This window comes from Panicum virgatum, chromosome 1N (assembly GCF_016808335.1).
Source record: "Panicum virgatum strain AP13 chromosome 1N, P.virgatum_v5, whole genome shotgun sequence".
Taxonomy (NCBI): Eukaryota; Viridiplantae; Streptophyta; class Magnoliopsida; order Poales; family Poaceae; genus Panicum; species Panicum virgatum.
The window spans coordinates 47677126-47747646 of record NC_053145.1 but is presented as its reverse complement, the minus strand read 5'-3'; the positions used below and the strand labels follow the sequence as shown (position 1 = coordinate 47747646).

Genomic DNA, 70521 nt, shown 5'->3' with positions numbered 1-70521 from the left:
AGCTCTCTCGGGGGAAGTTGCGTTCCTCCTGCCAACCCCTTCTTTTTCAATTATTCCAATTATCAAAAATAAATTTCCTCTTTTCATCAGCATTGTAACAAAGACTTTTTTTTTCAGGCTTAAGCATGTGTTACATGAAAGATCATATTAGGCCTTAGACAGCAAGATCGAGATGAGCTACCATATAGGCTGTGTTTTTTTCCTCCTCTCATCATTCTAAGCAGCAGCTGTGCTTGTGTTTCTCAAGAATTACTCAGTTACTCCCATCTTTTCATCAGCATTGTATTAAGAGGATGGTGGAATAAAGTTTCTTACAACAACGTGGAGAGCTAGCACTCTCGCGACAAATGTATTAAGAGGATGGTGGAATAAAAGTTTCTTACAACAACGTGGAGAGCTAGCACTCTCGCGACAAACTAGAGCACGCGGTTGTAATTTACATAAAAGATAAAATAATCTAAGAGGGGTTGAGAGAGGACCAAAAGACTACCACTGCTCAACCATCTCTACTAGGTGCTTTGCATCAGCACGCAACCATATATATCCCATTCTTCCTCAGGGACGAGAAGAGCTCCCTTCCTGCCTCCATGTATTTGCCGCTAAGGTTACCATCGAAGTAGTTAGCAATCATCTTCTTGGTTGGCTCTGAGAGCTCTTCCTGTGCAGGCTCACCATCAAAATGCTGCATGAGCAACACCTTAGCTCTCTTGGACTACGCAATATTGGCTAAAGGTTGAGTGACAATCCATCGGCTTCTCTTGGGAGGCATGGGGCAGACGAATCACCCTCACGTACCGCTGCCACCACCTACATCCTCCTTGGAGGCTTCGGTCTATATGGCAATATCGAAACGGAATTATTCTTTTGTTGCTTCAAAAGAAATATATCCTCTTTTTAGTACTAGCAAGGTGGTCCGTGCATGCACGCATGCACGTGCTTTACATTAATACGATACTAATGAAAACTCCAATATAATGACAAATTGATTGTACTGCCTCGTGCTGTGTCCCTGCTGAAACTCTGACCTAGCCGCGAACGTACATCGTTGAGAGGCGTGAATAGTAGGCAACTTAACCTAGACAAAGAGGTCTGGGGAAGGACTCACTTCTTGGTGCCCTCAGGCACGACAAGGCGCTCATAGCGATCTGGGGCATTGATATGCGATTAACTCCTGGTGCCTCCTGCTTCAATCACTGCAAGCGTGGTTCATCAGAGTGTCAGACCACAGAGAGAAAGGGGGTATCAGCAGTCAGACAGTGGCGACAAAAATTGGTTGAGTAGGTACACGCAACAAAGTGAACGAAATAAAACCCATCAGATTTCACAATTTTGACCGCATTGCCATGTCTGAGACGGATTCATTGACGAAAAATAAAATATGGTTAGGTTCAGTTAAACCTCCAGTAGCAAATTCGTCAGCATTCTGATGATGGTAATAGAAATAAGCTTGTGTCCACACTGTATAATTCTCTAAACCAGGTGCGCAAATGAATCCGCAACAAACAACTGGATTGGTGAGCATGAGCGACTCAGATTCAAGAGGCGGTGGTGCGGAGGACGATATTCCGTGGAATAGAGAGAATGGCTCGTCCAAGCAAGATCTGCAAGGAATGAAGAAATCGTTCCGGGTTCGGGTGGATCCGCACTCCACGCCAGGCAGCGGCCGGGGGACGGAGACACCGATGGGGAGAACAGGAGGGAGGAGGCGGGGCTACTGGCTGGGTCGGCTGGGAACTGATGGGGAACTGGATCTGCGGGAAAAGATCGGGAGCGCAAACTCACGAGCAGTAGGATTTGTTCGGGGGCACGGAGCTGCGGCCGACGCCGCGGTTGTCGAACCAGTAGACTCGATGCCCTCACCGCCGGCGTCATCCCCTTTGCAACCGGTGATTTTAGATATCGCTGGCTGGTACGATCGGTCCAGGTGAGAAAAACAATTAGTTTTGGACAGAAATACGCTCTAACTCGCGGTTTCTACGAGTCTCCACCCTCTCTCATTTAAGGGTGGTAAAGTGCCCAAGATTTTGAACTAGAAAATCTAGGAGCCGGGCCCTAAAAAGATCGGACTCTAATTTTATTCAATTTTAAACTAAATAATTTAAGGATCTTGTTGGGCTGTGAAAAGACTACTAGGGCCATAGCCCATTACCACCCCTACTCCCACCCCATCGGCCACGACAGGCTGGCCCAGCGTGAGGGGTACGGCGGATCCAAATTGGATGAGAAAAGTTTTCAATTCCTTTCGATCTTTATAGTATAGATATATTATATTATATTATATTATATTATATTATATTATATTATATATGCATCTTGACATGAGCTTCCCTAGATAAAAGACGAGCAAGCTACCATATCTATTCGTCTATTAATTAATATTCTAAGCTTATTAAAGGTTGACTTGAAGTCTCTGCTCCTGAGGCTGCTGGGTGCACCGTGCACAGGAGAAGTTGCCCGTTGCCCTGCGACTCCAAAAAAAACATAGCGTTGTCATCGTTCCGGCACCCCCAGCATCCAGTACATGCAGGTGTGTCACTGGCTCACTGCAGCCCAGGTTGCCGTGTCAAGCAGAGCTGCAAGGTGCCAAACCTTGCGGCTCCCATCTTTGGTTCGACCTCAGAGCTAGGGGCGAATCTAGCACCCTATCAGCCGGGGCTCAAGCCCCTCCTATTCATGCTAGAATCATGGAGCCTCTTCTAAGTTTTTTTTATAATTTTGTAAACATTAAACTTTGAGAGGAGTAGTTATAAATAAAAAATGATGTAAATCAGTTCCTCCTAGTATTTTTTCTAGATCCGCTCAGAGCCCACGCGGCCACGCCTACACGTGTCGGGGCAAGAGGCCGCGGTGCGATATTATTTGCTCTGAACCGTGCCGTGCCGTGCCACACCCAGGCAGCGTGTCACACTGGTCGGCAGCAAGCATGAGCCATGCCCAGCCTGGCCGCCCCGGCGACGACGGCGCTGCAGGGAGGAGGAACCGGCGGCCACGTAGGCGGTTACAGTCGGGCAGGCTCTGCAAGCGATGGCGCTGAGCCCGGCCGGAGGCCGGCCGGTGGACCGCGCCTATGCGTCGGCGATAGAGGCCGCGGAGGAGAGCGCAACGGGGCTGGGCCGCGTCGTCCCCGGCGGCGTCGCGGCCGCGGCACAGCGGGCCGCGGCGGCGAACGAGCACGGTGCCGTCGTGGCGGTCAGGGACGTGCTGGGCGACGCCGCGACCGGGACGCCGGGCGACAGGGCAGCTACGTGGGTGGAGTGGTGGACGCCGAGAAGGTCGCGGCCGCCACTAGGAGGGGAGGCGGCGGGATGGGCGAGGTGGCCGACGCGGCGGTGGCGGCCGTGCAGATAAACGAGGGATCCACGCTGCCTGTAGCTGACTAGCTGTAGTGCTGCGAGTCTGCGATGGAAAGAACTACTAGAAGCTACTCCCTCCATTCCAAATTATAAGTCATTCCAATAATTTTGGAGACTCAAACCATCTCAAAGTTTGATCAAAATTATAAAAAAAAACACAAAGATTTATGATATCAAATAAGTATACTATGAAAATATAGCTAACAAAAAATCTAATGATATTTAATTGGTATCATAAATATTATTATGCTGTTATATAAATTTGGTCAAATTTGAAAAACTTTGATTCAGTGTGCAGGTGGGGCGGGTTGTGGACGGCCGGAAGACCGCGACCGCTAGCCGCAAACTAATTACGCGGGTCTGTGGCTGTCCACTAAATCTACTATACCGCTTACTAGCATCATGTGGGTTTAGCGGCAAATATATAGAACCCGCGTGACCCGCAAATGGGTGCCGCTTAGCTTTCTTGCCTGTATCATGTGACCTATACATGTTTGTCCAGGTCACCACAAGACCATCAGCATGGACGGCGGAGGCAAGATCATCTGAGCCGAGTAGTGACCCCTCCCAGTCCACAATCATGAATCATCTGGGCGTATCCTGGCCATGCATGCAAGTTCTCGTGCAGGAACGCCACGCATCGGTAGTCCAGCAGCGCCATGGACGGCAGCAACGCCACGCACGGGCGCAGCTTAGCTTTCTTGACCTGCTAACGGCAGCCGAAGGCCCGAAGCCCAGCTTGCCTCCATCTACAGCCTCCATCCGGCGCAGTCCGCAGGGAGGAGATGCATGTGTGGCCCGAGCGGGGACGGCGGGAGTCGCGGCGCGCGCGGTGAGGTCGATTACCATGAGCTCGCAGTGGCTGTTGGCGGCGAACAGGAACGAGTTGTCGAAGGCGGCCAGGAAGTAGAGGTAACCAGTGACTGGAAGAGAAGTAGCCACGCGGTGGCTGGGCGATGCCCGACGACGCTGAGGAGAGGCGGTAGAGGTGTCGGATGTCAGAGAGGAGATGAGGCTGGAGAGCGGGCGCGCCGTGAAGCGCACACGGAGGGCTCGCGGAACCTCCAGATGGCGGCGGCGCGACCTCGCGGGATGGTGAGGCGGAGCGCGAGGAGACAGCTAGATTGGCAGACGAGGGTGGCGGCGGCGGCTGAGCAGTCTAGGTTTGTTGCGGGTTCCAGCGGGTTAATGTTCCTGTCCATTGGGTTTAGTGGGAGAGGACAACAAAAGCCCGCGAAACTTTGCAGCCGGGCCGCATCGGCCACGAAAACAACATTTGCGGGGCGGGCTCGTTTAAGAATCCGCCCCGCCCGCAATCTGAACTTCGATTCTCCAAAATTTTTGGAATGAGTTATAATTTGGAATGGAGAAAGTACTAGTTAGTGCCTGTGTACTGAAATAAAACAGTAGTGAAATGTAAACATGATCTTTGATCATCCAGTGTTGGCAGTAGCTCGTCAAGATAACTTTGTTGAGCTTTGAATAATAAAAAAAGTAGGGCCATGGGCTGCCTACTTGGCTTGCAGCCACGCCCTGCCAATCTTTAAACGGGTCCGATGTTGCTGTGAAGTGATGCCCACTCTTTTCTATTTTTTACATTACACTATCCTCTAAATTAACCAGTTATGATCATGTAAATCGCTGTCCTGTATAAAAAGAGGTCATTATGTGATTCAAAACTTATCTCAAAATCGGCTCTCCGGTTCTCTCAGCGAAGAACTCCAATCCAGCAATCCAAGTCCGAACAGCACGGTGTTCGTTCATTTCATTAGCCGGTGGCTTGTACAGCCGGTCAGCAGCAGATCATCACAAGATTCTCAGGCAGAGCAAGAATTCCTGAATCCACACATCATACCACAGTTCAATGTATTTCCTGAGAAAATAGACAAACCCTCCAGTATCCCTCGCATCTAGTCAAATTTTAAAACATCCAAAGGCACGGCGACCACCCAATACATCAGAAGGGGAGCTATAAAAGGGTATTTTCTCTATTTTAGAACACTGATTTTGTTCAATTTTTGTTGTCCAAAAATATTAAGAATGCATAAAGCAGTACTACTGCAGGCACTGCAACTGGACTGACTGCCTCAGTTCTTATTGAAACGGTAATAAACTGCAGCATAACGCTTTGTGCGAGAGCCATGCATGGTCTTCCACTAGCTGCAATTCGCTAAAAGATAATCGCATCGCTGTAGCCAATTCTGGATTGCAGCAACCAAATCTGTATCATGCCGTGTGACTTGGGCCTGCCTGAGCGGGTTCTCCATGGGTCCTGCCTGCCGCGGGACCTGGGCCTGGATGAGGTGCTTCGCCGGCAGGACCAGCCAGCTTATCCAACAATTTTTGGAGGGCATCCTTTGCAGCAGGGTCGTCCTGTATTTGCAGTACGGAGATACAGATATACAGTTAGTATTCAGTTGCAACTGTCAATCTGGTGTAACTGGAGCAACTGTTGATAGGAGCCAGGTGATGAATTGGGAGCAAAACTCACCCTAAGGCAGTTATCAAATGTTCCGTTTCCCAGAGCCTCAGGAAGGTGAGTTCGCAACGCAGCACAGGCCCTGCAATCAAGAGGGGAAGAGAGATATACATCATCATGTGGGAAAAAAATGTACATGCTATCGTTTTAAGTTGCTACTATGCAAGCGATAGCACATACCTGGGATCATCCGTCAGCCTGATGTAGCAGTGGATAACGTGCTTCAGCAACCTGGTGGAGGGCTGTTCAGCTAATGCAACCACCATGTTTGCTAAAACATTGGCTGCCTCAAAGAAACGTTCCGAGGTGGCACAGATATGCTGTAGCCCCACTTCATCTAGCATAATCTTTTGGACAATGAAAGTGGCCACCTGCATATGCATCTGGCTCATTAGTGAATCAAAGCAATGGTTATTAAATTAGTAGTGTAAATGCTCATTGGCCAAGCCTTGCTGATGGGGCTTACTACTGGATTTACTTCATTCCACCTGCAAAGGGAGACCTAGGCTTCTCTACTCAACTACTTGTGGTTTATGCAGGTGAGATGTCAAAAAGAGGTTTAAAACATTTATGAGTCCACTCCTACTCTTCTCCTCAACCGCATTGAAGAGAAATATATATAACACCGTTGACATGTATATTTGCTACTGAAATTAGCAGCAGAAGACAGTTGCTGAAACAACATTACTGAATAGTTTCAGAAGTTCCTTTCATAAGTCCCATTTTGTGCTTAGAAGCTGAACTCTGGGTGCTAGAGGGGCCAAGAGGCTAGGTTGTTTATTTTCCAAGTAATCAGTTTTCTCTCTTTGTAATAGCAGATGAACGTTGAGTCTTCTTTGTAATAGCAGCTGCACAACTAAAGCTGCGTGTGCTCCGGCATTGCGCATTGTAAAAACTCATTTTTCTACCTATTAATACAAAGATACGCAGCTCTCCTGCGTATTCGAGAAAATTTTGTGCTTAGAAGTTGTAAGGTAATTTTAGGTTTATCTGAGAGGAACCTAGCCTGGATCAATGATCGTGATGGCTATTGATGACCTTATTGGCTACATCGTAGAACATAGAATGACCAGTAGTAGTCTGCCTCACATAGACAAGATGTAAAGTTGCAAAATATATGACATATTGAAAGAGACTAGCATGCCATATCATGCCAAATAGGCTACTCAAGATCTGGATAGCATGCAGCTGATAACAAAAAGACAGTAGATGACCAATGATCCCAATTAACAAATCCTTAATTATGTATAGCGTGCCAAAAACTACATGACCCATAGCATGCCAAAATCCACACAAACTTCAGAATGCCAAGCATGCTAAAAGAATATGATAGGATATCATTATGTGACATGGCTGAGCAGATGCAAAAGATGAATGACATACTGTTTTTGAAAGCTCACTGCCTGTCCCCATGATTCGCAAGCACAGAGGAATGACCTCATTTTTCAGCAAGAATTTGACAACTTCAGTATCATCTACCTGCATGTATCACAAGACAGGGAAGTTTCGTTCTCATTTGAAGAAATAGTATTTGTCGAAAACAACAGATGGATCTTGGAAGAGAATTTATTGTTTTTAAGGTAACAATTCCTGTTTTACCAGTAGGAATTGAACATGAGAAATGTTCCCACTGAAAGAAACATACAAATGTTCCAGAAATCCATAAGCATTCTCACATATGGGGCATGTTGCCATGTTTACCTTCTGAATACAATAATTTACACGCATTTCTATGGAGCAACAAAGAGACTGTAGATACAAGGCATTTTTTACATTTTTGCCTCATCTTGCATACTTTTGGAGATGAGCATAATTTAACATCTACAATTTTTTTCTAGGATTTTGGAATATTCCACATCTGAAAAAAATGGAAGCATTCATTGCTACCAGTAGAACTGCTTTTTGCCATGAGTCATTTACAACAACAATATAGCCTTTTTTTCCAAGCAAGTTGGGGTAGGCTAGAGATGAAACCCGAAAGAAATAAGTTCAAGGTTCAGCCACATTGATAGTTAGTCTCCAAGCGCTCCTATCCAAAGCTATCTCTTTAGAGATATTCCAATCCTTAAGGTCTCTTTTAACCGACTTATCCCACGTCAGTTTAGGTCTACCTCTACCCCACTTTACATTATCGATCCGCTCAAGAACCCCATTACGCACCGGCGCCTCAGGAGGCCTTCGTTGAACATGTCCAAACCATCTCAGCCGATGCTGGGTAAGTTTCTCCTCAATTGGTGCCACCCCGACTCTATCCCGAATAACTTCGTTCCGGACTCTATCCCTCCTTGTGTGCCCGCAAAACCACCGCAACATCCGCATCTCTGATACACTCAGTTGCTGGACATGTCGCCTTTTTGTAGGCCAATATTCAGCACCGTATAACATCGCCGGACGAATTGCTGTCCTATAGAATTTGCATTTTAGCTTTTGTGGCACCCTCTTGTCACAAAGGATGCCAGAAGCTTGTCGCCATTTCAACCAGCCAGCTGAAATTCTATGCCTAACATCTTCATCAATGTCGCCATCTTTTTGTAGCACCGATCCTAAATACCGAAAAGTATCCTTCTGGACCACCACTTGCCCATCTAGACTAACGTCTCCCCCCTCATGCCTAGTCGCGCTGAAATCGCACATCATGTACTCGGTCTTGGTCCTACTAAGTCTGAACCCTTTCGACTCTAACGTGCGTCTCCACAACTCTAACTTCCTATTAACCCCTGCCCTACTCTCGTCAACTAGCACCACATCATCAGCAAAGAGCATACACCAAGGGATCTCACATTGTATATCCCTTGTGACCTCATTCATCACTAAAGCAAATAAATAAGGACTCAATGCTGACCCTGGTGTAGGCCTATGTTAATAGGAAAGTCAGTGGTGTTACCATCACATGTCCGGACAAACGTCGTCGCATCCTTGTACATATCCTTAATGAGGGTAATGTACTTAGTTTGGACTTTATGCTTCTCCAAGGCCCACCACATGACATTTCTCGGTACTTTGTCATATGCCTTCTCAAGGTCAATGAAGACCATGTGCAAGTCATTCTTCTACTCCCTATATCTCTCCATCAATTGTCGTATTAAAAAAATCGCCTCCATGGTTGACCTTCCAGGCATGAACCCAAATTGGTTTTGGGTCACACTTGTCACTCTTCTTAGGCGATGCTCGATAACCCTCTCCCAAAGCTTCATCGTATGGCTCATCAGCTAAACCCTACGGTAGTTAGTTCAACTTTGAACATCGCCCTTGTTTTTGAAGATAGGTACTAATATACTTCTCCTCCATTCTTCCGGCATCTTGTGCCATGAGTCATTTAATAATAAATTTAGGCACAGTTGGTTCTACAGCACTGCAAAAGTATGAAATTGCTAAAACACTAAAATCGATCATTCTTTGGTGGACTTAAAGTTAAAATTATGTGCTAGAGTACAGTAATAAAATATTAATTATTATGACATAGGATAGTCATGTTTTCAAGAGACTCACAAGAGGCATAAAAGGTCTCATTTTCCAATTGATTGGAATTAATCTGGATGCCTAAACTGAACACTACTAATATCACCAGGAATGGTTCTAGTGCAACTGCCCAAGGACCTAAATGACACACTTGAACAATTTTATGGACCCATATATGCAGTTTCTAAGTTCACGGACCTAGATGACACTCCACAACAAGTTTAAAGACTGCCCGTGTATTTTTACTATATATTCTTTTCAATGCTTGTTTTTTCAAAGCCTAGATAAACAGCTCCATAATCATACCGCCGAATCTTCGATCACTAAATTCTAGTTTCCTAGTCTTGCTGAGTTATCCAGTTTTCTGGCATTGCATTATAGAATAGGTAAAGGTGGTGGAGATGCTAATGAATGAAAAATCAAAACTAATCATGTGGTGAAAGGTTTATATTGGCACTGAATCATTACCAGCTGATTTCAGGGTAAACTAGATGGGTTCGGATGTCCAGTACATTCTGCTCAAAACATTACAAATCATTCAAGAAACTGAGCAGAGGAGACATTAAATATTTACAGTAAAACTGATTTTAAAATTTAAATAGTCATCTTTTAGTTCCACAGAGAACAAAGATGCGTCTCAATTTCATAAAGTTTTACAGTAAACCTGATTTTTAAAGTTAATAGTTAGCTTTTAATTCCACAGAGAACAAAGATGCGTCTAAATTTCATAGCCATCCAAAGCTGAATATGGATGTGAAACGTGAATCTTAATTGATGATTGCATAGCATGTTTAGTGATGAAGCAGATCCAGGCTATTTACTTAATGAGGCATTGTGATTAATCTTCTCAGGTGTGTATAGCCAATAAATTACCTTAGTGTAGGAGAGAATAATGAGATGTATTTCTCCAAACCCTAGAAGGGTGGGATATATAGATCCTATACACGGGCCTCTAGATGGGCCTCTATACATGGGCTCACATATACCCCCCCGCCGCAGTCTGAACTACCGGGGCAGCGGTGTTCAAGACTGGACAACAAGAAAGCCAACACCCCCCCGCAGTCTGAGCAACCGGCGCAGCGGTGTTCAAGACTGGACAAGAAGAGAGTACAAAAAGTGTACAAAGGGCAAATACCCCCCCCCCCCCCCCCGCAGGCACAACTAGCCACCTGCTACGTTGAGGCTGGAGTGAGACTCCGAGAAGGTCGAGGAGGGTAGTCCCTTAGTGATGAAGTCAGCAAACTGGGAGGTAGTCGGGACATGGAGTACCCGAACATCGCCGATGGCGACTCTGTCGCGCACAAAGTGCAGATCGATCTCCACATGCTTTGTCTGCTGGTGCTGGACGGGGTTGGTGGAGAGATACACGGCGCTGACGTTGTCGCAGTAGACGAGCGTGCTCTTGGCGAGCGGGTTGTGGAGCTCCGCCAAGAGCTGTCGGAGCCAGGACGCCTCCGCCACGCCGTTAGCGACAGCCCAGTACTCCGCCTCAGCACTGGAGCGGGAGACAACCGGCTGCCGCTTGGACGACCAGGAGACCAGGTTGTCGCCCAGGAAGACGGCATAACCGGAAGTGGAACGGCGAGTGCCCGGGCAGCCAGCCCAATCAGCGTCGGTGTAGACCACCAGCTCAGAGGTGGGAGAGCGGTGAAGAACCAAGCCGAAGTCAACGGTGCCACGGACGTAGCGGAGGAGACGCTTTAGTGCAGCAAGGTGAGACTCCCGGGGATCATGAATTTGAAGACATACCTGCTGAACGGCATAGGTGAGATCCGGCCGGGTGAAGTTCAGGTACTGCAAGGCACCGGCAAGGCTCCGGTAGGCAGTAGGACCAGCCACGGGATCACCCAGATCAGCAAACAGCTTCGCCTGAGTATCGACAGGAGTGGAGCATGGTCAAGATCCTTCATAGCAAACTCATACTGCAGAGAGGAGATGACGCGCTCAAACAACTGCTGACTGATGGCGGTGAGCACAATATCATCAACATAGAGCAGTAGGTAGACAATGTCATCCCCACGGCGGTAGATGAACAGAGAAGTGTCAGCCTTGACCTCGGTGAATCCCAAAGTCAGCAAGAATGTGTGTAAGGATCACCGGGGTGTCCGACCCTAGAGGGGGAGGGGGTGAATAAGGTCGCTAATCGCTTTTTAACCTAGGGCTCAATCTAATTGCATAAGATAAACCTAACACGTCCTACACATGCTAGTTTTGACTAAGGTTTATCTATGCTACCCTCTACTTACCCCAAAAGACTTGCAACCTATAGCCAATCCTAATCAAACTAACTAGAAAAGTAAAGGTAAGCAAGAAAAAGTAAATGCGGAAACGTAATGCGGTAAGTAAAGCGGTAAGTGAGAGGATATGCAAACTCCCGTAAAGACACCAAGACACACGATTTAACGTGGTTCGGTTAGGACATAAAAGTCCCTCCCTACGTCCACGGCCACTTGTCCAACACGAACAAGTGTGATGCCGAGTCTCTTCGCTCGATCACCGTCTTGCCACGCCTCCAAGCCTCCCGACAAGCAAAGACTAAGTGACGCCAAGTCACAAAGACGAGGTCACCGCCACCGTCTATCTCGAAGCGTCACCACGGCACCGTCTTCACTATCTTGGAGCTTTAACACAAAGTAGAGGCCTCCTTCCCCGCACAAAGTGTCGTTGCCACTCCACACCAAGTCGGAGGGTCACACGACGAGTACACAAGGTGCTTGCCGCAGCAAGGCTTTCTCTCAAGCTAGTTCTCTCAAGAACTAAGCCTAAATAAGCACTAAGCACTCTCACAAGTGTGCTTAAGCCTATATGATGTACAATGAAGCTCTATGGTGGTTGGAGATTATCTTTAGCTCTTGTATACTTTCTTGAACTCCAGCACTCTCAAATGACCCGGCCTTGGGGGTATATATAGGCAGCATAAGCAAATATAGCCGTTGGAGAAAAGCTGTCAGAAATGTGCTTAACGCCGGTTAATCCGACGTACCCCAAAAGCCATCATCGGTTCAACCGGTGTATGTAAACTGCTACTTGAAAAACTAGCCGTTAGCAATTAACCGGTATATCGCCGGTTTAACCGATGAAATCAACCGGTGTACGTAAAATTAACGCCGGTTTAACCGGTGATTGTAACTTCTTCACGTTCCTCCAAAAACCACCTCTCTGGACAACTGAACCGATGCAATTGACCGATGTATCGTCGGTTCAACCGGTGTAGGTATTTTCCTCGGTCTTCGTTTGGCAATGCACCGACGTATGCATTTTCTTCAACGTCGGTTAATCCGGTGTAAAACCCTAGCCCGCAGACCTTCTCTGTGATTGCACCGGTGAGTTCATTTTGCTCTACGTCGGTTTAACCGATGATAGCAAAATGCCTCAATCCTTGTCCCTTGGACCGAAGAGCTTTCAGGGCGCTGCCCTGAGACCCGTGAGGGGCGGCTCCCCCTCGACCCCCGTCCGCTAACCGGGCCTTGCTACACCTCTCTTCTCTGTGTCATCACTTGAACCTAAAAGCCTGAGAATAGTCATCTTAACAATCACATTAGTCCAAGTGTTGTGTGTGTCATCAATCGCCAAAACATTATATTGAAATATGGCATGAGAGGCCATTTTCGCTACAACGTGACGAACCGAGAGTACCAAACCCGAGGAGCGTGTTTCAGACCATAGAGGGACTTGTTGAGCCGGCAGACCATATCAGGACGACTCGAGTCCACAAATCCCGCTGGCTGAGAGCAGTACACTGTCTCTGACAGAGTGCCGTGAAGAAAGGCATTCTTCACATCCAGCTGGTGCACAGGCCAGGAGCGAGAGAGTGCGAGCGAGAGGACCGTGCGCACCGTAGCGGGCTTCACCACTGGACTGAAGGTCTCATCATAGTCCACACCAGCCCACTGGGTGAGCCCCCGGAGAACCCAGCGAGCCTTGTAGCGCTGCCATCAGGCCGACGCTTGTGCGTCCAGATCCACTTGCCGGTGACCACATTCCAACCAGACGGACGCGGCACGAGGTCCCACGTCTGGTTGGCAAGGAGAGCCGCGTACTCTTCCATCGCGCGACGCCACTGAGGATCCGCCAGGATGTCGCGGACAAAGGAGGGTACCAGAGAGACCCGCGGCTCGCCCTCTGTGGCGGAGAGGGTCGCGGCATGAGATGCCATACGCCGAGTCACCATGGGATAGATATGCCGAGGATCCCGGTGGACGACTGGCGGGTGGTACACCTCCGGCTCTACTCGAGAGCGAGTCGGCGGAGACGGAGGCGGTGGCGGCTCCGGTGTAGATGGCGGCGGCGACAACTCCAGTGCCGGCGCCGAACGACGCCGGTACACCTGCACCGGCTGAGCGTACCGCGTAGGTGTAGGGAGAGGCACCGGAGCCGCGCGTGGCGCAGCAGGAGACACCGGGTCCGCACGCGGCACGACCGGAGGTCCGAGGGCCGAGCGTGGCGCGACCGCGGGCACCGGGGCCACGCGTGGCGCAGCAGGGATCACCGGAAGCAGTGCCGGTGTGCCGGAAAAACCTGCAGGGAAAGGAACGACATGTAAAGATGGCTGAACCACCGGGTCAGTCGGAAATAGGGACTCCAGCTCGGGGTCAGGAGAAGGTGTGGAGGAGGTAGAGTAGGGGAAATCCGACTCGTCAAATATGACGTGTCGGGAGATCAGGACGCGACGAGAGGTGAGATCAAAGCATCGGTACCCCTTGTGGTCAGGGGAGTAACCAAGGAACACACACCGAGTCAAGCGGGAGAAGCAGTGGAGTGGGAGCAGGAGAAGCAGTGGACGGAAGACGGTTGAGCAAGTATGTAGCGGTGTGGAGGCTCTCAGCTCAGAAGCACGGGGGCAGAGAGGTCTAGATCAGAAGGGTGCGCACGACGTCATTCGTCGTGCGAATCATCCGCTCAGCCTTGCTGTTCTGAGGAGAGGTATACGAACAAGACATACGCAGCTGAACACCCCAAGAGAGGAAGAAGGAATGGGAGGTGGAGTTATCGAACTCACGCCCGTTGTCACACTAGACGGCCTTAATGGTGAGGCCGAACTGAGTGGACACCCAGACGAAGAAGTGGAGGAGGGTGGGAAAGGTCTCAGACTTGGCGCGCAAAGGAAAAGTCCAAGAGTAGTGCGAGAAATCATCGACCACCACCAGATAATATATATAGCCAGAAAGGCTGAGAACAGGAGAGGTCCACAGGTCACAGTGAACAAAGATCAAAGGCATGCGCAGCATGCGAAGAAGAAGAAGAAGAAGAAGAAGAAGAAGAAGAAAAAGAGAGCCGAACATGACGACCGAGCTGGCACGCATGGCAGAGGTGCTCAACAGGAGCCCTAGTACCAGGAACTTCGGTACTATGATTGAGTTGAGCCAGAACGTCGCGGCCAGTGCGACCAAGACGGCGGTGCCAGGTGGTGGAAGACGGCGTCACGGCAAAAGCGGTAGACCAAGACGGCCAGGGCGAAGAAAAAGGTGAGAGTGGTGCAGCGGAAGAAGGGAGGCGAAGGGTGTGAAGGGGCCCCGTGCGGTCACACCGGAATAGCGGACGTCGGGAGGCCGAATCCTTTACAGTGAGGCCAGAAGAATCAAACTCGATGGAACAAGAATTGTCAACTGTAAACTGACGAATGGAAAGAAGGGTATGAATCATCTGAGGAGCAACAAGGACATTGGAAAGACGAAAAGAGCCAGGAGCAGAACCCACGGCGGTGACAGGAAGGCAAGACCCGCCACCAACCATGATGGAAGAAGGACAAGAGGGGTGTGGGGTTCGGACAGAAGAGAGGATACCGGCATCTGGGGTGGTGTGGAAGGAGGCACACGAGTCGGCGATCCACTTGGTGCTGACCGGCGGCGTCCGCCCCATGGCGCTGAAGGACTGCGCCAGTGCAGCCTGGTCCCACCCCCCATGCCAGGTCGGCTGCTGGCTAAGTGGAGGGGGCGTGGTCCAGAACGGCGCGAACAGGGGAGCAGCAGCGGCGAGCATGGCCTTCGACTGGGGCTGAGGACGAGCCCCCCCCACTGACCCTGAAACAGCCACATCGGGATGCGCCCTGGCCATGGGGCACTGAAGGATGGCCAGAGCGTACCCCCAGGGCCAGGAGCAGGAGTGGGAGCCGGAGTCGGGTCCAGAGTGCCCCGAGCAACCACCACCACGTCCCCTCCGCCGACGACGCCCTCGGCCTCCCCCATCCCCGGTCTGGCCGGTGAGAGGAGCACCAAGGGGGGGGGGGGTCGGGCGCGTGCAGGGAAGTCTGGCGGCAGGGGCGGCGCCAGTGGCCCTGGGGAAGGTAGATCCGGCAGCCGGGGCGGCGGCGGCACCCTGGGGCAGCCACGCGCCGGGGGCGGCGGCCTGCGCGGTGCGCGCGGCGGCGAGGGAGGCAGCGGCCCGCGCGGGGTCCCTGCGCGGCGGGTGTGATGGTGGCCTGCACGGCGTGCGCGGCGGGTGAGTCGGCCTGCGCGGCGGCGAGGGAGGCGGCGGCGGCGTCACACCGGCCCTAGAGGGGTCATGCGGCGGCAGCCACGAGCCACCAGCGCAAGGGGAGGCAGGGCACGGCAGCGGGGGCCAGGTGCCGGCCACACCCGTGGCCGCACCCCCCACAATAGAGGAGGCAGGGGCGCGCCGCGGGGGCCAAGCGCCAGCCGCACCCGCGGGCTGCTGGGCGGCCATCGCGAGGGAGCTGGCGGGCGTGTAGCCGCTGGAGGAGGCGCTCCCGCCCGCCGCGCGAACAACCGCGGAGCCGCCGGTCGCCGCGGCGGCCATCGCGAGGGAGCTGGCGGGTGTGCAGCCGCTGGTGGAGGTGCTCCCACCCGCCGCGCGGACGGCCGTGCCCGCGCCCGCCACGCGCACGCCAGCAGGGGCCGCGGGGGCGGCGGCCGTGGCCGTGCCAGCCGCGCCCGCGGTGTGGGCGGCGGCGGCGGTGGCGCCAGCGGCGGGAGGCCGAGCAGACGAGTCGGCGGCGCCCAAAGCAGAGGAGGTGGCGACGCCCTGGATCCACGCAGGAACAGGGGAGCGGCCGCCGGGAAAGGAAGAGAAGCCGGCCACGGCGTCAGATCCGGAAGCAGGGAGAGGAGGGAAAGAGGAGAACGCCGGCGGTGGCGGCGGCCAGCCAGCCATGGTGGCGGCGGCGGCGGCGCACAGTGACCCGGCGGCTGGAGAGAGAGAGCTAGGCTCTGATACCATGTAGGAGAAAACAATGAGATGTATTCCTCCAAACCCTAGAAGGATGGGATATATAGATCCTATACATGAGCCTCTATTCATGGGCTCACATATACACCAACACTTAGCAAGAGCACCGAGAATACCAAGGCCAGTAACACGCAGGTACTCGAAAGACTTGGCCTCGCTGGTAGTGTTCAAGATTGGGAACAAGTACAAGGGAATTTCAGCTGCAAAAACAAAGGATGAAAGGACAGGACAAAGTGAGTAACTAATATCAAGATCCAGAAATTACAAAGTTTACAAGTACTAAACATGTAAAAAAAATATATCCATAGTACTCCCTCCACCCAGCAATATAATGTATAGTAAGATTCGAAAAGGTCAAGCTTTTCCAAATTTAACCAACAATTGGTCAAATAATATGCATGTTTAGTGCAGAAAAGTTGCATCAATACATTCGTATGCAAATTAGTTAAGCTGACGTTTATTTTGTAGCAATTGGAAATATATTGCAATACATTATCGATGGATGGAAAGAGTACTTCAGAATTCTACTATAGCAACTTAGACATAAACCAAATGTATAATTGTCAAGTGTCAACCATTACATAATAGTGTCCCTGTGACAAAACCTTGAGAGAACATAGGATGGCTAACAAAGCCCGCCTTCAATGCATTACAGATTGGACATAAAGAGTCATGCTCTTGTAGTCAGTACCTTTTAAAAAAGGAGTCCTGGTCTCAGGGTGTGCTGCAACAGTCTGCAACAATTTTTGGCAGGTGTGAACAAAATATATGATACAAAATGTAATGCTGGAAGCTTAAAATGATTAACAACAAACAGAAGAAAAATCCACTATGCTGTACAGTATGTCATGGGATGGTTGCAACTAGCAGCCAACTTTCTGCTATTACCCCCATTTTACCCTAAAACCATACCTGAAGAAGTGCAAGTGCATTGCAGGCTCGGTTCCCTGCACTTGCCGATAATGTTGGGGGTGAAAGTGCAGGGTAGACTGACACAATTTCCTATTTTTCCAAGTAGAAAAACATACAAAGTGAGACCAAAAGGCTGACCAACAGTTCGATAGAATATTTATTTAAAGTTCAAGAACATATATTAACAAAACTGACAGCCAGGAACTCAAGGATTGGATCAACAATGACTGACCAATCATAATTACATAAAAGGACAGAGTAAGCTCAAAGCTCCTATTCAAGCTTGCTCATACTATAAGTAAGCAAAGAAGAGGGCAAGGGTTACTGCATACCTGGAGCAGTGCAGCTATTGTGCCAAAAGAGTACCACAGCAGTGGAGCCAAATTATTAAGTGTCTCCCTTTTCTGAAAAAATAGTTGCAAAAAGAACATTATATACCAAATTTGTTGCTTTCATCAATGATGTGGCATGTTAATGACTGAACATGCTTCAACTATCATTAGAAAAAAATAATAGTATGTAAATCGGGCAATCAGCATGTTAATACACATGTATAGGGGCAATAATAGTTTGTTTGACAAACAAGCAGCTCAAATACAGAACTGGAGTGCTAACAAACAGTAAAATAACTACTGTAGCTCATACAAAAGGATGGGTAATCAGCTATCAAACTTATAATTACTTATAAAGGCATTTCGTAATAAACATGCCCAGTTTGCAAGCAAACTCTTAATTGCAACTGAAAAGCTGTCCAGTAGATGAGATGGGTCACCAGCAGTTCAAAATTTGCTATCATTATTATTTGCAATAAGCTACAACAGATAACATCTGAACAAACTTACAAACACAGCAACTCTTTTTCAGAAGTACAGATAAACACCTTACCATACATACATATCCTTCAAAAACTATATTTGAACAAGGCAAACTCGCTCTACTACTTCTTAGACAAACAAATAAATAAAAGATGAACACTTTTTCAGCCCAATCAAACATAGTGTAAGATACTACACCAGAAGACGATTTACAGAGATCAAATGGGCACAGTTGTTGAATCAAGATGCATCAAATATCATTGACATGAAACTTAAAAAATTAGTGTGAATACAGCAATCCACCTTTGATAAACACAAAACTAGATCTAAACCAAATCTCCTGATGAGGTGCTACATGCACCAGAATTCTAACTACGAAACAAAATTAAAATGTCGCACATAACAATCCCTAAATTCCCGCAATTCTCAAATGGAAAAGCAGAAACAATTAATAGATGGATCTAAATCGCACAATATAACCTTGGATCCTCAGAACAATTAATAGATGGATCTAAATCGCACAATATAACCTTGGATCCTCAGAACAATTAATAGATGGATCTAAATCGCACAATATAACCTTGGATCCTCATGTTAAAACCCCCAAGAGGTCGAACAGTACAACTTTTCCGCACCAAGAATCGATGGCAAAGAAATGCTGTAGATTGCCTCAGTTATATACCAACTCCCACACCCATCATTAAAAATGAACCTCCTAATACCAGAAAGCCACATAGCACCACAAGATGCAGAATTTCACTAAAAAGACTTCCAGGCAAGAATCCTCTCCAGAGATAAATGAAAAGTCTAAATCTTCATCGCGGGGATGTATAATCTGCAGATAAGCAAAGGCGCAAGAGGGACCTTGGAGAGCTCAACGAGGGCATTTCCACGCAACTCATGGTCGCAGAGGTTATGCAAAAGCTCCTCTAGCGTCATCTTAGTGTTCTTCACCACCTGAGCCATGGAGTTGCAGTCTCTAGTCTCTACTGCCTCTTGCCACTTGGGGAGACAGAGGCAAGGCTTTGTGGAGGAGCGGGTTGTGTACAAGGAAGATGGCAGATTTTCCGTTTCAAATAGGCGCAGAAAATAAAAGAAGGCTACAATTGTTGGTCTCGGCGTTTTATTTAAAGACCCTTCTACCCTTTTCCTTTCTACTTATCAGGTAAAACTTAAATACATCCTTATATTTACCCTTCACTTTTGGGTTTGTTTCTTTAAAAGGTTCTGTATGTTTGTTTCTCTATGCACAGCCTTTTTGGATCGTATAGTGTTTCGGGTATTTAGGATTGTCTTTGGTTTAAGAAATAGGCGGAACGAAATCTGTCTCTATGATTTTGGATGCAATCAAGTTTACACAATGATATTGTCTTTACTGCAGTAGAAGTACCATCACATTATCTATGATATGAGTGCATTAGAAAGAGCAGGTCCCTAGCACCTGTTGCCTTATCCCTAGAAGCTACTAAATACAAAATGCTTCACATTACATGCTGACATTGAAAGGGAATGGTGTTTACCTTTTTAAATCAAAGGAGAGAGGAGAATGATAGAATAGCAACGTGCATCATCAAAATATAAGTTAAAAAATGGATTTGATATGTTTTATGATCAATAAGTAACAACAGATCCATGTGGAGAAGAAAGGTAGTGCTAATGGGGAAACTGCTAGTTTGTTAGGGATGCACAAACTAAATCGGTCAGCTATGGGGATAAATTTTATTTATATCCAGATGAACTTTCTATAATTCCAAATGTTAAGATATTTGGAATAAACAGGTGTTTATAGGTTAATACAAATATACAATAGTGTTTATAGGAGAGTTAGAGAATCAAGTCTTTACCAAAAAAAAGGAGGAAAAACAACTAGATCTATGCATTTTACAATCATTCAGTAAGCATGTGTACCTCACGATTTCGTAATTATGTTAAGTGGCCAAGCATTAATATTATCAAATGAGTTGATCACTTACTACTTAATCAAAGAAGAAAGATAGAGAATTACATCGCAATTTATAATAGAAATATTAGAGAAGACCTCATCAAAATTGGCAACAGACAGGTTTTGACTGAATCATGCCATCATAAGCAATCTGAGCTTGAAACAACCCAGTGCCGATTACCGTTGATATATTATGCCAAATGAATATGAGGGGGATGGAATAGACAGTATAGAGGAGAAACAAAATTACCTTAGGTAACATGGAAAGGGCATACGCTTTATTTTCTGGATCTAACAGATCAAGGAGAAGAGAATCAACAATTTCCGGGTCTTTGGAATTAGGAACCTCGGCTGTTGACATTTTCAAGTGAGAAAACATATTAAACAATCCTACATTTCTTCTACAATTATGAAATGCAGCATCAATGGGTGATTGGTTTTATACAGCTGTGGCAATAGATGCCGTGCACGAAATAAGCACCAGAGAACTTCACGTGTTTTTTCAATGGAATCCAAAACGGCCTATGGACACTACCAACTCTCAGTGCTTTTATCTCAGTCGACTTCCACTTTTATGAGTTGTACACACATTGTATTAGCTGTAAAAAAACAAAACCCCAAAATCTCGCAAAAGGGTGCACCACAATCTAAACCTCACCCACCGTATTCAGCCATGACCCATGAGTCATTCAGAGGATAAGTATCAAGCTTACCTGTCTTTTACATGTCATACCTCTGTCATTACGTGTGGACAACGAGCTGGCGTCATATATGGCCGTTTGCTTGTTGTTCATAACTCCATACCATAATACTATGCGCAAGCACCAGCAACAGCCTAAGCTGTTGGTAATATTCACACCCACATTTCTAGCTGGCAACAATTTTACCCGATTACAGCTCAATGATTCTCCCCTCATACTCTCTAGCTCGCCCACAGCTGGTGTGGATTTTCGTGAGGTGGTTGGTTGGCCATGCGTTTCCGGAAAACAAGATCTGAAATCCTGCTGAAACAGCTGGAACATCGCAGACTAGTATCCGTTGATCGAAGACGAATGCGCATGTTGAAAATGTGAATACATTGGTAGAAATCTCGACGGATGATTTGGTAATCTTGGCTCGCCCACAGCAGAAAGATTTAATTACCTAAAATGGAGCCTCCCCGCTGAGAGGCGGCAAGCCCAGGCGCACGAGGGGCGGGGGCTCCCGTCCACTCCGGATCGAGCCGCTCGATGCCGCCGCGTCACTCCGTATCGCGTGACTCGCGCGGCTCCCCGAAACAAACGAAGCCGCCGCCGCCGCCGCTGCACGCCAAGGCAGCGCGACTGGATGGCCGGGTTCCCTCCTCCGCCGGGCTTTCCGCTCACTGGATCGACAGTCGCCGCCGCGAGAGGCCCCGCCCGAGCGCCGCATTCCCGTTGTCGCCGCTCGCCGTTCGTCTCGTCTTCCGTGTCGGCGGGAGGGAGGGGGTTTTCACATTCTGCTGAGCGCGCCAGGAACCCAACCCTTCCCTCGATGACACGTGGGTCCACATTTTTTCACTGTCATGTGGGGCCCTTGTGTGAATCCTCGACGACTCCTACTGTTAGAGGGCCGCTTGTTCGTAGGCCGTGATTCTGTCACCATTGGTAAAGCCTAGATGCTTCCGGCCTGCCATCAAAGAATCCTACTCCATCCGTTCCAAATTATAAGTCATTCCAAGAATTTTGTAAAATTAAATCATCTCAATATTTAATCAAAATTATACAGAGAAACACAAAAATTTATAATATCAAATAGATATACTATGAAAATATAACTAACAAAGAATCTAATAATATTTAATTGGTATAGTAAATGTTATTATCTTGTTATATAAATTTGATCAAATTTGAAAAAATTTGACTCTTCAAGATTTTTAGAATGACTTATAATTTAGAACAGAGGGAATAGGAGATTAGCTCTTGACACTCCTTTCATTTTTTTTCCACCAGAAATATGCATCGCGGATGAATCGATCGTTGTTCCATCAGCCGGTGTTTGCTGTCACCCGCGACGAATTTCGTTAAGTTTGTAGCAAGCAGTAAGTTTCCATTTCCAAAAAAGATAAAAACTACAGACAAGTAGTACATCTCTCAGCAAAAACTACTAATCCCTTGGTTCTAAAATATAGGTTACTACAGTTCTTTTTGGATTTATTTGTTATGTACATAGAATTGTAGATATAATGTACGTTCTGGATTATGAGCTTACAAGGGAGTACCCCTTGCCCCTCGCGTCGCCCCCGCTAGGTGACGGAGGGGCCCCTCACGATGCCGCTTCCCGCCCCCCCCCCCCCCTCGCCGCCTCCCCCCTCCCCTCGTCGTCGCTCGAGCGGGCACCCGGAAGTCCGGTGGCCGGCGAGGAAGGCGACGGCGGGGCAAATCGGCTTGCAAGGGTCTCCTGCGCCGGGGCGGGCCGGCATCATGGGGCCATGGCGGCTCGCGGTCGGATCCGTCGACGGGAGGTGGGGGCGCGGCCGGCGCTCTTGGTGCCCTGCGACGTGAAGGCGGGCCGGCGGCGCGGCGTCCGCGCGATGCGGGCTGGCGGCGCGGCGTCCTCGCGCCGGCGGATCTGCAGCGGGCTGGAGCGTGGCGCGGCGGTCCTCGCCGCCGCCGGACCCGGCAGGCCGCGTGATGGCTACGAGGGCAGCGGCGGGGCTGCATCTGCTGGCTGCAGGGGTGGCGCGGCCGGTGCCGCATTGCGCAGTGCCGACGGCGCGCAGTCGCGGGCGTCCGGCCCTAGACGATGGCGTCCTTCTGGCTGCCCGACGTGGGGCGGAGACCATGTGCGGTTGCTGTCGGCGAGGAGGCCGGTCCGGCGAGGGGTGTCGGCGTTGTGAGCTCGACATGGATGAGCCTAGGCGGTGGTGGAGGAGTTGGCGACGGTGGGCGCGGTGTCGGCTGCCTGTGGGCTGCGGAAGCAGAGGCGAGCAAGCCAGTGAGCAGGAGCCGGCCTCTCCGGCTCGCAGGCTGCGGCGATGCTGCGTTTGGTGCTGCTAACGGCGAGGAAAGCGTAGGTGGAATTACGGCGGCTTGGCGTGTGGAGGCGCGGTGGTGTTGTTGTCCTAGAAGGTCGTGGCTTTGGTGCCGGATCGCCGCTTTGTGCGTGTGCAGCTTCAAGTTCGGATGCTCCGGGCGAAAGCCCTTGCCGGCGTTGCTGGCAGGATGACGGCGGCGTCCTTGACATCGTTTCCCGTTGGGGGCGTCATTTCTGGAGCTACAACTCTGTTGCACGAGGTTCTCTGGTAAGGATGGATTCGGATGTTTATTCGAATGTCAAATTTTTGGTCATTTTTCTTCGATTATGGACAAATAAGATATAGAATTTACTATGTAAATCCATAGCCTTGTATTTAACATTGATCTTGTAAAGATTCATAAAAACTAAACCTCAAATTTATCATATATATTCTCAAATAATAGATATAAAAATTCGAATACGGATCGGATACGGATTCGAATCTTTTTTCACATTTTTAATTGTAGGGAGCAAATAATACATAAAAAAATCTATACAAAATTTTATTCTTATGTGTAATAATATGCTTGATAATATAAAAAATATTAGCATAAAATTTTAAACATATCTATTTTAAAATATTAAATTTGTTCTAAGAATTCGGATGTGTAGATCCATCCTTATTCTCTGGGTGAAAACCCTGTCCTCTGGACGAGCGACGGCGGCGCTGTTATCGTCGTGTCCTTCTTGGAGGCGTCGTCTCTTGAGACCTAGCTCGGTTTGAGGCATTGCCGGTCCTTGTCCATACTTCTGCCGGGTCGATTTTTCCGCCGCGTGGCAAGTTGGAAGGGTGTCGCCGAGCCCACGCGGAGGCGATTGTTGTCTTGGTGGCGGCCTGGGGTTGTCGCTTCGTTGCCGGTTGTCTGCTTGCAGCGGACCGCGGCAGCTGGCGTTGCTTCACAACAGTCAGTGCGGTGTGGGACTGCGTTGAAGGACGGCGCTTGCAGCACCGGCTTCGTGGGACAACTAAGCTTGCAGTGGACTGCGGCGGATTGCTCAGCATGGCTGGGGCCATCCAGTGCGGTACAACATCGGAAGACGGCGCAAACGAAATTCTTGGTCTTGTTACTGTGGCTGCAGTGGCTAGATGCTTGGGTAAAGCAATGAGATGAAGTCGAACTACGTCGTTGGTTTGGCTACTGATAGAGATCCAGGGGAACGGGGCATCTTTGCTCACCACTTCGACGGCGACTTCCTAAACGGATCCTGGGCGTGGAGTTCTGTGGCGGGCGTGGCAAGGCCCCCGTGTGCGGTTCTCTTTCGAGGTGACACGAGAGGTGGAGTCCAACGGCGGATGTGGCGAGGCCCCCGCGCGTTGTGGTGTCGCGGCGGCGACTGCGAGGCAGTCTGTGAGTGGCTTAGATCCGATATGTTTCACTCCGTCGGGTTGAGGGTTTTTGTTGCAGCGGCATCGCGGCGAAGGGTTCTGCATGGCGGTGACCCTCTTGGTGCGGTGGTGTCCGCTTCCTTTCGTTCTCTATCAAGGTTAGGTCACACCGAGGTTTTCGACGACTACAAATGTGTGGAGTGTGGGTGGGTGCAGTCGTACTGCAGGCTTTGCTGCCGTCATTGAGTAGCGTGGTGTGGTCTCTTTGAGTACAGTTTCGAGTGGAGTTGCGTGGCCGTGTTGATGTTCCAATCCAACCGGCCTGAGTTGTGTTCAATTGAGTTGAGCTCGGCGAGTGTTGATGCCCCAATCTAACATGTCGGTGTTTTCCTGATTATGACCTCCCAGGGACATAATCTTGTATTTTTTTCTACTATATCAATGAAACACACTCGTCAAGTGTCGTTCGTTCAAAAATAATGTATGTTTTGATGTATAGTAAAATTTATAAATTTGGAAAATTAGAACGATCTATATTTTAAAATAGATGAATATTTTGGAACGGAGGAGGAAGTACTCACCTTGTCAATTTTCTTCAGTTATTTCCCCTTTTGGGGCCGTGCAACGCACACTACGCATCAGTGTGTTTTCTTTTCACGCAAAACAGGAAGCCCTTAGGCCGTCTGCACTCGTCATACTCTATTTTCATCCTCTAAAAGAAATATTTCATTCTGGTCATCGAGATTCTTTACTCTATGTCCAGTTTTCCCGCACCCATCATACTTTATATTTCATTCTCTATACCAACTACCGGCAATGGACCCCACATGTCAGTTTTATTCTTTTACTTTTTTACCCCAGCGCCCTCCCTCCCTCCCCACTCTCTCTCTCCCGGTCTCTCTCCCTCCGCCCGCAACCTCCTCGCCGCCTCCGCCGTTCGCACCGCCGCAGCTCCGGCCGGCCGAGCCGCCACGCTCTCCCACTCCCTCCCTCGCTCTCCCACTCCCTCTCCCCCGGCGCACCGCCCCTCGCCATGCTCCCGGCGTGGCGAGGCGGGCCGTGGCACCGCCTCCTCCCTCCCTCCCTCCGTCGCCGGCGAGAGCACGGCGGGGCGGAGGCGGCCGGCGAGCATGCCCCGTCGGCCTCACTCCCCAATCCCCCCCACTCTCTCTCCCCCCTCCGGGTAGATCCTCGCCGGCCCCTTGCGCCTCGAGCTCCGCCGGCCCCCAGCGCGCCGCCCCACCTCGCAGTGCGCGGATCTGTGGCATAGGCCCGTAGCTCAGGCAGCCGCGGTGGCGCGCGCGGGTTTCGGCGGCCTCAGGCAGCTGCGGCGGTGCGCGCGGGGTTCGGCGGCGTCCGGCAGTCCGTGCGACCGACGCATGCGCGACGGGGCAGAGGTGGCCAGCCTACGTGGCGCGGCGGTGGCCTGCCCGGCGCGGCGGTGGCCCCGTCCTTCCTGCCCTACTGCGCGCCACATGGCCCATGGTCCAGTGGGAGACTGCCCGCAGCACGTGGTCCGGCGGCGGCGAACGCGGCCGAAGCCGGCGATGACTCCTTGCCGCATCGACCAACGGGGCCGAGGCGGCCGACGTGCTCACCGAGGCATCTTGCCCGTTCGCGCGCCAGGAAGGGCATCTGCGTGGCCGCGGCCATGGCGGCGCTGGTGCTGGACGCCGCCTGCTGGTCCGCCGGGCGCCGGGACGCTGTGTGACGGAACCGCCAAATTAAAACTCTAATTAAGCGTAATGGCCGTCATTTAAACACATCGGGCGCATTAGTTTAACGGCTTAATTTGGCAATCCTTTCTCAACCCACGGCCCGATCGAAACAACACCGGAAGTCCCATGCGAAGGCGGCCCCAGATGGTACAAGCACGACATAATACTTTAAAATACATACACAACAAGATTCTGGAACATTTCATTTTACAAACCGAGATCAAATATCCATATACTGAAGTTCGAATATAAAAGATCCCACTACTACTCTAGCTTTCATCAGTTTTGAACTTTCAAGACCGGTCAGACCGGTTTTCCCATCCGGTCGGACCAGTCGGCACTGCCTGCCGACACCACCGGTCAGACCGGTCCCACGGACCGGTCAGATCGGTCTGCGCAAAATAGAGAGTCCGCACACTCAGCCCTCAAGTATACAACCCGACGGACTCCCAGCCTAGGGGTCTCGCTCCACGACCTCCCACCCCTCTGCATCCCGGCGGATGAACGTGACACAGCAGGGGTAGAAGTCCACATCCGGGTGTCCTGTAATAATAATTGTGGTAACAAACCCTGAGTATTCTAATACTTAGCAAGGCTTACCCGACCAGTGGGTATAACTTAGCCCACATATCTAGACATGCAAGGCTTTCTGGCTGGTGGTTATTTTGCATAAAAAGATTCTAAAATGAGTCCTTATTTTTCCACTTTTAGCTCCAAATTCTATATACTATCATTCTCAACTAGTATTTGCACCTGCTAAGAAATCATAACAGACATGGAGTAATAATTCATGGTAGTCATTTCCAATCATCACTTAAGTTCCATAAGGCATTACTACGATGCGGTGCTGCGATCAAGGTGCTCATATCCGAGAGCGACTGATGGCGAATCGATCCGATTTAACCTTGCAAGGTGGACCTAACCAACACGGCACGCAAAAGCCCCGTCGGACCCCACGCACCAACCTTTCCCCCTCCCCGCCTCGAACTACAGGAACTAGCCCAACGACATATGGTCAGCTGAGCTCAACGTGAGACCACCAAAAGTAAACATATGCATCCCCAATTCTCCGCGACTACTCGACTCACCCCAGAAGTTGGGTGCGGGTTCCTGTACTTTCGAAGCAAAGCAGTACTCGGCTTACCGGTTTCGACTACCTCCTACCCCCGGCATGCGGTTAGTACAATTCAAACTCGATCACAGGGCCAGACAACGAACGGTCCTTAATCGACACAGACGGGGCTAACCTTTCCCCGCCCGGTCTCCAAATCATTTTCCTTTCTTACATAATCCAATATTCCATATGTTCAAAATAATGAGATAGCCTATATCTCGCGAGTGACTAGGAATCACTCGACTTCTACCGAGTTCTATTAAGCATAGCATTTCTATCGTCTTATACATACTAGTATAACTCAAGGGAATCTAGGAATCATGCAACTAGGGTTCCAAACAATTCCTAAACCTACTGCATAAGTAATAGAGACATATATATAGGTGTCATAAGTTTGAAATAATAGGATGTGCACCGGGGCTTGCCTCGAGTCTGCTGCTCAAAACTGGGGTTAGCCGGGCCTTGGGCCGACTCCTCACGAACCTCCTGCTGCGGGGCTTGCCCCTGCAACTCCAGTGGCTCCGCAACCACCTCGTATACCACTTCCTCCGCGGCGGCTGCTACACGTGTGCATATGCACATGACATGAGAATGCATGCATGATTTATAAAAATTACAATTAACTAATAGCCAAAATAATTTCTAATCAAATTGTACCAACTACCCCGACTTTCACCCTCTCAGCCAACACCCCACCGGTCAGACCGGTCCATCCGACCGGTCAGACCGGTCTCACTTCACCCAGCCGCACCACCGGTCAGACCGGTCCCTCCGACCGGTCAGACCGGTCCTAACCAGACCAGAACCTAGAAACATTGGCGCGGCGAAAATCGCCCACCAACTCCAAATACCTTCTAGGATCTAGTTCAGGGGTTCATGTGGATGCTTTTGACCAGAGGAGACCACCTAAAACATCTAGAACTAGAGATCGACCATCACAAGCAAAATACCTTGAGTGAGTCCTTTCCCCACGAAGAACTTGAATCTCCTGCTCCCCAAGGATGGAATCGAGGAGAAAATGATCCCCCACGTTGATTTGACCCTTCCCCGGCCTTGGAATCCAATGGAGATGAAGGATTTGGGGATTAGGGTTTGAGTGAGGACATGAGAGGGAGAGAGCTCGAGCTCGAGCTGAGCACGGTGGGGAGGAGTGAGTTGGTGAGGGAGAGAGAGTGTGTGGTTTAAATGTTGTGGGGCCAACAAAACGGTTGAGTCAGCCCCCAACCGGTCAGACCGGTTGCCCAGACCAGTCAGACGGGTCCGGCCCAAACTTACAGGATCAAGTTTGAGTTGGTGAATTGTCGTATGAGTTTTGAACTAATGACTGTGGTTAATTTAATTATAGGTGATTAACACCTGTGGTGTTACACGCTGCTCCTCCTTGGTCTTCTCCGGGCGTTCCTCCCTCTCTGGCGTTCTTCCCTCCCCGGCGCGGCGAGCGGCGGCGGCGGGCCGGTGCGCGGTCTGCTCAAGCTTCGCCGCGGCCATCCCTCTCTCTCCTCCTTCATGGTTCATGGCGGCGGTGGCCGGAGCCGCTCGCCCTCTCTCTCTGTTCCGGCCCTCCTCCGGCTACGCCGCACGCCAGCTCGACCCTCCTGTGCTCCCTCTCCAGGCGCCGGCGAGCCGTGGGGGAGGCGGAGGCGCGGACGAGCCGCGGTGGAGGCAGAGGCGGCGGCCGGGGCGGAGGCAGCTCCGAGCATGGGCAGGAGGGCCGGGGTGGTTGGGCGGCCGGCGGATAGCGCTCTCCTCCTCCCCTGGGAATAGGTACCTGGGCTGTCTGGGCTCGTCCGAAGGGTACCGGACAGCGGTCCAGTACCCACTGTGGGAGTTTTTCTGCCAAACCGGTACTGGAAGAGGCTTTACCGTTCCTCTCCCAGGACCCGGTGCGGACAGTCTTAGTGCCACACTGCTAGCTGCTGGTGGTGCTGTGCGGGGAGCCTTATATGCTTTTGCCGTTTAAACATTTGTAGCGTGAACGGTGTACCTATCTCGAGCCGGCATCCCGTCGCAGCTGTCATGGCGACCGAGCGCATCGTGTCTTGCATGCCGACCCACAACGAGCGCCAAATCCAGGCCACGCCCGCACCCTCGTTCTAGGCGCCCAGACGTGTCACCGCAACAAGTGAACATGTAGCAGCGGCCCATACGCCAACACCAACAGGCGGCACCAAGAATCTATAGATGCATCTCGATCTGGGCCTTTGCTTGGGAGCCAGTATAGCCTAGCCGAACCACCAACCGCGCGCTAGCTTCTTGTTCTGCTGTTGCGCTCGTGTGATCTAACGCGTTCGAGTCCACAGCTGATCGATCGGCGGGCGGCGGCATGAGCCAGCCCCAGCCCATCCGCGGCGGCGACGTGTACCCGGCGTCCGCCGCCGACCGCCGCCAGCCGCGCCGCGAGCGGGACCGGGTCGTCAGGCAAGGCCACCAGGGGGAGCAGCGCGGCGGTGACGGGGGCGGCGCCCTGCAGGTCGCCGAGACCGACCTCCCCGGCGGCAGGCGCATGGTCACAGCCAGCGCCGGCGGCCAGGTACGCCACCATACGTACACGCACTACACCAGCCGCTACTGCGTACGTACTCTCTTTATCCGGTCCTTGGAGCATGGAACGCCACTCTCTTCTCGCAGGTGATGGCGCAGTTCACCGTGCCGGTGGCGGACCGGGACGTCGCGGGGTCACGGACGCGGTCACCTTGGGCGAGGCCCTCCAGGCGGCGGCGCAGACGTCGGCGGGCGGCAGGCCGGTGGGCCCCGCCGACGCGGCGGCGGTGCAGGCAGCGGAGATGCGCGCCACGGGGCGGGGCGGCAACGTCCCCGGCGGCGTGGCGGCCGCGGCGCAGCGGGCAGCGGAGGCGAACGCGGCGGCGAGGGGCGCAAAGACGGTGACGCTCAGGGACGTGGCGGGCGACGCCGCGGAGGCGCTGCCGGCCAACAAGGTGGCCACGAGGGAGGACGCCGAGAAGGTGGCGGCCGCCGCGGCGCGCAACGCGGGGAAGGCGGGCGCCGGCTCCGGCGCCGGTGTCGTCGAGGCGATGACGGCCGCCGCGGACATGAACGAGGAGCGGATGATGTGATCGCGTGCTAGTATGTACACCTCTGTAATATTGTCAGGGATCACGGCAGGTCGCTAGCTAGCCTGCCGGCTACCTCGAGCTAGTATGTGCGTTTCTCGAATAAAATCGAGCATCATCATCTAAAACATGAAAATTACCGACCACGCGTGGCAATCGAAGGTGTCTTTTTGAGCAACTCCAACTAAATTTGGGTCACCCACTTTTCAAGTTTAATTATTTAAAATGTAGTCTCTTTTTCAACAGCACCGACTAACTTTTTAATAGACTAAAAGAAAAAAAATAGTGGGTTTTTTTAGTAGCCTAAATAGAGGGTGACCAAATTGAGAGACTTTTTAATAGACTAAAAGAAAAAAAATAGTGGGTTTTTTAGTAGCCTAAATAGAGGGTGACTAAATTGAGAGGGTGGGGGAGGAAATTTAGTCATTTTTTTATTTTAGTCACTCAAATAGGAGCCCTGCTGGAGATGAAAATTCGAGAAAAATAACTAAAATGTTGGTTTAGTCACTCAAATAGAATCCCTGTTAGAGTTGCTCTTAAACCATTTGAACAAAGGGCAGGCCATGCCATGCCAAATGCCAATTGACTACGTTCGGGTGCCTTTCCGCCGGCGGTGACGATGGGTCTGTGGCGGTCGAGATGGCGGTCTTCCGGCGACGATGAGCCATCACGCAGCGCTCCCCAGGCCAGAGAGTCGGAGACGGTGTCGGCACCCCACCGTCTCACTCTCCGGTGTCACCACTTCACCGGTGACGGCGAGCACTGAGGACTGCAGGACGCCAGCGGTGGCCGCGGAACGTCTCAGCACCCAGTTTGGGCCCCAGCGTTTTTGGTTCCGAGGATTTGCCTCGGCGTCGTTGTGCAGGCTAAGCTCAGAAAATAAAAAGAAGGCATCTAGAAAACGTTAAAATGCAAATGGCCCATGCAGGTCTCGAACCTGCGACCTTCGCGTTATTAGCACGACGCTCTAACCAACTGAGCTAATAGGCCTGTTGCTGGCCAAATTATTGATATTTATTATCATGTTAACGTGAGATATATATAAAATTCTACCAACAGATCCCCGACAGATGGTCCTACAGTGTCATTCATTGTGAGTGGCAAAATCACGAGTGGTCAATGTTTGCAGTCTTAATATTGTAATTTTTTCGAATTTCCAATCATGTGCCCATCCATCCGAAAAGTATACGCTGCAGCCCCTCCTAACCGCTGCCGGTAGTTTGGGTCGAAGGGGCAACGAGGCTCGATGGGGAGACGCGCTCCATGGAGGGTGGGGGTGGGAAGGAGACCGCAAGAGATGGGCATGGTTTTGACGGGAGCTCGGCGCGAACAGAGGGGGAGCCGACGGCTAGCCAAAAGGACCAGGCCTGTTGGACTAGCACTGGCACGGCTCTAGAACGTCATGGCCCGTGGGCAAACAGGCCAGTGCCATGCTAGTGCTAGGCCCAGTGCCGTGTCTGGGCCGTATGTGCGGCAAGCGGCACTAGCACGTGCGCGGTCTGTCTAATGGCCGGCACGGGGAAGAACGAAAAAGGTCCGGTAAGGCCATCTAACCCATCGACAGCCCATAACCCATCTACACATAGAAATCCTATCTCCTTTCCATTTCTTCTCCTCTCCCTCATTTCTTTCCACCAGCAGGCCTGCCCTGCCCCCTTCACGCGCCGCCGCCGCCGCTCCTTCCGCTCGCGCCGCGCCAGCTCTGCCTCCACGCACCACTCCTGCAGCGCTTGCATTCGCCATCGTCGCCCTCGGCAGCTGCCTGCGCAGGCCGTCTGCGGCCGCTGCCATCGCCCCTAGCCACTGCTGTGCAGGTCGTCCCCACCTTCTCAACCACCGCAGTCGCCCTCGCGCTGGCCGCCGCCGCCGTCATCCGGCCTCCCCTCCTACCCGTGCTCTGCGCCGGCTGTCTCTGCCACCCTCCGGCCGCTGCTAAACACTATCATGCTATCTTGCCCAAGGGCACGGGACGCTGGCGTCCTCGTAGGCATGTGCCTAGGCAGATGCCTCGGCACGACGGCACTACACGGCACGGCACGACACCGCTGTCGTGCCGTGCCGTGCCTAGGCAGCCCGTTTGGCCAAGTATAACACCAGCCGATGTTCTTAGTGTCACGCACTCAGGCGTGGTCTCGCTTGCAGTGGCGAAACTAGAGTAAAATGGAGGAGGTGCAAAACAATGAAAAAGGAATATTTTTAGCAAAATAAAGAAGTCCATAATAATATTTAATAAGTTGGTGTAGCATGAACAAAATAATATTAATATTAGCAGAACACATCAATTTGACTTCAAATCTTCAACATCATTGATGACTCAACGGCCTAAAAGAGCAAAGAGATGATTTGATAAATCAATTTGATAGCATTTTTCAAGAAGAAAGAATGTTGCAAATTTAAAAATACAATAGATTACCTTTAATCTTCATCATCAAATCTACGACCTTGCATTTTCATGAAGCAACGAACGACAATCTCATTGGTAACTTTCAGCATCTCTTCTTTCTCCACATAGCAAATAAGGCTATTGTTCATGTACTTATCACCAATGCGAGCATGCAAATGTGTTTTGTTATGACCGGAAGAGTATATGAAAGGAGAAGGAAGACTGAAGCCTGAGCACGACCAGCAAGCCGCGCCCACGTCGTGGGTAGTTGCCATTACGTTTAAATTAGCATGTGTGTGTGTAATCAGTTGTAATATATATATCCATCGTACTGAGAAGTGAAGGAAAGCAAGCTTTGAGATCATTTGGATCTCAGGGCGTCATGTGTGGCAGTTCACTTGTCTTCCTGCGTTGCTTGCCTCTGCTCTCGCCGACGCCGGCCTTCAGGACGGCGTCGCACGCGCGTCGCCGCCGGGAGCCCAGTCCACGGCCTCCCACCAATCACACATACAACCTCCGTCGCCATGCCAGTTTTCACAATCTTCATGGCTGAGAAACACCTTTCAACTGTAGTGGTAGCAACAGATAAAGTAGTATAAGCTTCAAAAGTTGATAAATCATTCGATAACGATCATGTTTTCTAGTCTGCACCATTTTTTAAGAGAGCTCAGCAATAGTTTGCATTGTAAGTTGGAGAACCTATCATCATCTCTCACATCAGATATGTAGAGGCCAAGTTCATGGCTAAAGTTCCACTACTGGAAAACAGGCTATGGGAACCGGTTGGAAAAGACCTTAGGCATCGGTTTTCCAACCGGTTCCCGCAAACCGAGACCAATGGCTTCGCCTTAAGACGCCGGGTTTTTCAACCGGTGCATTAGGCTTCCATTGGTACCGGTTGGAAAGACCAACCGGTACCAAAGGAGCTGCCACGCTGACGTAAGGTGGCATCCCCTTTGGTACCGGTTGGTCTTTCCAACCGGTACCAATGACATTTTCCTTTTTTTCTCAAATCCAATTTTTTTATATTTATTACTGTTTATTTTTTTATAATTGCTAAACACACTCGAGCTCTATAGTACTATACGTTTAGGGCCTGATTGGTTGCCCGCACCTGCCCTCAGCCAGGCTCTCTGCATACGAGAAAAGACCTTTGTTTGGTTGGCATAGCTGCAGGGCCAGGCTCTGAGGATGCAAGGAGTGCCCCCGGGCCAGGCTCTGGAGGAACGCTGGAATCGGGCGTATCCCGCGGGCCAGGCTCGCGCGGTGCGCTGCGAGTGTGCATGGGCGAGTGTGCAGAGAGAAAAAGTGAATCGGCTCTGGCTGATGCGAGCAGCCAATCATCGTTTCTTCTTGGCCTGGCTCCACACAGATATCAACCAAACAGAAGAGTGCTACATCCGGCAGACCTGGCTGAAACGGGCCTGGGCGCGACGGTGCGAGCCAGGCCGTGGAGAGATGTGAACCAATCAGGCCCTTATTGGTCATTCGTGTTCGTTTTCAGAGAATATTTGAAACTAACTAAAAGTGAAATGCGAGCATATAATTAAGCTAACTAGATGAACTAATATATTTACAAATATACAAATATCAAGGCATCACGTTTAGAAATATTTACAAATGTATAAGTCATGTTTGTAGTCCAACTACTGGTCCCCTCAGGAGCTCGATGGAAGTTCTCTATAGATGTGACCGTCGTGGTAGAACTCGCCTCTAGGATCCAAGATCTCGTTCAAAATGAATCCGGCGAGCTGCTCGCACACGGTGTTGATCCGATCAGTAGAGTAACATTCATACCCCATTTGAGACATCAATATTTTAGGAAAAAAGGATTAACATCATGTGCGTTAGTATAATTATGAAAATGTACTAGTGAACGGTTTGGACGCACTCTCATGTCCTCATCAGTAGTCTTCCCGCATAGAGTCATGATGTGCAAGTAGTCGCATATGTAGTACCCGCACCAATCAGTTCTTTGTTGTTGTCTCGCACACTTAAAGAGAAACAAATAAATTACTCAATTTAGAACAATTTGGGATTATATACTTAACTAGACAAATCTTTATGAATCAACATACCGGATAATCCATGTTAACGTTCAGTTCGGGCCTCCAATGACCACGTCATTTGTTATTTTTCACAAATTTTTTCCAAACCCTGCGCTCAAAGTTAAGTTTGATATTCAAGAATTGTTATTAACAGAAAAAGAATTTGATTGTGCAAACTGAACTTATCTGTTCAAGGGGTCTATGATATGTTGGATTGCGGACTTTGGATTTCTTATTGAGTCAAAGACTATAAGATTGCCGGTCTCTACGGAAAGTATGAGTAAAATCTAATGATAACTGCAGATATAGATAGGATATATACATACATGTATTAGACGACTTAGTATTTATTTAGTAATATAATAGAGGATTGAGTCGACCAAGGCTTACCCAAAGTTGTATGGTATGAATATATATGATTTGTAATTTTACCTAGTCAACGAATCGTATATGTTTTGGCACGTTTCCTTGTAATTTTCGTTGAGCACTTTCTGGTTGACTAGCAAAGGACACATGAAGCCGATCTGATGGTGCCATCCATGTTTTCGGCTTCTTTGGATCTCCTATCTAAATGATACAACAGAAATTTTATAATGCACACATATAATTATATTTTTGTTAACAAAAAGTATTATATAGAGGTAAGTGATACTTACAAAACCCAGATGGTGATGATAGAGACGTCGACGGCTTATCGATAGTAAATGTGATATAAAGTTTCGAAGTACACCCAGAAGTCGTCCTCTCTGCGGAAGAAATCATGGTCACGATACTTGACTCCAAATATTTTCCCTTCGTCATTCGACATTTGTAGGTACCATCTATGCAAATTGAACATCTGCGTGCCTAGAATTTTCTCCTCTTCTTCAGTGACAAAAGGTTTTCCATGCTGGAATGGAGTAAGAGCGCGAGCGACAGGGATTTTTGCCTCCACTTGCCCCGTTGCCTCCTCTAGCGTTAATCCAGTTTCAGAAAGAAATATCGCGGCCTGTAGGTCCGCCTGGAGTTGTACGTCCGTCGGGTGTAGGAGTGGCAACCCTGGCACCCGGAGGGGCTCGAGTACTTTTTGTTGTGTGCCAAGCTGAGGAATGGTCTTGCCACATTTTTTCTTCACATTTCTCACCTTGTGTGCCGTTGTCAGAGTACGTTCATAGTCCGAGGGTAAGCTTTTCGGTGGTGGTGGGTTGTCTAGGCTCGCTAGAAGCTTTTTTCCTAATTCTAGAGGTACCTTTTCCCTCGATGGGGGGACTTTAGGCTTCAACTGTTCTTTTATATATCGAGCAGTGTCCTCTTCCAACCCCTCAGCGGTCTTCTCGTAGGTCAATTTTCTTTCGATCGTTTTCTGCTTCTTCTTTGAGGGTCCAGCCGCTGGGAGGGATGCTATCTTTTTCTTTCCTTTTTTTGGTGCAGGAGGAGTTGGAGTACTCGTGGCCCTTTGCGATGGCGGAGACGGTGGTGAAGGAGCTGGTTGTGGGGATGGCGGTGAGGGAGACGGGCGATCGGTCTGCATGGGAGCCATTGTGCTTGCAGTAAGTTTGATATCGGCCTTGCGCCATAGAATGACCCCGTGCAGTGCGTCTCCCAATGTCTTCTCTCCATCCCCTCCAACAAAGTCGAGCTCAAGATCCTCATTGTTTGCAACTATCTGCTCGACAGTGACGGAGGTGTAGCCAGGGGTATCGGCCTTCCATGAATTGTAGTAGAAGGATTCAGGGGCAGGGCTGACCCATATGCGACATGAATGGATATATTCCTTGCTCGCACATGAAGCTCGCATGGTGTCGGCATGGTGACATCATCCACTGGATACCTCTGGTCATCTACCGCCGTTGGCTCAATCTGGGGTTGCTATTCCGTTTGTACGTCTGGCGCCGCCGTGGATGCACAGCTGCTGCGTCGCTGAGAGGCCGGGCTTATCACAACATCCGGGTGCGACCCAGCAGTGCCCCTTTGGCTCAGAGCTAGCTGCACTGCCTCATTGACCCTGGCGTCCATCTGAGATTCCAAGGATGCAACCTTCCTGTTCATCCTCTTCTTGTATGGCACGGAGTTTCTCTTCCTATTCGGCTTTGCTCTTTCGGTGAGTCTTGTAAGAGGAATCTCCGGCCCATGCAACTTTCCATGGGACCACGCCGATGCCGCGGGCTTATCTAGAGTGTTCCGGATTCTTTAATGCCCTTGTCAGCTCACCATTCTCCCTTTAAGGCTGGAATGTTCCTTGTTGGGTCTCATCTATTGCAGCGACTAGATCACGGGACACTTCTTGCATATGCTCGGGCACGACCAAACTTCCATCCAACTGGTTTAGTGTCACGCCATTAGCAAATAACCACCACTTAGATCTATCCGGCCAATCCCAAGTCGTCGGCCTGATGTCTCTATCCATAAGGTCCTGCTCCATCTTCTGCCATTTTTTAACTGACTTCTTGTACCCAGCAGCTCCAAGGTGGTGGCTATACTTCTTATTTGCTGCATTCACCTTGGCCTGTTCGGATTTTTCTTGGGCTTCCTCTAATAGTTTGTATTGTTTGAACTCCTCCCAGTATGGTTTTTAACCTGAGGAAGATTGTCCCAGTTCGGCTCCTTATCCTTCTTGATGTAATTGATGTACAATTTCTTCTTGAAAGTTGCAAAGGCAAGGGCCATCTTTTTCAAGGCACATTTCTTCACAAATTCTTGGTCAACTCCTTCAGGAACAGTGACCATATCCTTGAGTTCTGCCCACATCATTTTCTTCTGATGTGCAGGCACGTTGTGTTGCTGTTCTTCGGGTTTGCTCGTTTTCCATAGTCTTGTGGTGATCGAAATTCTTGCCCAAACAATAACCCCACATTGGTTGACAAATTTTGTGCTAACAGCCTCTGGAGCACTTGGACAGCCCTATGCGTCCACTTCTATGACGACCTGTCTTTCCTCCATTTTCTGGTGTCCCTTTTGACTGGCTCAACGAAGTCGATGCGGAGGTCGACTAAATTACAGAAAAGATATGTTAATCGCAAAACTAATCTACCGAAGTCACCATGCATATAGTTTTAAGATTCGTACTGGAACATGCTGCTGTTAATTGGGCGGCGGCGCAAAGTCATCATCTTCTTCATCGGCATCTCCAGACATATTTAGGAACGAATCAGCTGTCTGAGCATCTTCTTCAACGATTGGCTGGGTGGTGTTGGCCCTCGTATCTTCGTTTATTGCGTCCAACATGTATTGCCTGGCGACCTCGTCATCACCGAAGGGGTCCATCCTTAACTGAAACCGTAAAAATATATTAGAGTATGTGTCCATCCTTAAATGAAGTAGGAGAATTCAATTCTTTGAACGAATATACATGTTTGAGAGAGAGAGAGAGAGTGTGTATGTTAGAGGGACAGAGAAAGAGAGAGAGAGTTAGTGAGTGTGTGTGTGGGTGTGTGTGTCTGTGTGTCTGTGTGTTAGTGGGATAGAGAAAGAGAGAGAGAGAGAGAGAGTTAGTGTGTGTGTGTGTGAGTGAGTGTGTGAGTGTGTGTCGAGGGTCAAGGGTCGATACTTTATATAAATGTGTTAGTGTCTGCATTCCGAGGCCTTACTGATCTCGAAGCCTAGCCCGTCAAGGGGTTCGACAGCCACCCCAGATCGCCGAAGTCAGGGACTGCATGGATGTGCCGTACAAGCTACCCTCGAACATGGAGTTCGAGACATCCTACGCAGTGTTCAAGGCTAGTCGAGGGTGCCTAGAAGGGGGATCCCAGCGAGGGAGAGCATCGAGCCCTCGGACCCTATCGAACGGGTCCAAGCCCCACCTAGCGAACCTTCGCAAGCGCTTTATGTGACGTGTCCATGGACCACGAGCCGACCCTTATCGAATGGGGCACGGACGTCCGCTTGAACTACCCGCTAACAACTCACCGAAGTAGCCATAGCTCGCGGCCCGGGCATGGGTAGCATGGTGCGCTTCACCCCTCCTCCCTGCGGAAGGGCGACGAGGGTCGTAATCTAAGACGAGGGTTCCCCTGAACGCCTTCACATGGGCATAGGCTCGGGGGCTCCTCGCACACCACGGCTCAGGCCGCACCCTCGAATAAGTCGACAATCGCCGATTGTGAAGCTCCGTGTGTCTAACCAAGTCCCCCACTATTAACGCGCGCCCGCCTGATGGTTTAGCCGAACGCCGGGTCACTGTACCAGCACCAAGAATGCCGAGGGCAGCTGAAAGAGTGCCGTTGCCGGCTGAAAAAGACACTGGACAGCCACCCCAGTGAAGCAACCCAGCGGGGAGATGTTTATAGCCCTTGGACGAGCACAAGCTCTCCTCCAAGGCCTCGGGGGCTACACCCGCGGGGGCGCGTAACCCTCTGTATATCCCTCTACCCTCGGTCAGCCTCCCCGTAAAGGAGGAAGGGACTTTATTGCACAATGCAAATAAAGATTACAAAGGGTTACCGGTGCGAAGCCGTCGAAAGATACAAACACATTGCCACATGCGTGGCAATTTTCCCTGTCTTGGGGAGGAGCGAGCGGCGAAGAAAGGCACCGAGCCCCTGGCTGAAATGACGGCCAGGCTGCTAGGGATGCGAGGAACTGCTCCCAGACCGCACGGGTCCAGTGGGATGCTCTCCTCGCAAGCTTTCTTCTAGCATCTCCTCCACCGAAGACTATGTGGGGGGTCGAGTTGGCGGACAGCACCCTCCACACCGTCTCCCCGAGAGCAACCTTGTTGCCGGGGGGGGGGGGGGGGCGGGACGATGCGAAGAACAGCCACCGGACCTGGCACCAGCGCCATGGTCAGGCATCTCCATCACCCTTCAGGCTAGGGGACATCGCAGGAGCAGGACCCCACGGGCCCAATGCTCTTCTGCTAACCCCACTGGAGCTGAGGGATGGTGCGCACGCCCTCTCCGGTCTTCCCCTGCCGATCGCAAGCATTCTTCTAGCACCGGAGCCTAAAAAAGCCAGGCCACCCCATCTGGGGGCTGGTCACGAAAGGCAAAGGAAAACATTACGAGACTTAGGCAAAGCTAGAAAAAAGAGCAGGGAAGTTGGAGAGGAAAGGGAATCCCACGACCCCTATTTATAGCTGCGCCGGGCACCAAGCTTCAAGCCTGCTGCAGGGCGGAGGTATGGACCGCCCGTGACGGCGCGGCCATCCACGAGCGGAAGATACCCTCGGTTACCGTGCCGAGATGCGACCGAACAAAATAAAGCCGGGACCCTGGATGCTGAGCGACACAGCATCGGCTCAGGCCGACCGCCCTCGAACGGCGCGCAGCAAGCCGACCAGGGAAGGCGGGGCCGAGGCCCTGAGTGCGAGACAGCGCGACGAAAGCGCCAGCTGCTGAGCAGCAGGCGCCATCGTCGCCCTGGCCCCCCCTCAGCGCGCGGACACGTCTCATCCCCAGAACAGACCGAAAAAGGCACGCGCCTCGAAGTACTCTCCCCGCAGGCGCACTACCCCGACCGACGAGTTGTCGCATCCGCTGGGCCGGCACCCAGATGCGCCTGGCGGGTGCACAGCACCGACCGGTCACTTCAAGGGGAAAAATCGCCGAAATACCCTTTGGCCGATCCCTTGACTCGACCAAAGCCTCGGGGGCTACTGTCGGGTATCACGATTAGGGACACCCTAATTGGGGTACTAAGATCACTCTAAAAAACGCAAACACGTGTTAAGGCAGCCAGGCCCACGAAGGTCCATGACCTCCTTCCAATCTGGAAGAAAGGTAAGGACTCAAAGAAGCCCAGCATACAGCCCATTCGCATCCCCCTGAGATCCGTGGGGCGATCTCCGCCTCGCTCGAGGGCTCCCATCGGGACCCTCGACTGCGCCCCGCACCTACCCTCGAGCGGGCACCTCATCTCCACCTCGCTTGAGGCCACCCCTCGGCATAAGGGACAAACGGCCCTGCCGCTCACCCGCCCGTCGTACGAAGGCATTAAAGGCCAACCACTCCTCCACGGCTCCCAGGACAGACGGTGTCAGGCCGCCATTCCTCACAGTGGCAGTGACCAGGGTCCCATCCGCCAACTCCAGTCACTGCTCCACCATCCCGTGTGCTGTGGCAACACTATGGGACCTGCGACGCGGGACGGGACGCGCCCGGCACTGCTCCCGTTACTATTCTACCTACTCCGGCCGTCCAGACCCACCTCCTGCTTGGGAAGGGGTCCGGCGACGTCACGTGCTCCTCCAGAGAGGGGCACTCAGCACACACGGACGGAGTCCCGGACCTCCCCCCTCGAGGGGTCCGGGACCTCCACGTGTCTCCCGGACCTCCTAGCATGCACGCCCGCACTTCGACCAGGGGGTCCGGGACCGCCACGTGCCCCGCTACCGCTGGTGCATGCAGGACCCACAGAACGCCACCGCGCCGCATATAGAAGACCATACACCAGGACGACTGCCACACCCGACGCCATACCCCATAGTGTACTTCCTACAGTGTTCGACTACTATACCCCCGCGATTCGGGGGAAAACGACGACGTCCATACTCCCCTGCTCATGTGCACCGCCCCTCCTTGTGACTATAAAAGGAGGAGACGGGCTTCCTTTAAGCACTCTCGTGCTCGCTCTCGCGCTCAGGACTCTCTTTTTTCGGACATTCCGGGCATCAGCGACCATAGTCACCCACACTCGCAATCATCATCACCTCTCAGCACTACTGAGCACTCACCTCAACCAATCCCTCTTCTAGCAGAGACTTGGGAGCCTCCCTCCCTCTCTCGCCTCGCCTGTACCCCCTGCTACAAGCACTCCGTGTGCAAGATAATACAGTGCCCTCGCACAACCCCTTTGCTAGACGTACGGCCCCGTGGACGGAACCAGGATAAACCCGTGTGTTATTGTGTTGCCTCTTACATCAACATCTGGGACGAGGGAACTCGCAGCATTTACTAGTTGGGATCCGAGCCCCCGGGTCGGGACGCCGACAGTTGGGCGCGCCAGGTAGGGGATCGCCGCGTGACATTCTCTCTTTTTTGTTCCCATTTGATCTCCAGGGATGGCGGACAGATCCAACCCATACCCCATGGGTGTCTCGGATCCGCTCCCAGCGGGACACGTGATCTGGTTCGGGAGTCTCGAGTTCAGAGCTACCGGCAACGGTTACCTCATGCAGCTCCTCTCGCCCAGACACAACCCCATCACTCCGACTGCACCAGCCCAGCACAACAGGCGCTCGGGCACCCGTTCGCGACAAGCACGCACGGAGCGGCGCCGTGCAGCACGCCATAGCTCCCCACGTGGGTTGAGGCTGGCATGTCGCAACTCAACATCGTGGCCAACGGGGCCACCGTTTCGTCATCACGTGCCTCGGCGTCGTCTGCACTGACACCGTCATCTACCGCAGCACCAGTGCCTGCCAGGGGGGCTCGACCTCGCCGTCGCCCTTTCCCTTCGGGATGCGCAACGCTGCCACCCACGCCTTGTCAATCAGCAATAACTTCACCGAGTATGAGGACCTGCCGAGTCATCATCTTCTGTTGATCCGCAGCCTCATCACCTCGACTCCTGACGAATCCTACCCCGAGACGGCGAGCTCGATCACCGACGACGTCAACTTCTTCATGAACAACTTCACGGCCGAAGAGGCCGAGGACTGCTCCGGGGTCCGTGACCCCGACGCGTTCTGCTCGTTCCAGCTGGCGACGGCCTACTGCCTCACCTGCTCCGAAGACTCCAGCGAGGGGGATTACGATCCTGCCCGGGAGTGCTTCATGGTCCAGCTCGCGGATGGGCAAGACGACAACGCCCCGGGCGACGACGGGGACAGTGGGGCAGACTCACAGGCGAACCAACCGGTGGTGCCACCTGCGGCCCCTTCTTCTTCGTCAAGCTCAGGAGCTGCGCACCGCACTCGAGCAGCAGCGCACCGCGCGTGGTGCACATGCCCAGGCGGCGGGACGCGTTGCCCAGTAGCGGATCCTAGCCGACGACAACGTCGACAAACCTCCGGAACTGAAGACGGACGGCGAGAAACTTGTCGCTGCGGCCTACCTACTCCAAGCCATGCCCGAGACATCAACGCCTTCGGGCCGCAACCTGCGCCGCGAGGCACAGGTGCTCATCGAGCAAGCTGCCGTGCAGCAGGCCGAGAGCTCTGCGTCTCGCATGCGCTCGAAAAGCCCGGAGCAGCCTGGTGAGACTACCCGCCAAGACCGCGAGGCCTCGGTGCACACTCCGCCAGGAGGGAAGGGGAAGGCAGCCGCAGCACACGACTCAAAGGCACCCTCGGTGCACGAGCGCATCGGGAAAGTTCCTGTAAGGGAGCGAATCCGTGACACACGCGGGCATGTCGGTGACGGCGACGCCCACTGCATCATCGACGACAGGAAGTACACCCCTCGACGGGGTGGACGCTTCGACCCCGAGCACGACAGGGGTGAGTCACCGGAGCCTCCGGGCACCCGGGTATTCAGCCGGGAGATTCGAACCGCTTCTTTTCCCCCGCACTTTCGACAACCCAACACCCTCGTCAAGTACTCGGGCGAGACTGATCCTGCAGTCTGGCTTAACGACTACCGCCTAGCGTGCCAACTAGGCGGTGCGACAAAAGACACGGTCATCATCCACAACCTCCCCCTTCATCTTGCTGACGCCACACGAACGTGGCTCGAGCACTTGCCCGCGGACCAAATCCACAACTGGGCCGAATTGGTCTAGATCTTCGTGAGCAACTTCCAGGGCACATACGTGCACCATGGCAACTCCTGTGACCTCAAAGGGTCCCTGCACGACTACGTGCGGCGCTTCTCCAAGCAATGCACCGACCTCCCCAGCGTCACCCACATCGAGGTCATCAATGCCTTCCTCGAGGGTACGACGTGCAGGAACTTGGTGCACGAACTTGCGAGGAGCCGACCCGCCAACACCAATGAGTTGTTCGACGCCACCACCAACTATGCCGCCGGCGAGGAGGCTGTTGGTGCCATCTTCGCCGATAAGCCGAGCAAGCGCAAGGACGGTGCGCCCGCGGAGGGCAGCAACGTCAAGCCCAACGCCCCCGCAAAGAAACAGAAGTGGGGAAGGAAGAGAAAGAAGCCGGTCCCACCGAACCAGCGCGGATCGGGGCAGGCGGAGGACTCCGAGGAGGCCTTCGCTGCCGCCCCGAACCGCAAAGGACCTCGAGGCCCCCCTCGAGGCAGAGGTGGCCTGTTCGACGACATGCTTAAGAAGCCGTGTCCTTACCACAAGGGCTCGGTCAACCACACCCTCGAGCAATGCGAGATGCTCAAGAAATACTACAACCGCGTCGCGCATCGCGACGAGGATAGGAAAAGGGACGCTGGCGACAAAGGTGAAAATAACAAGTTCCTCCCGGTGGAGAACGCCTTCATCCTCTTTGGAGGAGCGACGACGAACATGACCTCTCGGCAGCGCAAGCGTGAGCGCCGGGAAGTCTTCTCCGTCACCAAGGCCACGCCATCCTACCTCGATTGGTCGAAGGATACCATCTCCTTTGCCCGCGAGGACCACCCCAACTACGTCCCGCATCGGGGATGGTATCCGCTCGTTGTCGATCCCATCATCGGCAACACCCGCTTCTCCAAGGTGCACATGGACGGAGACAGCAGCCTAAACATCATGTATGCCCACACCCTAGAGCTCATGGGGATTGGACTGGACAAGCTACGCCCCAGCAAGTCACCGTTTCATGGCGTTGCGTCGGGGAAGCGCGTCCAACCCCTCGGCCAGATCGATCTGCCTGTCTGCTTCGGCACGACAGCTAACTTCCGCATGGAAGTACTCACCTTTGAGGTGGTGGGGTTTTGGGGATCCTATCATGACATCCTTGGTCGTCCCTGCTACGCCAAGTTCATGGCCGTCCCCAACTACACCTACCTCAAGCTGAAGATGCCGGGTCCAAAGGGCGTCATCACCATCGGCTCTTCGTTCGAGCACGCCTACGAGTGCGATGTTGAGTGCGTTGAGCGCGTGGAGGCTCAGGCGGAGGACGAGGCCCTCGCAACCACCCTCGACAAAATGGCAAGCGAGGCCTTGGACTCCACGCACCAACACGCTGGGAGCTTCGAACCCGCCGAGGGTATCAAGAAGGTGCCCCTCAATCCGAGCCACTCTGATGACAAGGCATTGCAGATCAGCGCCACCCTCGACGGCAAATAGGAAGTGGTGCTCGTCGATTTCCTCCGCGCCAACACAAACATCTTTGCGTGGAGCCCCTCGGACATGCCTGGCATACCGAGGGAGGTCGCCGAGCACTCCCTTGATGTCCGACCCAACTCCAAGCCGGTGAAGCAGTGCCTGCGACGCTTCGACGAGCTCAAGCGCCGGGCGATCGACGAGGAGTTGCAGAAACTTCTGGCGGCCGGATTCATCAAAGAGGTATTCCATCCCGAGTGGCTAGCTAATCTAGTATTAGTGAAGAAAAAGAGTGGAAACTGGAGGATGTGTGTAGATTATACTAGTTTAAATAAGACATGTCTGAAGGTTCCCTTTTCTTTGCCACAAATTGATCAGATCGTAGATTCTACTGCGGGGTGTGAGCTCTTATCCTTTCTTGATGCTTACTCCGGTTACCACCAAATCAAGATGAAAGAGTCCGACCAGCTCGTGACTTCTTTTATCACACCTTTCGGCATGTACTGCTACGTTACGATGCCCTTCGTCCTCAGGAACACTGGAGCCACCTATCAACGGTGCATGCTCCACGTTTTCGGAGACCATCTCGGGCGAAGCATAGAGGCATATGTCATTGATATCGTTGTAAAATCCAGGAAGGCAGACGACCTGGTTGCTGATCTCAGAATCGCATTCGATTGCCTACGGGCTAAAGGGGTGAAACTCAACCCCGAGAAGTGCGTGTTTGGGGTGCCTCGAGGCATGCTCTTGGGCTTCATTGTCTCCCAGCGGGGCATCGAACCCAACCCTGAAAAAGTCTCGGCCATCACTCGGATGGGGCCGATCCGAGACCTAAAGGGGGTACAGAGGATCATGGAATGCCTAGCGTCCCTTAGCCGGTTCATCTCGCATCTTGGCGAGAAAGGCTTACCCCTGTATCGACTCTTGAGGAAAATCGAACGCTTCACGTGGACCCCCGAAGCCCAAGAAGCCCTCGAAAGGCTGAGGGCATCGCTCACTCGCGCCCCCATTCTTACACCACCCACGGACGGCGAGCCCCTCTATCTGTACATAGCTGCAACGACCCAAGTGGTCAGCGCGGTGATCGTTGTCGAAAGACAAGAGGAAGGCCATGCCCTGCCCGTCCAACGGCCGGTGTACTACATCAGCAAGGTGTTGTCTGAAACTAAGACACGCTATCCACAGATTCAGAAGCTGCTCTACGCAGTAGTTCTGGCCCGGCACAAGCTGCGCCACTACTTCGAGGCCCACCCCGTCACCGTGGTCTCATCTTTCCCTTTGGGAGAGATAGCCCGCAACCGGGAAGCCGAGGGTAGAATTGCCAAATGGTATGTGGAGCTGATGGGAGAGACACTCACCTACGCCCCCCGCAAGGCGATCAAGTCCCAAATCTTGGCTGACTTCGCGGCTGTTCACCGAACTGCCCGAGACGGCACCCTCCCCCTCGAGCTCTTGGCACACGCTCACGGTGGTCTGCTCCAGCTCAGCAAACTCCATCTGTGCCGCCGTGAGCGCGGTGTGGACCGCTTCCTTTGCCGTAGTCTCGTCCGCCACCTTCTGCCTCAGCTCTGGGCAAAGGAAATCAACGTCAGCTACGAAAAGAAACAAATCGACGAAAACTCGAAGGTACTCACCCACGATGTTCCTTTGCGCCTCCTCCCTCTAGGCTCGAGCGGCCTCTTCGAGCGAGGACAAGGAGGCTTCCTTTTCCTTAAGGGTAGCCCCATATTCCGGAGGGCCACCTCCTTCTCTTCGAGGGCCTCGCCCTGTCCCCGGAGGGTCCCGGTGAGCGCAACCACGGCCACCTCCTTGTGGAGGAGCTCGGCCTTCTGCTGCTCGAGCATGGTGCTGAGGCGCTGCAGCTCGGCGCTCTGCGCCTCAGCCTCCCGAGCTCTTTCCTCGAGCGCCGTCCGAAGGCGCTACAGCTCGGCAGCTTGCGCCTCGGCGTCCCGGGCCTTCTGCTCCGCTGCTGCCCTCTGGGCGTTCCGCTCATCGGTGACCCGCGCCAGCTCCTCCCCCAGCACCTGCTGACGCGCTCCTAGATCCGCCATTTTCGTATTGGCGTCGATGTTCTTGAGCACCAGCTCGGCGTTGTGCTGCCCGAGCTGGCTCATCTGGGAGTACAGCCGGGTCATCTCGGTGCTCTTTTCGCGTGAGATTTCCCTCAGCTGCTGCAAAGGGGAGGGCGTGGGTCAAGACACGTTAAAACTAAACCGAATCCGAGCAAGTTTCGGGGGGAAATATTTACCTGGCTGACCTGGTAATCCGCATTCTAGTGGAGCTCGAAGGCGCGGTCGAGGGCTTGCAAGATCTCGCGACCGACGCCCATCTGCTTGTTCCAGGCTTCCTCCTCCTCTTGCTCCTTGCGGAGGAACTCCGAGGGCACCCCGGACGGGACAATCGACCCGAGGTGGCCCCCCTCGGACGTCCCCGCCTCGAGCATGCCTGTGCCGGCCGATGCGAACTCGGCGATGTGCACGGCGGCGCTTGTCGCAGCAGCAGGGTCGATGTCCATCGAGTCCCCGTACTCCTCGCTGCTGTCCGGCAGCTCCACCACCGCCGTCGCACCCTCGTGCGCCGTTGGCACAGGCACTACCGCGACGGTACCCTCGTCCTGGGCCTCAGTGGTCTCCGAGATGGGGGCTCCTCCCACCCCTGGCGCCTCCTGCGCTGTCTCCTCCTCTGCGACACCATCGCCCTCGGCCCTCGGGGGCTCGTGGACGATGGTATCCTCCTCTGCTTAACCGGCAGGGCGCTCCTGCGCGCCCCGCCAGTTTATCCATCCATATCCGGTCGGGCGGCACTGGCTACATCGCCCTGACCGGCCTCAACTTCAATGGCCGCCTGGGCGGCACCACCGGCACCGCCCCGGCCGATCTCCTCGGCGTCGTCAGCCCGAGCGGCCGCTTCGGCACCGCTCTGACTGGCGCCACCCTCCTCCTGTGCCCGCGCCTGCTGCGCCGCCCGGGCCCCTTGAGCCAGGGCCTCCCGAAGCCTCGCAGCCGCCGCCTCGAGATCCACAGCAGTCTTGAGAGCCTTGGTCGGGGCAAGCTGCACTGCATCTTTGGGAATGGCCCCAGGGCTGGAAATCAAGAGACACGAGTTGAGGACGACAGGATCGAGAAACCCACCAAACACGCAACAAAAACAAAATCCAAATTACTTACCCAGATCGAGCACTCATGCTCCGCTTCCTCGTGGCCCTTCTTCGAGCTCGGGGCACCATACCACCCCTCGAAGACTGCCCCAAGGGTGCCCCCCTCGTGTCAGCCTGATGGCTCGAGGCTGCCAGCACGGACGACTCCTCGCCCGCCGCAGCCTCGTCGCCATGGATCAGCACCTGGGGCGCGAGCATCTCCTCGCCGGTCGCCGCCGGGGATGACTCCCACTCAGCCCCCTCGAGGGAGGGGCGCGCCGAGGCAACGGCCCTTGTCTCTTCCGGCGCCGCCGGCTCCCCCTCATCCTCATCCCACAGGTAGAACGATGGGGGGCTCGCGCCCACACCTTCCCCGTCGCTCCTCAGTGCGTGGTCCTCGGCATCCGAGGCCTCCTCCTCGTCCTGCTCCAAGGACTCGGGCGTGGCGGGCTGCGGCTTCCCCTCCGCACGAGCAAGCTTGCATGCCTTATCGTGCCTCGCCTTCCTCTTCCTCTTCCTCTCGACCTTAGCCTCGGCCACGTCCTTCCGCCTTTTCATCTTCTCCGCGTGGAGGCGATTGATCAGGCGCTGTTCCGGGACCGGAGGCTTCGAGATGCCGCTCCTCAACCCCTGTAAAACATGCCCGAGATGGAGTCAGGAAAGGAAGGCTACACAACGCACGCTGGATTCAAAGTCAAAACTTACTAGAGAAATATACCCCGGCTCGGGGCGCATCTTGATCCTCCAAAGATCCTCGGGATTTTGGGGGAACTCCGCCACCGCGTACCTTGCCCTCCGGGCGGCGGTGGAGCGGGGGAGCAGCTTGTTCGACGTCCTCGAGCCCACCACCCGGCTCCCGGGGGTGAGCTCGAAAATCGGCAGGGCCCTTTCCACGAGAGGAATAACCCTCTGCCGGTGGAAGTTCGCGATGACGGCCGCTACCGTCAGCCCCTTTTTCGCCAGACGCACTAGCGCGTCGGTGAGGCCCTCGAGCTTGGCTTGTTGCGAAGGGGGCGACACCCCCCAATCCCACTTCGCCGGTCGCTCCCGGAGCACCTTGTTGGTGAACGCCGGGAGCGCGCCCCTGTAGTTCCGAAGGTAGAACCACCCTCGGCTCCACCCGGCGTTGTTCGTCGTCATCTTGCTCGTGATGTAGAAATTCCTCCGGGTCGGGCGGACGTGGAGCGTCAGGCCGCCGGCGCACGCGAACCGCATCGGTTGGCCCCGCGCGTTCTCGACGAAGAGTTCGCTGCAGAACAGATGGATCCAGAGGTCCCAGTGGGCTTCGATGCCGAGGTACCCCTCGCAGACGGCGACGAAGACCGTCGCCTGCGAGATGGAGTTGGGGCTGAAGTTGTGCAGCTCCACTCCGTAGTACTCGCACAAAGCCCTCATGAACCTGCTGACAGGGACGTCGAAGCCTCGCTCGTGGAGGCGCACGAAGTTCACGACATAGCCTTGCGGGGGCTTCGGCTCGGTCTCGTCCGGATGCGGGGAAATCCACGCCGGCACCCCCGAGTCGGTGATCCGCGGCAGCAGCCGGTCGGCGACCAGCTGCTCCAGGACCGCCACGGTGGCGGAGGACTTCCCCCACGGCAGAGGCTCTTGGATGTCCGACATGTCTTCGATCTGAGGGGGAATGCGGGAGCAAAGGCCCTGGGATGGCTAAGGTGCACTTTCTCTCCCTCACCTTCCTCTTCCTCCTTTCGCTCTTGGCTACGGGCTCGGGATGCAAGCGAGGCGGAGAAGGCAAAGTAGGATGAAGGCAAATGGCCAGATGAGCCCAAACAACCCATTCCTTTTCGTTTTATTTCACCGCGACGGGCGCAGCCGCAGCCGCGGCCCAAATCTACCGCATTGAATGCGGTAGATTTTGCTATCGCTAGCGGCTGGGCCCCACGACCGCGGGGTCTCCCACGCGCGCACGGCGCGACTGTTGCGCTATCCCATCCGTCAGCCGCCGCCCACGCCGCTTCATCTGCCCGAGGCTCTCGCCTGAAAAGGCGCGCCCACACCGCACCGCACGAATCAGGCCACGTCGCCCACCACCGGCGGGAGACGCGCGCGCGTGACTCGCGATCTTGCGACGTTTTCGAATCAAGACATAATATTCCTTCGGGGTCCCTTTACCCTCGAAGGAATCGCATTCCGAGGCCTTACTGATCAGGGGTTCGAAGCCTGGCCCTTCAGGGGGTTCGACAGGCGCCCCGGATCACCAGAGTCAGGGGCTGCAGGGATGAGCGATACAAGCTACCCTCGAATGCGGAGTTCGAGACATCCTACGTAGTGTTCAAGGCCAGTCGAGGGTGCCTAGAAGGGGGATCCCATCGAGGGAGAGCATCGAGCCCTCGGACCCTATTGAACAGGTCCGAGCCCCGCCTAGCGAACCTTCGCAAGCGCTTTATGTGATGTGTCCATGGACCACGAGCCGACCCTTATCGAATGGGACACGGACGTCCGCTCGAACTACCCGCTAACAACTCACCGAAACAGCCATAGCTCGCGGCCCGGGCATGGGTAGCATGGTGCGCTTCACCCCTCCTCCCTGCGGAAGGGCGACGAGGGTCGTAATCAAAGTCGAGGGTTCCCCTGAACTCCTTCACACGGGCCTAGGCTCGGGGGCTCCTCGCACACCACGGGTCAAACCGCACCCTCGAATAAGTCAACGACCTTCAATTGTGAAGCTCCACGTGTCTAAGACAAACCCTCTGCTGTTAACGTGTACTCTCCTGATGGTTAAGCTAAATGCCGGGCCGCTGTACCAGCACTAAGAACGCCGAGGCCGGCTGAAAGAGTGCCGATGCCGGCTGAAAAAGACACTGGACGGCCACCCCAGCAAAGCTACCCAGTGAGACGACATTTATAGCCCTTGGACGAGCACAAACTCTCCTCCAAGGCCTCGGGGCTACACCCACGGGTGCGCTGACGCGCCCCCACGGAGGAGACTTCACACATATTCGAGGGTCGTAACTCTCTGTTCTCCCCTATACCCTCGATCATCCTCCCCATAGAGAAGAAAGGGGACTTTATTGCTCAATGCAAATAAAGATTACAAAGGGTTACCGGCGTGAAGCCATCGAAAGATACAAACACATTGCCACCTACGTGGCAATTTTCCCTGTCTTGGGGTGGAATGAGTGACGAAGAAAGGCACCGAGCCCCTGGCTGATGCAATGGCCAGGCTGCTAAGGATGTGAGAAACAGCCCGCAGACCGCACGGGTCCAGCGGGATGCTTTCCTCGCAAGCCTTCTTCTAGCGTCTCCTCCACCAAAGACCACGCGGGGGGTTGAGCTGGCGGACAGCGCCCTCCGCACCATCTCCCCGAGAGCAACCTTGTTGCCGGGGGGGGGGCGATGCGAAAAATAGTCGCCAGACCTGGCGCCCGTGCCATGGTCAGGCGTCTCCATCCCCCTTCAGGCTAGGGGACATCGCAGGAGCAGGACCCCATGGGCCCAATGCTCTTCTGTTGATCCCACTTGACCTGAGGGATGGAGCGCACGCCCACTCAGGTCTTCCCCTACCGCTCGCAAGCATTCTTCTAGCGCCAAAAGCCTAAAAAAGCCAGGCCACCCCATCTGGGGGCCGGTCACAAAAAGGCAAAGGAAACATTACAAGAGTTGGGCAATGCTGGAAGAAAGAGCTGGGAGGTTGGAGAGGAAAGGGAACCCCGCGACCTCTATTTATAGCTGTGCTAGGCACCAAGCTTCAAGGCTCGTCGAAGAGCGGAGGCTTGTATCACCCGTGACGACGCGGCACTCCACGAGCAAAGGATGTCCTCGGTCACAGCGCCGAGATGCGACCGAACGAAATAAAGCGGAGCTGAGCCCCTGGACGCTAAGCGGTGCAGCGTCAGCTCTGGCCGGCAGCCCGCGAATGGCGTGCCGCAAAGCAACCAGGAACGCCGGGGCCAAGGCCCTACGCGCGGGACAGCGCGGTGAAAGCACCAGCTGCCAAACAGCAGGTGCCACCGTCGCTCTGGCTCCCCTCAGCGCGTGGACACGTCTTGTCCTTGAAACAAACAAAGAGGCGCACGCCTCGAAGTACTCCCCCCACGGGCGTACTACCCCGACCGGCGTATTGTCACATCCACCGGGCTGGCGCTCAGGCGCGTCAGGCAGGTGCGCGGCATCGATTGATCACGTCAAAAGGGAAATCGCCGAATCACCTGACTCGACCAAAGCCTCGGGGGCTACTGTCCGGTACCACAATTAGGGACACCCTAATCGGGGTACTAAGACCGCCTTTAAAAACGCAAACACCTAATAAGACAGCTGAGCCCACGAAGGCCCATGGCCTACTTCCCATTTAGAGGAAAGGAAATGACTCAAAGAAGCCTAGTGTGCGGCCCATTCACATCCCCCTCAAACCCGCGGAACGATCTCCGCCTCGCTCGAGGGTCCCTCTCAGGCCCGCTGGGCAATCTCCGCCTCGCTCGAGGGTAGCGGATCTACCCTCGAGTAGGCGACTCATCTCCGCCTCGCTCGAGGGTAGCGGACCTACCCTCGAGCAGGTGACTCATCTCCACCTCGCTCGAGGCCACCCCTCGGCACAACGGACAAATAGCCCCGCTGCCCAACCGCTCGCCGTATGAAGGCATTAAAGGCCGGCCGCTCCGCCACGGCTCAAAGGACAGGCGACGTCAGGCCGCCACTCCCACAGTAGGTGTGACCGGGGTCCCATCCGCTGACTCTGGTCACCACTCCGCCATCCCAGACGCTGTAGCAGTGCCTTGGGACCTGCGACACAGGACAAGACAGGCTCGGTACTGCTCCCGCCGACCATCCGGACCCGCCTCCCACTAGGGAAGGGGTCCGGCGACGTCACGTGTCCGACCAAGAGGAGCGCTCAGATCACATGGACGGAGTCCCGGACCTCCCCCCTTTAGGAGTCCGGGTCCTCCACATGTCCCCCGGACCTTCTGGTGTGCACACCCGCACTCCGACCAGGGGGTCCGGGGCCATCGCACGTCACCACTATCACGGGCACCTGCAGGGACCTAATCCGTAGGGCCCACCGAATGCCACCGCGCCAAGTACCATGCACCAGCAATGACTACACCGCCTGCGGGGGCTGGCAGGACGACCGCCGCAATCTTCACAGGACCAAGGACGATATCTAGGATGACTGCGACGCGCGCCGCCTTCCCACAGTGTACTTTCTACAGTGTCCGACCACTGTACCCCCGCGATCCAAGGGAAAACGACGACTTCCATGCTCCCACTCATGTACACCGCCCCTCCTTATAACTATAAAAGGAGGAGGTGGGCTTCCCCCGGCTGGAGGCTCTGATCTGGGGTTGGTCTCTCGCTCTCTGGCTTCTCTCTCCAAGAGGATGTTCAGGGATTACTGAGCACTCATCTCAACCGACTCCACTTCTAGCAAAGACTTGGGAGCTTCCCTCCCTCTCTCGCCTCACTTGTATCCCCTACTACAAGCACTCCGGGCGCAAGATAATATAGTGCCCTCGCACACCCCCTTTGCTGGACGTACGGCCCCGCGGCCAGAACTAGGATAAACCGTGTGTTACTGTGTTGCCTCTTGCATCATCATCTGGGACGAGAAAACACGCAGCATTCACTAGTTGGGATCCGGGCCCCCGGGTCGGGACACCGACACTACCGCATTGAATGCGGTAGATTTTGCTGTCACTGACGGCTGGGCCCCACGACCGCGGAGTCCCACGCGCGCGCACAGCAATAACTGCGGCACGGTAACCGGCGGGCGCGGCGCGACTGTTGCACTATCCCATCCGTCAGCCGCCGCCCACGCCGCTTCGTCTGCCCGAGGCTGCCACCTGAAAAGGCGTGCCCGCACCGCACCACACGAATCGGGCCACGTCGCCCACAACCAGCGGAAGACGCGCACGCGCGTGACTCGTGACTCCGCGCCGTTCTCAAATCAGACGGAATATTCCTTCCGGAGTCTCGCTACCCTCGAAGGAATCGCATTCCGAGGCCTTACTGGTCAGGGGTTCGAAGCCTGGCCCGCCAAGGGGTTCGAAGCCTGGCCCGCCAAGGGGTTCGACAGGCGCCCCAGATCGCTGGAGTCAGGGACTGCATGGATGTGCCGTACAAGCTACCCTCGAATGCGGAGTTCGAGACATCCTACGCAGTGTTCAAGGCCAGTCGAGGGTGCCTAGAAGGGGGATCCCATAGAGGGAGAGCATCAAGCCCTCGGACCCTATTGAACAGGTCCGAGCCCCGCCTAGCGAACCTTCGCAAGCGCTTTATGTGATGTGTCCATGGACCACGAGCCGACCCTTATCGAACGGGACACGGACGTCCGCTTGAACTACCCGCTAACAACTCACCGAAACAGCCATAGCTCGCGGCCCGGGCATGGGTAGCATGGTGCGCTTCACCCCTCCTCCCTGTGGAAGGGCGACGAGGGTCGTAATCAAAGTCGAGGGTTCCCCTGAACGCCTTCACACGGGCCTAGGCTCGGGGGCTCCTCGCACACCACGGGTCAAACCGCACCCTCGAATAAGTCAACGACCTTCAATTGTGAAGCTCCACCTGTCTAAGACAAACCCTCCGCTGTTAACGTGTACTCTCCTGAAGGCAAATGGCCAGGTCAGCCCAAACAACCCATTCCTTTTCATTTTATTTCACCGCGACGGGCGCAGCCGCAGCCGCGGCCCAAATCTACCGCATTGAATGCGGTAGATTTTTGTCTATCGCTAGCGGCTGGGCCCCACGACCGCGGGGTCTCCCACGCGCGCACGCAGCAATAAATGCGGCACACTAACCGGCGGGCACGGCGCGACTGTTGCGCTATCCCATCCGTCAGCCGCCGCCCACGCCGCTTCATCTGCCCGAGGCTCTCGCCTGAAAAGGCGCGCCCACACCGCACCGCACGAATCAGGCCACGTCGCCCACCACCGGCGGGAGACGCGCGCACGTGACTCGCGATCTTGCGACGTTTTCGAATCAAGACGGAATATTCCTTCGGGGGCCTCTTTACCCTCGAAGGAATCGCATTCCGAGGCCTTACTGATCAGGGGTTCGAAGCCTGGCCCTTCAGGGGGTTCGACAGGCGCCCCGGATCACCAGAGTCAGGGGCTGCAAGGATGAGCCATACAAGCTACCCTCAAATGCGGAGTTCGAGACATCCTACGCAGCGTTCAAGGCCAGTCGAGGGTGCCTAGAAGGGGGATCCCATCGAGGGAGAGCATCGAGCCCTCAGACCCTATTGAACAGGTCCGAGCCCCGCCTAGCGAACCTTCGCAAGCGCTTTATGTGATGTGTCCATGGACCACGAGCCGACCCTTATCGAACGGGACACGGACGTCCGCTTGAACTACCCGCTAACAACTCACCGAAACAGCCATAGCTCGCGGCCCGGGCATGGGTAGCATGGTGCGCTTCACCCCTCCTCCCTGCGAAAGGGCGACGAGGGTCGTAATCTAAGACGAGGGTTCCCCTGAACGCCTTCACATGGGCCTAGGCTCGGGGGCTCCTCGCACACCATGGCTCAGGACGCACCCTCGAATAAGTCGACAATCGCCGATTGTGAAGCTTCGTATGTCTAACCAAGTCCCCCACTATTAACGCGCGCCCGCCTGATGGTTTAGCCGAATGCCGGGTCGCTGTACTAGCACCAAGAAAGCCAAGGGTGGCTGAAAGAGTACCGTTGCCGGCTGAAAAAGACACTGGACAGCCACCCCAGTGAAGCAACCCAGCGGGGAGATGTTTATAGCCCTTGGACGAGCACAAGCTCTCCTCCAAGGCCTCAGGGGCTACACCCACGGGTGCGCTGACGCGCCCCCGCGGAGGAGACTTCACACATATTCGAGGACTATAACCCTCTGTATATCCCTCTACCCTCAGTCAGCCTCCCCGTAGAGGAGGAAGGGACTTTATTGCACAATGCAAATAAAGATTACAAAGGGTTACCGGCGCGAAGCCGTCGAAAGGTACAAACACATTGCCACATGCGTGGCAATTTTCCCTGTCTTGGGGAGGAGCGAACGGCGAAGAAAGGCATCGAGCCCCTGGCTGACACGACGGCCAGGCTGCTAGGGATGCGAGGAACTGCTCCCAGACCGCACGGGTCCAGCGGGATGCTCTCCTCGCAAGCTTTCTTCTAGGATCTCCTCCACCGAAGACTCTGTGGGGGGTCGAGCTGGCGGACAGCACCCTCCACACCGTCTCCCCGAGAGCAACCTTGTTGCCGGGGGGGACGATGCGAAGAACAGCCACTGGACCTGGCACCAGCGCCATGGTCAGGCGTCTCCATCCCCCTTCAGGCTAGGGGACATCGCAGGAGCAAGACCCCACGGGCCCAATGCTCTTCTGCTGACCCCACTGGAGCTGAGGGATGGTGCGCACGCCCTTTCCGGTCTTCCCCCGCCGAACGCAAACATTCTTCTAGCACTAGAGTCTAAAAAAGCCAGGCCACCCCATCTGGGGGCTGGTCACGAAAGGCAAAGGAAAACATTACGGGACTTAGGAAAAGCTAGAAAAAAGAGCAGGGAAGTTGGAGAGGAAAGGGAATCCCACGACCCCTATTTATAGCTGCGCTGGGCACCAAACTTCAAGCCTGCTGCAGGGCGGAAGTATGGACCGCCCGTGACGGCGCGGCCTTCCACGAGCGGAAGATACCCTCGGTTACCGTGCCGAGATGCGACCGAACAAAATAAAGCCGGGACCCTGGAAGCTGAGCGACACAGCATCGGCCCAGGCCGACCACCCTCGAACGGCGCGCCGTAAGGCGACCAGGGAAGGTGGAGCCGAGGCCCTGAGCGCGAGACAGCGCGACGAAAGCGCCAGCTGCTGAGCAGCAGGCGCCATTGTCGCCCTGGCCCCCCCTCAGCGCGCAGACACGTCTCGTCCCCAGAACAGACCGAAAAAGGCACGCGCCTCGAAGTACTCTCCCCGCAGGCGCACTACCCCGACCGACGAGTTGTCGCATCCGCTGGGCCGGCACCCAGATGCGCCTGGCGGGTGCACAGCACCGACCGGTCACTTCAAGGGGAAAAATCGCCGAAATACCCTTTGGCCGATCCCTTGACTCGACCAAAGCCTCGGGGGCTACTGTCGGGTATCACGATTAGGGACACCCTAATCGGGGTACTAAGATCACTCTAAAAAACGCAAACACGTGTTAAGGCAGCCAGGTCCACGAAGGTCCATGACCTCCTTCCAATCTGGAAGAAAGGAAAGGACTCAAAGAAGCCCAGCATACGGCCCATTCGCATCCCCCTGAGATCCGTGGGGCGATCTCCGCCTCGCTCGAGGGCTCCCATCGGGACCCTCGACTACGCCCCGCACCTCCACCTCGCTCGAGGGTAGCGAATCTACCCTCGAGCGGGCAAACCACCTCCGCCTCACTCGAGGGTAGCGAACCTACCCTCGAGCGGGCACCTCATCTCCGCCTCGCTCGAGGCCACCCCTCGGCATAAGGGACAAACGGCCCTGCCGCTCACCCGCCCGTCGTACGAAGGCATTAAAGGCCAACCACTCCTCCACGGCTCCCAGGACAGACGGTGTCAGGCCGCCATTCCTCACAGTGGCAGTGACCAGGGTCCCATCCGCCAACTCCGGTCACTGCTCCGCCATCCCGGGTGCTGTGGCAACACTGTGGGACCTGCGACGCGGGACGGGACGCGCCCGGCACTATTCAGCCTGCTCCGGCCGTCCGGACCCACCTCCTGCTTGGGAAGGGATCCGGCGACGTCACGGGCCCCTCCAGAGAGGGGCGCTCAGCACACACGGACGGAGTCCCGGACCTCCCCCCTCGAGGGGTCCGGGACCTCCACGTGTCTCCCGGACCTCCTAGCGTGCACGCCCGCACTCCGACCAGGGGGTCCGGGACCGCCGCGTGCCTCGCTACCGCTGGTTCATGCAGGACCCGCAGAACGCCACCGTGCCGCATATAGAAGACCATACACCAGCGACGACCACGCCGCCTGCAAGGGCTGGCAGGACGCCGGCGCGATCTCCGCAGGACCAAGGACGATATCCCAGAGGACTGCCACGCCCGACGCCATGCCCCACAGTGTACTTCCTACAGTGTTCGACTACTGTACCCCCCGCGATTCGGGGGAAAACGACGACTTCCATACTCCCCTGCTCATGTACACCGCCCCTCCTTGTGACTATAAAAGGAGGAGGCGGGCTTCCTTTAAGCACTCTCGCGCTCGCTCTCGCGCTCAGGACTCTCTTTTTTCGGACATTCCGGGCATCAGCGACCATAGTCACCCACACTCGCGATCATCATCACCTCTCAGCACTACTAAGCACTCACCTCAACCGACCCCTCTTCTAGCAGAAACTTGGGAGCCTCCCTCCCTCCCTCTCTCGCCTCGTCTGTACCCCTACTACAAGCACTACGGGTGCAAGAAGCAAGATAATACAGTGCCATCGCACTACCCCTTTGCTGGACGTACGGCCCCGTGGCCGGAACCAGGATAAACCCGTGTGTTACTGTGTTGCCTCTTACATCAATATTTGGGACAAGGGAACTCGCAGCATTTACTAGTTGGGATCCGGGCCCCCGGGTCGGGACTCCGACAGGGTACTTATGAGATCAAAATCTAGGTGCAATAATTGTTTTTCATTTTTTTTTGGGTGCAGCTGCCCCCGCACCCATATACAGGGCATCGCCCCAGTTGGCTGTGGAGAGCGTGGCGGTCGCAACTGAGGCGGCGTGTTCGGTGGCGACGCAGTGGCGTTGTGGGGCATGGTGGAGCGCGCGCAAGCGCATGAGCTGAACCAACGCGAGCGCGTCCACCATCGCCGGTTGCGACAGTGGCGTCAGTGGTTAGATATCTAAAATATTTTTTTGAAGCACTCAGGAACAGTGGGAAGTCATGTAAGATTTTATGCGCTCACGCTGACCGGATTCAACACAGACGGAATTGTCCGAGCCATATAAGATTTTAGGCGCTCACACTAACCGGACTCAACACAGACGGAATTGTCCGAGTAGTCTCGGAACGCGCCCATGAGTAGACTCACACACACCCACACACACCCAAATTTATTCCCGATGGGAATCGAACCTGGGTCGGTAGCACTCCACTGAGCTATTCTACCACAGCCAGAGGCTCGTTCGCATACCCAAACTATTGAAGGCCCAGTTGAGGACGATGGGTGCCTCCGGGAGATGTGTACCTTCGGCATCCAGTGGGGTTTGGCGATATTGCAAAGATTTTTTAATATTGCGAAGGCTTTTTTTTAGGATGTTGCAAGAGATGATTTAAGCTGCTGCAACAAATGATCAGATTTTTTTCAATATTTTCAATTTAATTTGTGATGCTGCAACATATAATTTTGGATGTCTGAATTCTCATCGTTAGACCAGAACATCTGATGGATAATTTTCTATCAAACATTGAGATGCTAGCAGAGTTGTTTTAAAAAAGGTTGCGCTTGAAGGTGTGGTCCGCGTGGAACCTTCAACCTTGGCAACCCCGCGTGGTCCCGAACCCGATACAGCCCATCTGTTGGCCGTGACCCCAGATCTCGCGATGGTTCCGCGTGCGCTCCCTGATCGCCGTTGGTAAGGACCGCTTGGTTCGTCTATGGTGAGTCGTCGCCCCAGGTCAAGTTGTCCAGCCCCGGTCTAGTTTATCGTAGCCATCTTTTTTTTAAAAAAAAACTCTGTACCCATCAAACGTTTTCGCGCCGTTGCGGGGTAGAACGTTACACTTCGCAAGTCACGGTTATCTCTCATCTCCCGCACGTTGCCGTCGCTGGCACCTTGAGGTCAAGCTGCGCGATCACCTCACGAACAGAGCGCCCAGCAATCTGTGACACTATAAGCTGCACATGTGGCTGACGACAGAGCCGGATGACGAGCCATATCGGCTGCCCTGCCGTGCGAGACGGCCGGCTGCGACGGAACTCCGATCCCCCCATCAACCACGTCGGAGGAATGCCGTGGCCGGGATTCAATTTGGGACATGACCCTGCATGAGTACGAACAAGCAGCAGCTAGGCTGCCGCTTCCTTCATTAACGACAGGAACTCGACTCTGATCCCGGAGGAGCTGACCGCTAGCATGCATGTGCCGGTAGTGTGCTCGGGACACGGTTTCCGTTTGTCCGCCGCGTTAGCTAGGGGTGACCCAGTAGATCCAGATCGCTAGACAAGTACGGCGACGACTGCTCCATCGTCGTGCTCTCCAAGGCCAGCCTAGTCTTCGCTTCAGTGAGCGACCACAGCGGGTCAAGTCGTAAGCAATCGCTCCTCTCTCCCGTACCCTCTCCCTTCTTGGCTTCTTCTAACCGCGTCCTAATTAAGTTTCCATCCACCCCATGAAACGCCACGCGCTCAGCTCAGTACACAAGCCGCCACTAGCCGTGTGCAATGGCGGCTATATAAAGCAGCGGCTCTGCTCCCTCCCACACCACAGCAAAGCGAGCAGTTGCGAGACACGGGCCTCTCCTCTCCACTCCGGCTCTATCTCCATACCAACGATCTCTCGACAGCCGCGAGGCGTTTGAGCTTTCCTTTCCAATCCAAGCTTGGAGCACCGCGCGGGCACGAGAGTTCAGGCATGGCGAAGGTAATAACCACCGACACCATCTCCGATCCTCCTGGTCATCTGGAGCAGCTAGCTTCTTCCTGCTTCTCTGCGCTCTGCTCCGGCTGACCTCCGTCCACTGGAAGCCTGAAACAAAAGCGTCTTCGTTCACTTGCAGCAAAAGATCGTGATCAAGGTGCAGATGGCGAGCGACCGGTGCCGGTCCCGGGCGATGGCGCTGGTGGCGGCCACGGGCGGGGTGGACTCCGTGGCGCTCGCCGGCGACGGCAAGGACCAGGTCGTCGTGGTGGGCGAGGGCGTCGACTCCATCAAGCTCACCACCGCGCTGCGCAAGAAGTTGGGCGGCGCGGAGCTGCTGCAGGTCGGCGAGGACAAGAAGGAGGAGAAGAAGCCGGCGCCGGCCCCCGCCCCCGCCGCGGTGGCTGCGGCGGCCGAGTACTACTCCCAGTTGTACTACCACCACTACCCGCCGCCGCACCTGGCCGGCGCCGTCCACGACCACCGCGCCGTCGGGTACGGGGGCTACTCGCGGGCGGACACCTGCTCCATAATGTAAACAGAGGGGTTTGGATTGCCGTTCAAAGTGTGTGTTGTAGTTCAGGATGCAAGTTTCATTGGGTCAACCCAACTACCCATTATCCAATTTACCAAAAAATAGTGTAATTACCTTATAGAGTCAACCCACTAAATTTTGGTGCTAGTTTGGGTTTACCCTGTGGGTAATTGGGTAACCCAAAATTTATCGAATCTTTTGTTGAGGGTCCACGTTTCCATCGCTTCCTTCCTCCAATCAATCCCCATGCTGAGTATCTGGATCTCGGTCTCTCCAATCGATCGCACGACTCCATCTCCGATCACAACAGCTGCGCCCGCGCCCTCGAACTCGGCGGCGGCGGCGGCGAGCAAGTCAGCCTGGAGCGCCGCGGCAGGGAGCAGCCACTGCCAGCGCCAGAGAGGCTCGAGCAAGGCGGACGCCATGGCGCAGGACAGGGCAGCAAGGCATCTCGCGGCCCATGGGGTCACGGGCGGCGCTGAGGTCACGTGTAGGTTGACAAGATGACGCCGAGCAGGTACATGGTCGGGAGGGGATGAGGGCGGCAGCAACGGCCGCGTCGAGCACGGCGAGGCTGCTTCAAGTGCGGCGCTGCGCGGAGAGGCCGCGTCGAGGGAGTCGAGGAACGGGGCGAGGATGTAGGCGCAGCCGAGTGCCATGGCGGCGACGGAAGGCATTGTGGCTAGGAGTACAAGAACCTTGAGTGCTGTCGATTGATGGGGGAGCTTCTTCTCTGTCGTTGCCGTTGGCAAGAGTAGGGGAGGGAGAGGGCGAGGAGTGAGAGAGAAAACAGAGGAATTGAATGCATAATACACAGCTCTGTCATATGAATATCTGGTCCTTTTAGGATCTGTTGCTCAAACCGAATCATACAAATGTTATGTAAGTTCATAGATTGCTCGAAATGAGATCAGTACGAGAGCAAACCTTTGGGAAAGAAGCATCGTTGGGATTTTGTGCGGGCAAGTAGAGAGCCCTTAGTTACAGACGATGTTTTGGTTGGACAGACCAGGTTAGGAAAATATGGTTCTGGTCGTCGAAATAAACCAAATTTTAGAGGATCCAAGCCAGTCTTTACTAGAAAGAGCGCGGAGAATCTTTCAGGACGGCCCCGACACGGACTATCCAGGGGATGCACCCCTCACTCTAATGCCAGCAGTTCAATCGTTGACTTGCAGGTCAATCGATGTCCACGTTCTGTTAGGTGTTAGCCATTCAGAGGAAAACAAAACACTAGTCCGGTCTCTGGACTGAGTGTAAATTGCGACGTTGACATGCCAGCGCTCGCTCTGGCTGTATTCAACTTGAGGACATGTTTGTTTAGATACATTAGTCAGGTAACTAAACTTTAGTCACCCCTTTTGGATAGAGGGACTAAAGAAGAGAAGAGAGGGGGGAGAGAGAGAGGAGGGCATGAGCTAAGTTCCTACCTTCTATTTTTGTTTTGTTTTTTTTACAAAATCATCCAGACGTACGGGAGGGCATGAGCTAAAAGGGAAAAAAAGGTGCGCCTCTTTTTTCTTTCCATCAATCGCAACCTGCATTTGGTGTAACGGTAAGAGCATCTCCGGTAAGAGCATCTCCAAGAACTCTTGTATATTAGGTGATATAGCTAAATAAATAAAATAATGTCCAAAAACCCCCATCCAATAGACCTTGTATCGATGTCCTCTTCTATCCAAGTTTTGTCCAAGTTTTGTATCCAGGGAGCTCCGCTTTGCATCTTTGGCCAGCGCTTGGCGCTCTGCATCCTTCGCCTCCCGCGCGTTGACCTCCGTTCCCGCCTGGATTTGGGCTACTCCCGCGCCGGCTGCTCAATTCCGCGCGCGCAGCGCTTCTTCCCGCGCGGTCCAGAGGCTGTCGCCGATGGTCTTGCCCTCCACGTCCAGACAATGCAACTTGCAGCTCACGTCCAGGCGTAAAGTTTCAAGGAGCAGTGCCACTCACGTACAGGGGTCGAGCAGCACTCACGTACAGGGGCAGCGGCGGTGGCAAGACTTAGGGTGCGGCGGCAAGACTCAGGGCGGCGGCGCTCACGTCACGCCATCCTGAACTGATCGATCTCGGTGGAATCGGAAGGGGCCGATGATGGAATTGGTTGGTGTGGATACACTTTTGAATATAGCAATTATATTTTAACTAGTCTCTTGGACTACTCCATATAATTAGGTACTTTTCTATTTTTACTAAGGACCTACAATCTCTAAATTTAGCTAACAAAGCTCGTAGAGATGCTCTAACATTGCAATTTGCAAACCCTCCTAATTCCTAGCTACTTGATGAAAAGGTGTAGGTAACGCTCGTGCTGTAACTCGATATCTTGCAGAATACATATGGGCTCCGTTTGGTTTCCTAGAATGCTAGGAAATCAACACTTTAACTGCTAATTACGGTCTCAAGCTAAGTAGTTTACAAAATTAACTCCAGAACCTCTGCGCTAGAAATCCTGAAGAATCTAATGAGATCTTTGACCGCGTAATTAGAAGATGGTTACTGTAGCATCACCATATCCAATCATCATTAATTACTGTCATTAGATTCACTGCGAAAAGTTACCCCATCCCTAAAATTTTTTACAAATAAACTTAATTTAGTACTCCATGCATGCGGGAGGGATTCTTTTTTCGGTGTTTAGGAATCTTAAAACGAACCAAACGGGGCCACGAAATGAAAGCCAGCCCATGGCGAGAGAGACATGCCACGAAATGAAAGCCAGCCCATGGCGAGAGAGACGAATTCCTCTCGAGTACGATCGATCTCTCGACTGATTTTTTTTTTTGAAAGATGATCTCTCGACTGATCGCACCTGGCATGCCTAACCACCGATGCTAACTAGCCGCGTGTGGCATGCCTAACCACCGATGCTAACTAGCCGCGTGTGGCGATGGCCGTGTCTGGATCATCAGGCGATGCGATGGGATTGATAAGCATTTAATAAGCTAGCGAGCAGGTGTGGCCGTGTGGGGGAAGTGAAGACTAATGATAGGGATCTCGCTGGAGATGACTTTAAATTTCGGGACCCTCTTGACGGCGATGAAAGAAGCTTCAAGATCACGTAAACCCGTCAACCACGTCGGAGGAATTTTGTTGGATTGCCGAACCGGACATGTGATGAGTATTTCGGTCTTCAAGGAATATACACATCAGGGCCCTGTTTGATTGCCTAGTGCTAGGGAGTAGCGCAAACTTTGGCTATTACTTACGGGAATAAATAAAGTCAGTTTATAAAATTAACTCCACAATCTCTGCGCTACTTCGTGAGACGAATCTAATAAAGTCTTTAACCGCACGATTAAAGAATGACTACTGTAGTATTATTGTAGCTAATTATGAATTAATTACCGACATTAGATTCGTCACGCAAAATTGCAGCCATCTATGAAAAAGTTTTACAAATAAACTTTATTTAGTATTTCATGTATGAAAAAAAAATTTTGTAGCGCGAGTTGATCGAGGACAGGCGGATGGTAAAATGTTGACCGTACCGTGCGCGTCTGAGTCCAGCTCGTCCACCAGATGGTGAAAGTGGGCTGGACAGTGCAACGATTAACTAACACACCAGATCGAGTATTCTTTTAGGATTTTAATTATTTTAAAAATCATATCTTATTCCACGTGCAGGATGACTGGATTTGTACACCGTACAGTTTGCACTATGCACTGTACAGAGAGTGTACGTTGTACTAGTAGTGTAGAGGAGCGGCTTGGGGAAAGCTTTGGTCACCAGCCACCACAGAAACTTTGAAAAAGAATTCCTCCAGAGTCAGACCCCGTTTAGTTCCCAAAATTTTTCCTAAAGTACCCGCTACATCGAATCTTTCGACATATGCATGAAACATTACATGTAGTTGAAAAAATAACTAATTACACAGACTAACTGATTAGCACGAGATGAATCTTTTAAGCCTAATTAGTTTATGATTGGATATTATTTGTCAAATAACAACGAAACGTGCTACAGTAACTTTTCGCCAACCTTGTGCAAACTAAACGCGGGCTCAGGATGGACCGCAGCTCCTTGGCGAGCAAGGAAGCAAGGTGGAGAAAGAAATCCCCGCTTTGCAAGCCCGATCGCTTCGTGCTCCCCAGGAACGGAGGAGCGCGTGCTCGCCGCCGCTGACCCGTGCAACGCCCCAAAGGGGCACGCACCTTTCTCCCGGAACGCGGCTTTCTCCCGGAACGCGGCTTTCTTCCAAGCGCTGGGCCCGGAGCTTCGCAATCGCACCCCGCCCGACCCGGTCACCCGCGGCCTCGCTACTCGGCAACCCTGCAAGACGAGCTCCTCTGGCTCTGAACAAGCAAGTTTTTCAAGCTCAGAGCAAGTTTTTCAAGCTATCAGCACAGAAACTGTCGCGGCCGCAGCTGACACCCAACCGTTTCAGAGATGAAGGTACACGCATCGGTCGACCATGGCCTGGCCTCCGTGATTTGCTGCAGCATAGGCTGTTACTCTTCTCATTATAACAGTACTAGTTTGTAATCTCGGCTGAGAAGCTTAATAACGCGGTCTCGTCGGTGGTACGAACTGTGCAGCAAAAGATCGTGATCAGGGTGCAGATGAGCTGCGACAAGTGCCGGTCCAAGGCGATGGCGCTGGTGGCGGCGGCGGGTGGCGTCGACTCCGTGGCGATCATCGGCGCCGACAGGACCAGGTCGTCGTCATGGGCGAGGGCGTCGACTCCATCCACTCACCAGAGCGCTGCGCAGGAAGGTCGGCCCCGCTATATAACACCAGCCCGGCTGCGCGGCGCTCTGCTCCAGCCACCTCGACGGCAACCCTGCAAGACGAGCTCCTCTGGCTCTGAACAAGCAAGTTTTTCAAGCTCAGAGCAAGTTTTTCAAGCTATCAAGCACAGAAACTGTCGCGGCCGCAGCTGACACCCAACCGTTTCAGAGATGAAGGTACACGCATCGGTCGACCATGGCCTGGCCTCCGTGATTTTGCTGCAGCATAGGCTGTTACTCTTCTCATTATAACAGTACTAGTTTGTAATCTCGGCTGAGAAGCTTAATAACGCGGTCTCGTCGGTGGTACGAACTGTGCAGCAAAAGATCGTGATCAGGGTGCAGATGAGCTGCGACAAGTGCCGGTCCAAGGCGATGGCGCTGGTGGCGGCGGCGGGTGGCGTCGACTCCGTGGCGATCATCGGCGCCGACAGGGACCAGGTCGTCGTCATGGGCGAGGGCGTCGACTCCATCCACCTCACCAGCGCGCTGCGCAGGAAGGTCGGCCCCACGCACATCCTGCCTAACGGACAGTCCGCTTGGGGCGGCGGACGGTCCGCGACACACTCTGTTTCACCTGCTCCGTGACCGAGGATCGTCGGTCGCCGCCACGTGCCGGCCGTCGAGCCTATCCCCGGCCATCCCGTACGCCGCATTGAAGGCGCGCACCTTCCCTTCACCCACCCGTGCCCACTCTCTCGTTTCACTCTCCCTCTCCCTCCCGACGCCATGGACGACGCTTGAGCGACTCCCGCTCGCCGGCCGAATCCTCGAGCTCCCCTCCATGGATTTCAAATCTACCGCACCTGAAGCTTGACCAACTCCCTAGCTCCCTCCTCAACCCCTCCAACCGCCGCCACTACCCCCACCTCGCCGGGAATTTTGGATTCCCCGGCCGTCAGTTCGAGTTTCGCCCAAACTCGACCTCACCGTGGAACTCCATCGTCCGGGCACCGTTTCTTTCGTCCAAGGGCTCAAATCGACTGTAAGTGAGCCACTCATGCTCGTGCTCCCCTCGTTCTTCCACGTTCTAGTGGTTTGCACACACGTTCTCCATAAAGTCGTTTTTGACCGCCACGGGCCGCACGTCGCCGACTAGATTAGGCTTGATTTCTTCGCGTGCATCACCCATGCCCGTGTGCGTCTCGTCCAGTAGATGGTGTAGTGCTAGCCTCGCCGTCAGTCGGGTCACTGTCGACAGGAACGGTGCGCCGCGCTGCAGCGCCGACCTCACTGGTGGCGGCGCGCGGTGTCAAAAGACAGGAATCGCGGACGGTTCGCCTAGGAGGGCCGGACAGTCCGCAAGTCAGGTTAGACATTGTCCAGAGAAGTTGTTGTCTCTGATGGTTTCACAGAATTGAACTGCGGGCAGTCCGCTATTGGAGAGCGGACAGTCCGCCGTAGAGTTCGAAATTTGTCCAGAGACGATATTGTCTCTGGTGGGTTTCGCAGGGTTGAACTGCGGACAGTCCGCTATTGGAGAGCGGACAGTCTGCCGTAGAGTCTAGAATTTGTCCAGAGGCGTCGTCGCCTCTGGTGGTTTTGCTGAGTTGAACTGTGGATGGTCCGCTATTTTGGAGTGGACAGTCTGCCCTATAGTTTTGAAGTTTGTCCAGAGACGTAGTTGGGTCTGGTGGGTCTGCGGAATTGTACTGCGGACGGTCCACCATTTGGGCGCGGACAGTCTGCAAGATATTCCTTTTTAAAGTATATTGATTGTATAGTTTGAGTTGCACCAAATTATTTCATATGCGTTCGTGTAGCATCCGTAGTTGAGGACGTCGTGTACGAGGTGATTGCGGCACCGCAGGAGCAGCCGGAGCAAGCCCAGGAGGAGAGGTGTGAGAACCCGGCCCAAGGCCCGTCTGACCCTAGCTCTGAGCAGTAGCCCGAAGGCAAGCCCCGATGCATAACCCTTATTTCAAATTATGCAACATTATATAATATATATATATATATGTATATATATATCTATTCTTGTGCATTAAAGTCATAGGAATTGAATGGAACCTTAGATGCATAACCCGTAGGTACCATGAGACCTATACTAGTATATGTCAGACGATAGACGAGCTATGCTAAATTGGGTTCGGTAGAAGTCGAGTAATTTCCAGTTACTCGCGAGATATAGGATATTTTAAGTTTCCATATATGAGATACTAATCTTGGGATGAAAAGGAAGATAGAGCTTGAGACCGGGCGGGAAAAATGTAGCTCCGTCCGAGTCGGGAAAAGTGTAGCCCTGCTGATCATGTTTGAATTGTACTAACCTCATGCCGGGAGTAGAAGGTAGTCGAAACCGGTAAGCCGAGTACTTCCTTGCTTCGAAAGTACAGAACTTCTACCCACCCCTTAGGGCGAGTCGAGTGGCCGCGGAGAATTGGGATGCATATGTTTACTTTTGGTGGTCTTTTGTAGGGCTCGGCTGACTATATGCAGGTGGGGCGGTTCTGTAGTTCGAGGCAGGGAGGGGAAAGGTTGGTGCGTGGGGTCCGACGGGGCTTTTGCGTGCCGTGTTGGTTAGGTCCACCTTGTAAGGTTAAATCGAATCGATTCGCTGTCAGTCGCTCTCGGATATGGGCACCTTGATCAAATGCGTCACATCGTAGAAATGAGATGAAATATAAATGATATATGGTTATGATTACTTGTAATGTTATTATATGCTTTACTATGTTTGCTCTAGATATGTCAATATTAGATGATGGTTAAGATATATAGAATCATGAGCTAAAATATGGAAATAAGGATTCACTTTAGTCGCTTTTTCCGCAAAACTAACTACCAGCCAAAAAGCTTTGAATGTCTAGGTATGTGGGCTAAGTTATAATCATTGGTCGGGTAAGTCTTGCTGAGTATTAATTGCTCAGGACTTTTATTGAATCATTATTTTAGGACACACATATGTAGACTTCAGTCCTTGCTGCGTTAAGTTCATCCGTCGGGACGCCGAGGGATAGGAGGTTGTGGAGCCAGACGCCTCGTTAGGGGGCTCCTCGGTGGACACTTGTGGTAGTTATAGGCCTTTTTCCTTTGTTCGAAACCGAATTTCAGTAATATAAAGTTTGTAAATTATGTATGTATTCAAACTTGATTTGTAAAACATATGGCAGAGTTTTGTGTATATTGCTGTTGTCAGCCGAAACCCACCGGCGAGCGGCGACCGGCAACACGGAGAGCCGGGAGGTTGCTGGGGCGCTGGCAGACACTGCTCCCTCGTCGACGGCCCGCAATTCCATCACGCGCCCGGAGGTTTTGTGGAAAACCGGGCGTGCCACCTGACCTATACCCGATCAGGAGGGTGTAGACGTGCTCCGAACAGTTTCCTGCATACAAAGACACGTGTAAACGTAAGTCCGAGCCGTGGTCGGCTCACCGGGACGACTCTTGCATCGGCTTTAAAGAGCCGATCGAGTCCCGGTGTCAGATTGGATCTGTAACTATCCAGATGTCGATGAAATAAGCAAATAACTGTAAAGCTGCTTCAATTAAATCTAGGTAATCTAATCCACGATGGTAAAAGCTTCACTGTTAGATCGGAACATCCTACAAGTGACTAGGCCTAATGAACGTAACTGACAACTAGACCATAACCCAAAACAGAGGCCTAAGAACTAGCAAGAGCCGATTCCCGGAACCATCCCTATTAAGGCTAAGATAAAGCATCTACTACGCCACCGGATCGTCCAATCCGTTTGCAAGGCCTAACCTAGCAGATATTATGCCAACTCCTAAGATAAGAGCAAACCATAACAGATCAAATCTACTAAACAAAAAAGAAGCAGAGTGTTGCTTCTGTGCGACTAATTCTATGCGACAAGAACTAGCATAAGATTGAAACATGACAGCACAGAAACATGATATTCGTAGATGATAAGCGATAAAGCACAACAGATCTACTAAAAGCCATGCTACAAACATCAGGATAACTAGCATTACTCGCCATCAAAAATGCTTCAGTACGAGTAATACCAAGGTAAAAACAAGAACTACGCTGCCCTGATCGCAAGAAGCGATCAGGGCAGCATGGCACTTACTTGGATGAAACCCTAGGATTAGGGGTGGCGATGCGCCGAGAGTTGTTGTTTGCGAGTCGTGATGACGCTCTCCTTTCATGAATAACAAAGGGTACATATTTATAGTCCGGAGACTTGGGAAACAATCTAAACTAATCTTGTCCCGATTGGACTCTATCTCTAAGCTTAAACTAAATCTAAGGATACACGGCCAATGTGGCCCATATGCTCACGCAGGAGCCGATTTGCAAGCCTTCCTCAATCTTCTGCTTCAAGCCCATCTTGCTTTCGCCCCCCTGGTTTGGCAATGATAATTCCAAAACCAATCCGTCTCTTCATCTTCCCGTTAATGCTCATTAACCATACCGCAACCACCAAGGAAGACGCAACGTCTCTGCAACTGGCTCCTCGTAGAATGTGAAACTGCCGATCCATCTTTTACCTTTTCACTATTTAACCTCCCTCTGCATCGGCTCTTATTCACAGCAAAACGCCTTCTTCTTCCCAAAGCTAGTAGCACAGAAACCCCAATCCTTCACCAGCCATGGCCATCTCCTCTTCCTCCGGCTCCAACTCTTTTGGAGATTCCTTTTCTTCCTCCTCATCTCCTCCTTCTTCTTCTTCCCTCTCGGCCTCCTCCATCGACTCTATCCCAGAGAGTCGAGAGCCGACCCCCGAGTGG

General features: G+C 53.4%; 4 protein-coding genes, 1 non-coding gene and 1 pseudogene across 5 annotated transcripts; 3 read left to right on the top strand and 3 right to left on the bottom strand.

The window, feature by feature from the left end:
* Window positions 1-5323: 5323 nt before the first annotated feature.
* On the bottom strand, window positions 5324-7906 carry LOC120656244 (CCR4-NOT transcription complex subunit 9-like). Its single transcript, XM_039934281.1, has 4 exons — window positions 7216-7906; window positions 6013-6203; window positions 5845-5914; window positions 5324-5726 (listed from the first exon to the last, which is right to left on the bottom strand). Exons 1-4 carry the CDS (start codon window positions 7315-7317, stop codon window positions 5580-5582), a joined length of 510 nt encoding a protein of 169 aa, XP_039790215.1. The 5' UTR covers window positions 7318-7906; the 3' UTR covers window positions 5324-5579.
* A 6906-nt stretch (window positions 7907-14812) lies between these two features.
* LOC120653599 lies at window positions 14813-21605 on the bottom strand. The gene is made up of 6 exons (XM_039931307.1): window positions 20396-21605; window positions 17721-17792; window positions 17389-17478; window positions 17168-17210; window positions 16095-16676; window positions 14813-14847 (listed from the first exon to the last, which is right to left on the bottom strand). Exons 1-6 carry the CDS (start codon window positions 20522-20524, stop codon window positions 14813-14815), a joined length of 951 nt encoding a protein of 316 aa, XP_039787241.1. The 5' UTR covers window positions 20525-21605.
* Window positions 21606-29663: 8058 nt separating this feature from the next.
* On the top strand, window positions 29664-30533 carry LOC120656243 (annotated as a pseudogene).
* Window positions 30534-31327: 794 nt separating this feature from the next.
* TRNAI-AAU lies at window positions 31328-31401 on the bottom strand. The gene has a single exon. It is a non-coding gene; the product is annotated as a tRNA-Ile (tRNA).
* A 28969-nt stretch (window positions 31402-60370) lies between these two features.
* Window positions 60371-61316, top strand: LOC120656242 (disease resistance protein Pik-1-like). Its single transcript, XM_039934280.1, has 2 exons — window positions 60371-60566; window positions 60703-61316. Exons 1-2 carry the CDS (start codon window positions 60558-60560, stop codon window positions 61099-61101), a joined length of 408 nt encoding a protein of 135 aa, XP_039790214.1. The 5' UTR covers window positions 60371-60557; the 3' UTR covers window positions 61102-61316.
* A 4536-nt stretch (window positions 61317-65852) lies between these two features.
* LOC120656241 (disease resistance protein Pikm1-TS-like) lies at window positions 65853-67546 on the top strand. Its single transcript, XM_039934279.1, has 2 exons — window positions 65853-66000; window positions 66145-67546. Exons 1-2 carry the CDS (start codon window positions 65995-65997, stop codon window positions 66409-66411), a joined length of 273 nt encoding a protein of 90 aa, XP_039790213.1. The 5' UTR covers window positions 65853-65994; the 3' UTR covers window positions 66412-67546.
* Window positions 67547-70521: the final 2975 nt, after the last annotated feature.

What these genes read in the sequence shown, in the direction of transcription:
- LOC120653599 (XM_039931307.1), bottom strand. Translation starts at nt 20,524, where the DNA reads ATGTTTTCTCACTTGAAAATGTCAACAGCCGAGGTTCCTAATTCCAAA. An exon ending in CAATAGCTGCACTGCTCCAG is followed by an intron (nt 17,479 to 17,720) that starts GTATGCAGTAAC and finishes TTGGAAAAATAG; the next exon opens with GAAATTGTGTCAGTCTACCC. An exon ending in CAGGACTCCTTTTTTAAAAG is followed by an intron (nt 16,677 to 17,167) that starts GTACTGACTACA and finishes TTGTTTTTGCAG; the next exon opens with CTGAAATTCCCTTGTACTTG.
- LOC120656244 (XM_039934281.1), bottom strand. Translation starts at nt 7,317, where the DNA reads ATGCAGGTAGATGATACTGAAGTTGTCAAATTCTTGCTGAAAAATGAG. An exon ending in GCAGTGAGCTTTCAAAAACA is followed by an intron (nt 6,204 to 7,215) that starts GTATGTCATTCA and finishes ATGCATATGCAG; the next exon opens with GTGGCCACTTTCATTGTCCA. An exon ending in CATTTGATAACTGCCTTAGG is followed by an intron (nt 5,727 to 5,844) that starts GTGAGTTTTGCT and finishes CTGCAAATACAG; the next exon opens with GACGACCCTGCTGCAAAGGA.